The sequence below is a fragment of the Nyctereutes procyonoides genome, unplaced genomic scaffold (assembly GCF_905146905.1).
Source record: "Nyctereutes procyonoides isolate TBG_1078 unplaced genomic scaffold, NYPRO_anot_genome, whole genome shotgun sequence".
Taxonomy (NCBI): Eukaryota; Metazoa; Chordata; class Mammalia; order Carnivora; family Canidae; genus Nyctereutes; species Nyctereutes procyonoides.
Window position 1 is genome coordinate 21,404,361 of NW_026575147.1, and position 72,089 is coordinate 21,476,449.

General features: G+C 41.8%; 2 protein-coding genes across 2 annotated transcripts; both read right to left on the reverse strand.

The window, feature by feature from the left end:
• Positions 1-5,209: 5,209 nt before the first annotated feature.
• Positions 5,210-8,380, reverse strand: LOC129501406 (alcohol dehydrogenase class-3-like). Its single transcript, XM_055312532.1, has one exon. The coding sequence runs from the start codon at positions 7,545-7,547 to the stop codon at positions 6,423-6,425; it is 1,125 nt and encodes a 374-aa protein (XP_055168507.1). The 5' UTR covers positions 7,548-8,380; the 3' UTR covers positions 5,210-6,422.
• A 28,794-nt stretch (positions 8,381-37,174) lies between these two features.
• Positions 37,175-50,994, reverse strand: LOC129501405 (uncharacterized). Its single transcript, XM_055312531.1, has 3 exons — positions 50,947-50,994; positions 49,772-49,931; positions 37,175-49,003 (listed from the first exon to the last, which is right to left on the reverse strand). The coding sequence occupies exon 3, from the start codon at positions 48,676-48,678 to the stop codon at positions 47,533-47,535; it is 1,146 nt and encodes a 381-aa protein (XP_055168506.1). The 5' UTR covers positions 48,679-49,003; positions 49,772-49,931; positions 50,947-50,994; the 3' UTR covers positions 37,175-47,532.
• Between the last annotated feature and the right edge of the window lie 21,095 nt (positions 50,995-72,089).

A 72,089-nucleotide genomic window follows, 5' to 3' on the forward strand; every position in this document is an offset into this window, starting at 1 on the left:
ATAAAGGAGGAAAGACGATCCACTGGAAGAAAGACAGTCTCTTCAATAAATGGTGCTGGGAAAATTGGACATCCACATGCAGAAGTATGAAACTGGACGACTCTCTTGCACCATACACAAAGATAAACTCAAAATAGATGAAAGATCTAAATGTGAGACAAGATTCCATCAAAATCCCAGAGGAGGACTCAGGCAACACCCTTTTTGAACTTGGCCACAGTAACCGGAGAAGGGCAAACTGTATGTTCTCATTCATTTGGGGAATATGAATAATAGTGAAAGGGAATATAAGGGAAGGGAGAAGAAATGTGTGGGAAATATCAGAAAGGGACACAGAACATAAAGACTCCTAACTCTGGGAAATGAACTAGGGGTGGTGAAGGGGGAGGAGGGTGGGGGGTGGGGGTGAATGGGTGACCGGCACTGAGGGGGACACTTGACGGGATGAGCACTGGGTGTTATTCTGTATGTTGGTAAATTGAACACCAATAAAAATTAATCTATAAAAAAAAAGAAATCAAGAGTTGGTTTCTTAACTAACTGAGCCTCCTAGGTGTCCCTAGATTTTCCAAATTTTGATAATATTAATTGGTTCTCTACTATGAGAAATGAAGAGATTAGTACAATTATACTTTTTCTCTCTCTTACTCCTCATTCTCATTTTTGGTGGATATTTACTTTGTTAGGAGTTATTTTTTAAGTATATCTATTTTTTCTACATTCAAAAATCTCTCAGATTTTGGACTCTGTTTTCTCTATCTTGCCCATATTTCATATTTGAGAAGTATTTTCATGGATGCTACTTCTGTGAACATTTTGGTAGTCCTAAAATGCAGTCTAGTTAAATTTAAAAGCTTCATCAGTAATTTTTACTGTTCTTACTGTTCAAAGTTGCTTTTCTTTTGAGCAAATAACACATCCCAAGAATGAGGAATGAGAATCATTAGCAAGAATTTCATATATTTAAATACTTGAAAAAATGTTTTTAGCATACAGAATGTCATACTGATGATTTTTTGCTTTGTCCTCTGAGGACTCTTCCTCCAGATCATTGTGAAGAAATTAAAATTTTTTACCATATTTTCTATTCTATTCTAAATTATATATAAATTCAGAGTATCTCAATAGAAGCTCAAATACCCCCATTTTAATGTCATGCTTTATTCTTAACAGAAATGTGTACAAAACAGAGAAAAGCCTTGATCAGTCATTAAAGGGGGTGTCTGTATGACCAATATTTCAAGTGATTTCCTTGTTTGGAGAGGGCTGCCTAACCTTGGGCAATGCACCATGTTAAGTTTTGGGTTGGGTAATTTCTTTGTTTAACTGGAAGAAGGGCTTACTTTATTTATTTCTTTTTATTTTTTTTGATGTTTTGAAATTCATATTTTTTTTAAATTAAATTTATTTTTTATTGGTGTTCAATTTGTCAACATACAGAATAACACCCAGTGCTCATCCTGTCAAGTGCCCACCTCAGTGCCCGCGACCCAGTCACCCCCACCCCCCACCCCCCGTCCCCTTCCACCACCCCTAGTTCATTTCCCAGAGTTAGGAGTCTTTCATGTTCTGTCTCCCTTTCTGATATATCCCACTTATTTTTTCTCCTTTCCCCTTTATTCCCTTTTATTATTTTTTATATTCCCCAAATGAATGAGACCATATAATTTTTGACCCTCTCTGATTGACTTATTTCAGTCAGCATAATACCCTCCAGTTCCATCCACGTTGAAGCAAATGGTGGGTATTTGTCATTTCTAATGGCTGAGGAATATTCCATTGTATACATAAACCACATCTTCTTTTTTTTATAAATTTATTTTTTATTGGTGTTCAATTTACCAACATACAGAATAACACCCAATGCTCATCCCGTCAAGTGCCCCCCTCAATGCCTGTCACCCAGTCACCCCCTCCGCACCCTCCTCCCCTTCCACCACCCCTAGTTCGTTTCCCAGAGTTAGGAGTCTCTCATGTTCTATCTTCCTCTCTGATATTTCCCACTCATTTTTTTCTCCTTTCCCCTTTATTCCCTTTCACTATTTTTTATATTCCCCAAATGAATGAGACCATATAATGTTTGTCTTTCTCCGATTGACTTATTTCACTCAGCATAATACCCCATCCATGTCGAAGCAAATGCTATCACTCACTAGATAATTTTGAAATATTTTCTCCCATTTGGTTAGAGATTTACCTTATGCAATTGCCAGATGTTACAAGTTGACACTCTTAAAATACTGTATTTTAAACCATTTGGTTCAAATGGAGTCCCCACATTGTAACATGTGTGGCTGTGGGGTTGTAGTGGAATGGCTCATCAGGATAGATTGGTTTAACCCTTGATTTTTTTTTAAATTTTTTATTTATATTTATGATAGTCACACACACAGAGAGAGAGAGAGGCAGAGACACAGGCAGAGGGAGAAGCAGGCTCCATGCACCAGGAGCCCGACGTGGGATTCGATCCCGGGTCTCCAGGATCGCGCCCTGGGCCAAAGGCAGGCGCTAAACCACTGCGCCACCCAGGGATCCCTAACCCTTGATTTTATTAAAGAGTATTAACACCAACTACTTGGTTGATCTTAATGTATTCGGCTGGAAACTCTGTCAATTAATATAACTTTATATCTGTACCTGTTGAGAGAGAAGGATCTAAGGTGAAGTAATTCATTAATTCTGATTTTTTGATGCAGGTTTTATTCAGAGTTTGAACTAAAATCTCTGAAACTAACAACCTTGGTCACCACTTTGATTCACAGGAGACTAGTCTGCCTGAGTTGCTTTTTACTATCACAAAATTGACTTTGGGGGGAAGACATAACAACAAGCAGCCTTATGAAATTGCTATCTATATTTGCTACAGGAATATTACTGAGGTCGTCATGTACTCGAACTGTTCCTTACGTGCAGTCCACTGGATGATTTCTTTCAGAACTGAGTTCTATAAAGTCTTTGCTTGGCCTGAGAAACTATTATGGGGGAAATAAATACTGTGCAACTGACTTTTCTTTCGGGCTGTGTTTTCCAAGAAGCACATAGCCAAACTTGTGTCCTTCCTGTAGCCAATTATGTTTTTTTTAATAAATTAATTTTTTATTGGTGTTCAATTTAACAACATACAGAATAACACCCAGTGCTCATCCCGTCAAGTGTCCCCCTCAGTGCCCATCACCCATTCACCCCTACCCCCTGCCCTCCTCCCCTGCCACCACCCCTAGTTCATTTCCCAGAGTTAGGAGTCTTTATGTTCTGTCTCCCTTTCTGATATTTCCCACACATTTCTTCTCCCTTCCCTTATATTCCCTTTCACTATTATTTATATTCCCCAAATGAATGAGAACGTACACTGTTTGTCCTTCTCCGATTGACTTACTTCACTCAGCATAATACCCTCCAGTTCCATCCACGTTGAAGCAAATGGTGGGTATTTGTCGTTTCTAATGGCTGAGGAATATTCCATTGTATACATAAACCACATCTTCTTTATCCATTCATCTTTCAATGGACACCGAGGCTCCTTCCACAGTTTGGCTATTGTGGACATTGCTGCTAGAAACATCGGGGTGCAGGTGTCCCGGCATTTCATTGCATCTGTATCTCTGGGGTAAATCCCCAACAGTGCAATTGCTGGGTCGTAGGGCAGGTCTATTTTTAACTCTTTGAGGAACCTCCACACAGTTTTCCAGAGTGGCTGCACCAGTTCACATTCCACCAACAGTGCAAGAGGATTCCCCTTTCTCCACATCCTAACATTTGTGGCCTGCCTTGTTAATTTTCCCCATTCTCACTGGTGTGAGGTGGTATCTCATTGTGGTTTTGATTTGTATTTCCCTGATGGCAAGTGATGTGGAGCATTTTCTCATGTGCTTGTTGGCCATGTCTCTGTCTTCCTCTGTGAGATTTCTGTTCATGTATTTTTCCCATTTCATGATTGGATTGTTTGTTTCTTTGGTGTTGAGTTTAAGAAGTTCTTTATAGATCTTGGAAACTAGCCCTTTTTCTGATACGTCATTTGCAAATATCTTCTCCCATGCTATAGGTTGTATTTTGGTTTTGTTGACTGTATCCTTTGCTGTGCAAAAGCTTCTTATCTTGATGAAGTCCCAATAGTCCATTTTTGCTTTTGTTTCTTTTGCCTTCATGGATGTATCTTGCAAGAAGTTACTGTGGCCGAGTTCACAAAGGGTGTTGCCTGTGTTCTCCTCTAGGATTTTGGTGGAATCTTGTCTCACATTTATATCTTTCTTCCATTTTGAGTTTATCTTTGTGTATGGTGCAAGAGAGTGGTCTAGTTTCATTCTTCTGCATGTGGATGTCCAATTTTCCCAGCACCATTTATTGAAGGGCTTGTTTTAAGTGCAGCATGTGTTCTTAGAAAACTTTAAGGAAAGAATACATGTAGAAGTTGAGGAGTTTGGAAATTTATTTCCTTAAGCCTTCTGGATCTGCTCTGGACACTCAACAATACCTGAATAGGCATTTCCTTCCTGGTCCTTACACTACCTTATCTCTCCTGCCAGTCTGCCAACCCTAGCAGGGCTTCTCCGGTGGGCCTGGTCTCTTACTCCCATTCCTGCCTTCAGACTTGCCTGACCCAGCCCAGATCCCTGTAGAGTGGAGATGCCTTGCGGCCCTTGGGTCAGGTTCTGCTCTTCTGTGGGACCTGATATTTTTCAGATCTTTGCTATTAAATAATAAACAAAAAAAAAGTCTATCCAGGGATCTAAGTGAATGAAACCAGCTTCAGGGCAGGGAGACACTCAACAGTGATGGGAACTCTCATGAACTGACTCGCATGTGTCCAGTCCAGAACGAGATGACAACTATTCAGATCTGGCTGACCGTTGAGAGAGGATGTTGGCCCAGGGTTTAGGGATATTGGGCTTGAAAGAAAACAGAAATCCAGGTACTGTATTTGGGTTATCACCTTCTGATTCCTAAAAAATTTTTAACTAATACATATTTTCAATAGTGTGAACCGGTGGTTGGTGTGCAGGCCAAATGCACATACCAGTACACCTGCTAGTCAATTTTGAACTTCTGGTTTCTATATGTGACCAGTGACCTGACCTAAATTTAATACCAATCAAGTTTACTCTTTCTTTTTTTTTCATTTTTTTACTAATAAATTTATTTTTTATTGGTGTTCAATTTGCCAACATAAAGAATAACACCCAGTGCTCATCCCATCAAGTGCCCCTCTCAGTGCCCGTCACCCAATCATCCCCACCCCCTGCCCTCCTCCCCTTCCACCACCCCTAGTTCATTTCCCAGAGTTAGGAATCTTTATATTCTGTCTCCCTTTCTGATATTTCGTACTCATTTCTTCTCCCTTCCCTAATATTCCCTTTCACTATTATTTATATTCCCCAAATGAATGAGAACATATAATGTTTGTCCTTCTCTGATTGACTTATTTCACTCAGCATAATACCCTCCAGTTCCATCCACGTTGAAGCAAATGGTGGGTATTTGTCATTTCTAATGGCTGAGGAATATTACATTGTATACATAAACCACATCTTCTTTATCCATTCATCTTTCGATGGACACCGAGGCTCCTTCCACAGTTTGGCTATCATGGACATTGCTGCTATAAACATCGGGGTGCAGGTGTTTACTCTTTCATCAAAGTCTCTCTCTCTCTCCTTCTCTCATTTCACTTCCTATACTTGTTTTCTCTACTTGGTAACTCAAACCAGACATGTAGACACCTTTGTCTCATTCAATCACTGTATAACATCTAGACCCAAATCTATTCAGAAATACGTTCTGTATCCAGCCCCTCTTGTGCACCCCAGGTAACCTCTGTCATCTTTTACCTGAATTACTATAGTAGTTTCCAAACTGGTCCTCATGCTTCCAGTCTTGCTCCACTGCCACAAAAAAAATCTTTCCAAAATGAATATATGATCATGTGATTTTGATAATTCATTGCCTTGCAAGGCGTGTAAGGTTTGTTTTGACTCAGCCTCTGTCTATCCTTCTGGCATAATTTCTTGCCATGCTACCATTTACAACCTGTGTCTTAGCTATGTGGAATTATTTTCAGATTGCCTGAGCTGACTATGGTCTTTCTTACTTTAAAACCTTACACATACATCATATTATTTTTATGCAGAAATTACTTTTATTATGTTAGAATATTCCTTAATGGTTTGGCAATTATTCATGTGAAGGAGAGTTCAGAAAACAGATTTATGACTGTATTAGCCTTGTCCTTGATTAGAGATTTATGAATTATACAAAAAATATTATTCCCTAGAGAAGGTTACTCTAAAAGTAGTAGTAGAAAAGGTCTAAGAGACTGTGAACTTAGAAGAACATCTCCCTGCTTGTCTGGCTGTTCCAGGTGGACCACAAGACTTCAGTACAAGGATGGACATGTTTTCTTTGTGAATTTAAAGCTTTACAACAGTTCAAATGCTCTTTCTTGCATGCAACAGGTCAAAGGCTTCATTAATTTGGTCAAAAGACAGACTGTGAGTCACAAATTCATCAACTTTTATCTTTCTGGACATATATTCAGACACCAACTTTGGGACACTTTCCACACTCTTCCATCCTCCAAAGGCAGTGCCTTTCCATACCTGCCCTGTTACCAGCTGAAATGGACGAATGGCGATTTCTTCACCTGAAGCAGCTACTCCAGCTATGACGCTGACACCCCAGCCTTTGTGGCAGGCCTCTAGCGCTGCTCTCATGACTTTCACGTTACCAATACACTCAAAGGAATAGTTCACTCCCCCATCAGTCATTTCAATGAGCACTTCCTGGATGGGTTTACTGAAGTCCTGGGGGTTAATACATTCTGAGTCTCCAAACTCCTTGGCCCTTGAGAATTTATCTTTGTTGATGTCCACACCAATGATCCGGGATGCACCAGCCACCTTACAGCCCATGATAGTCGCCAATCCAACTCCTCCTAGGCCAAAGATGGCACAAGTAGAGCCAGGCTCCACCTTGGCAGTGTTCAGAGCAGCACCATAACCAGTTGAAATGCCACAACCGAGAAGGCAGACTTTATCCAAAGGTGCTAAAGGATCAATTTTAGCAACAGAGATATCAGCCACAACTGTATATTCAGAAAATGTGCTGGTTCCCATATAATGTAAAATTGTCTTTCCTTTGTGAGTAAATCTGCTAGTACCATCTGGCATTAATCCTTTCCCCTGTGTAACTCTTATCTTCTGGCAAAGGTTTGTTTTAGGATTTAGACAAAATTTGCATTCTCCACACTGTGGGATGTAAAGTGGGATGACAGTGTCACCTGCCTTCAGCTTAGTAACTCCTTCGCCAACACTTTCCACAATTCCAGCACCTTCATGTCCCAGGATCACTGGAAAACTCCCTTCAGGATCAGCTCCACTCAGGGTGTAGGCATCGGTGTGGCAAACTGCAGTGGCCATAATCTTAATTAGAACTTCATGAACCTTTGGGGGTGCCACCTCTACCTCTTCTATAGAGAGAGGCTTTCCTGCCTCCCAGGCAACTGCAGCCTTGCACTTGGTAACCTGGTTCGCCATGTCCTCTGCTTCCCACATACTTCATATTTATATATGCCTAGAGTAGTCTTCCCAAGCAACCCTGAATCACTCCTGGCCATTTCTCTTCTTAAGAATTATTTGAATCCTTCACTTTTAATCAGCCAGCTAATCACTTCACTGCACACACGGTCTCTTGGTCATGTGTATGACAGCACTTTCCATGACATTCATATCCGTTGCTTTCTCATATATTAGTCTCCCTGATAAACATGTAAACTCCTAAAGGACAGGGACAGTGTCTTTCTCATATTTGTAACTTTAGTACTAAGTAGAGTATCTGTAAGTAGTTATTAACTACTTTCCAATGAATGAATGAGTGAATGAATGACCCTGATGTTGCATTGACAACACCCACATTATCTGGATCATCTGGATTCTCTCATCAAACTAATCAGAGAGGGATTGCAGATTAGCCTATCCCATGTTCTCAGATTACTTGTTGAGGGAGAGCTGTGGAAATGTATTTTGTCACACATAGGTGTGGCACAACCATTTTTCCCACAGGCTGTGGTGGCTGAGTCTGATGAAACTTGTCAGGAAAGATGTTAGGTGCAGTGGGACAAGGATTTGGAAAAAAAGAACAATAGGAACTAGACAATAATGTTACTGGAAAGGAAAGGCTCTCATCCCCCTACTAATCCAAATACTCAAATCTAGAGTTTATGTGTGTGCTTTCAGAGGTGACATAACCCTCCTGCAGCCCCTGGAATTGCACCAATTGGATACAATTACAGGTGCTAATGCATTTTCCTTTGTACCTAACCATTACTTCATCTTTGAATTCACATTCTTGGTTTTGTCAGTGTAAACCTAAATAAAATATATCTCTATATTTTTAAAATAAATTTATTTTTATTGGTGTTCAATTTGCCAACATATAGAATAACACCCAGTGCTCATCCCATCAAGTGCCCCCCTCAGTGCCCATCACCCCCACCCCCCGCCCACGTCCCCTTCCACTACCCCTAGTTAGTTTCCCAGAATTAGGAGTCTCTCATGTTGTCTCCCTCCCTGATATTTCCCACTCATTTTTCTCCTTTCCCCTTTATTCCCTTTCACTATTTTTTATATTCCCCAAATGAATGAGACTATATAATTTTTGTCCTTCTCTGATTGACTTATTTCACTCAGCATAATACCCTCCAGTTCCATCCACATCGAAGCAAATGGTGGGTATTTGTCATTTCTAAAGGCTGAGTAATATTCCAGAAGTCAGTGGCATTTCTATACACTAACAATGAGACTGAAGAAAGAGAAATTAAGGAGTCAATCCCATTTAGAATTGCACCCAAAAGCATAAGATACCTAGGAATAAACCTAACCAAAGAGGTAAATAATCTATACCCTAAAAACTACAGAACGCTTCTGAAAGAAATGGAGGAAGACACAAAGAGATGGAAAAATATTCCATGCTCATGGATTGGAAAAATTAATATTGTGAAAATGTCAATGTTACCCAGGGCAATTTACATGTTTAATGCAATCCCTATCTATGCATTTTTTTAGTGCTACCTGGAATAAATTAATTTCAATGAGGTGTGATTTGATTATTGGTTGTTTGGTTTTTAAGACACCCAGTCAGAGGAGCAATTCAACAATATCAGAGCTGATAAAATTCATCTTGAGAATTTGAGGAAGAAGAGGCTTAATGGTCTTATTAAAGTCCTCTTTACAAAAAAGAAAGATACTGCTTAGTGAGGTATTGAGAAGATGTTCATATTTTAAAAATCCAAAAACTGCAAAAATGAACTATTGGGACTTCATCAAGAAGCTTTTGCACAGCAAAGGATACAGTCAACAAAACTCAAAGACAACCTACAGAATGGGAGAAGATATTTGCAAATGACGTATCAGAAAAAGGGCTAGTTTCCAAGATCTATAAAGAACTTCTTAAACTCAACACCAAAGAAACAAACAATCCAATCATGAAATGGGAAAAATACATGAACAGAAATCTCACAGAGGAAGACAGAGACATGGCCAACACGCACATGGGAAAATGCTCTGCATCACTTGCCATCAGGGAAATACAAAACAAAACCACAATGAGATACCACCTCACCCCAGTGAGAATGGGGAAAATTAACAAGGCAGGAAACCACAAATGTTGGAGAGGATGTGGAGAAAGGGGAACCCTCTTACACTGTTGGTGGGAATGTGAACTGGTGCAGCCACTCTGGAAAACTGTGTGGAGGTTCCTCAAAGAGTCAAAAATAGACCTGCCTTACGACCCAGCAATTGCACTGTTGGGGATTTACCCCAAAGATACAGATGCAATGAAACACCGGGACACCCGCACCCCGATGTTTATAGCAGCAATGTCCACAATAGCCAAACTGCGGAAGGAGCCTCGGTGTCCATCGAACGACAAACAGATATAGAAGATGTGGTGTATGTATACAATGGAATATTCCTCAGCCATTAGAAATGACAAATACCCGCCATTTGCTTCGACGTGGATGGAACTGGAGGGTATGATGCTGAGTGAAGTAAGTCAATCAGAGAAGGACAAACATTATATGTTCTCATTCATTTGGGGAATATAAATAATAGTGAAAGGGAATATAAGGGAAGGGAGAAGAAATGTGTGGGAAATATCAGAAAGGGAGACAGAACATAAAGACTCCTAACTCTGGGAAACGAACTAGGGGTGGTGGAAGGGGAGGAGGGCGGGGGGTGGGGGTGAATGGGTGGTGGGCACTGAGTGGGGAATTTGACGGGATGAGCACTGGGTGTTATTCTGTATGTTGGTAAATTGAACACCTATAAAAATAAATTTATTAAAAAAATAAAAAAATCCAAAAACTATCATTTATCTATCAATTATCTATCTATATCTATCTATCATCTATCTATCTATCTATCATCTATCTATCTATCTATCTATCTATCTATCTATCTATCTATCTATCATCTATCATCTATCTATCATCTATCTATGTCATCTATCAATCATATATCAATCAACTATCTACAACCTACCTGCTTACCTATTTAACTAAGTGACATGAACTTTTACAGAAAGGAAGGTAAGGGAAACCAATGCTGGATGTGTGCTTTCTGGGTGTCAAAGTTCTGTATTGTGTAGCCCAAGGGATAGATGATACCTGGGTTTTTGGGTGCCGGCCGGGGGGGTAGATCTGTCTTCGAATATTGCCTTGCTGCTTACGAGCTACATGGAGTAAGTTTTCTGTTTTGTTTTTAACTTCCCTAAATCTCATTTGTCTATAAGGTATGGATAATTTTTTAATAAATTTATTTTTTATTGGTGTTCAACTTGCCAACATACAGAATAACACCCAGTGTTCATCCCATCAAGTGCCCTCCTCAGTGCCCGTCACCTAGTCACCCCCAACCCCACCCACCTCCCCTTCTACCACCCCTAGTTCGTTTCCCAGAGTTAGGAGTCTCTCATGTTCTGTCTCCCCTTCTGACATTTCCCACCCATTTCTTCTCCCCTCCCCTCCATTCCCTTTCACTATTATCTATATTCCCCAAATGAATGAGACCATATAACGTTTGTCCTTCTCCGATTGACTTATTTCACTCAGCATAATACCCTCCAGTTCCATCCACGTCGAAGCAAATGGCAGGTATTTGTCATTTCTAATGGGTGAGTAATATTACATTGTATACATAGACCACATCTTCTTTATCCATTCATCTTTTGATGGACACCGAGGCTCCTTCCACAGTTTGGCTATCATGGACATTGCTGCTAGAAACATCGGGGTGCAGGTGTCCCGGCGTTTCATTGCACCTGAATCTTTGGGGTAAATCCCCAACAGTGCAATTGCTGGGTCATAGGGCAGATCTATTTTTAACCCTTTAAGGAACCTCCACACAGTTTTCCAGAGTGGCTGCACCAGTTCACATTCCCACAACAGTGCAAGAGGGTTCCCTTTTCTACCCATCCTCTCCAACATTTGTGGTTTCCTGCCTTGTTAATTTTCCCCATTCTCACTGGTGTGAGGTGGTATCTCATTGTGGTTTTGATTTGTATTTCCCTGATGGCAAGTGATGCAGAGCATTTTCTCATGTGCTTGTTGGCCATGTCCTGTCTTCCTCTGTGAGATTTCTGTTCATGTCTTTTGCCCATTTCATGATTGGATTGTTTGTTTCTTTGCTTTTGGTTTTAACAAATTCTTTAAAGGTCTTAGACTCTGGCCCTTTATCTGATATGTCATTTTGCAAATATCTTCTCCCATTCTGTAGGTTGTCTTTTAGTTTTGTTGATTGTTTTCTTTACTGTGCAGAAGCTTTTTATCTTGATGAAGTCCCAATAGTTCATTTTTGCTTTTGTTTCTCTTGCCTTCATAGATGTATCTTGCAAAAAGTTACTGTGGCCGCATTCAAAAAGGGTGTTGCCTGTGTTCTCTAGGATTTTGATGGATTCTTGTCTCACATTTAGATCTTTCATCCATTTTGAGTTTATCTTTGTGTATGGTGTAAGAGAATGGTCTAGTTTTATTCTGCTGCATGTGGCTGTCCAATTTCCGTGGCACCATTTATGGTGGCACTATTTATTCTCTCAGAAGAGACTGTCATTTTTCCAGTGGGTTGTCTTTCCTGCCTTGTCAAATATTAGTTGACCATAGAGTTGAGGGCCTATTTCTGGATTCTCTATTCTGTTCCATTGATTTATGTGTCTGTTTTTGTGCCAGTACCACACTGTCTTGATGACCACAGCTTTGTAGTACAACTTGGAGTTTGGCATTGTGATACTCCTGGCATTGGTTTTCTTTTTCAATATTACCCTGGCTATTTGGGGTCTTTTGAGATTCCACACAAATCTTCAGATGAATTGTTCAAACTCTCTGAAGCAAGTCCATGGTGTTTTGATAGGGATGGCATTAAATGTGTAAATTTCCCTGGGTAGGATGGACATTTTCACAGTATTAATTCTTCCAATCCATGAGCATGGAATATTTTTCCATCTGTCTTCCTAGATTTCTTTCAGAAGTGTTCTGTAGTTTTTAGGGTATAGATCATTTACCTCTTTGGTTAGGTTTATTCCTAGGTATCTTATGCTTTTGGGTGCAATTATATATGGGATTGACTCCTTAATTTCTCTTTCTTCAGTCTCATTGTTAGCGTATAGAAATGCCACTGATTTCTGGGCATTTTTTTGTATCCTGCCACACTGCCAAATTGCTGTATGAGTTCTAACAATCTTGGGGTGGAGTCTTTTGGGTTTTCTATGTAGAGTATCATGTCATTGGCGAAGAGGGAGAGTTTGACTTCTTTGCCAGTTCGAATGCCTTTAATGTCTTTTGTTGTCTGATTGCTGAGGCTAGGACTTCCAGTACTATATTGAATAGCAGTGGTGAGAGTGGACATCCCTGTCTTGTTCCTGATCTTAGGGGAAAGGCTCCCAGTGCTTCCCCATTGAAAATGATATTTCCTCTGGGCTTTTCGTAGATGGCTTTTAAGATGTTGAGGAATGTTCCCTCTATCCCTACACTCTGAAGAGTTTTGATCAGGAATGGATGCTGTATTTTGTCAAATGCTTTCTCTGCATCTATTGAGAGGATCATATGTTTCTTGTTTTTTCTCTTGCTGATACGATCAATCACATTGATTGCTTTATGAGTGTAGAACCAGCCTTGCATCCCGGGGATAAATCCCACTTGGTCATGGCAAATAATCTTCTTAATGTTGTGATGGATCCTATTGGCTAGTATCTGTTGAGAATTTTTGCATCCATTTTCATCATGGATATTGGTCTATAATTGTCCTTCTTGTTGGGGTCTTTGTCTGGTTTTGGAATTAAGGTGATGCTGGCCTCATAGAACGAATTTGGAAGTACTCCATCTCTTTTTCTATCTTTCCGAATAGCTTTAGTAGGATAGGTATAGTTTCTTCTTTAAACGTTTGATAGAATTCCCCTGGGAAGCCATCTGGCCCTGGACATTTGTGGTTTGGGAGGTTTTTGATGACTGCTTCAATTTCTTCCCTGGTTAGTGGCCTTTTCAGGTTTTCTATGTCTTCCTCTTCCAGTTTTGGTAATTTGTGGTTTCCAGAAATGCGTCCATTTCTTCTATGTTACCTAATTTATTGGTGTATAGCTGCTCATAATATATTTTTAAAATCATTTGTATTTCCTTGGCATTGGTGGCAATGTCTCCTTTTATTAATTTGAGTCTTCTCTGTCTTCTTTTTAATAAGGCTGGCCAATCGTTTATCTATCTCATTAATTCTTTCAAAGAACCAACTTCCTGGTTTTGTTAATCTGTTCCACAGTTCTTCTGGTCTCTATTTTATTGAGTTCGGCTTGAATCTTTATTAACTCTCTTCTTCTTCTAGGTGTAGGATCTATTTACTGTTCTTTCTCCAGCTCCTTTAGGTGCAAATTTGCTTTTGTATTTTAGTTCTTTCGAGTTTTTGGATGGATGCTTGTATTGTGATGTATTTCCCCCTCAGAACTTCTTTTGCTGCATCCCAAGTATTTTGAACGGTTGTATCTTCATTCTCATTAGTTTCCATGAATCTTTTTAATTCTTCCCTAATTTCCTTGTTGACTCTTTCATCTTTTAGCAGGATAGCAGGATGGTCCTTATCCTCCACGTGTTTGAAATCCTTCCAAACTTCTTGTTATTCTAATTTCAAAGCATTGTGGTCCGAAAATATGCAGGGGGATGATCCCAATCTTTTGGTATCGGTTAAGACCAGATTTATGACCCAGTATGTGGTCTATTCTGGAGAAAGTTCCGTGTGCACTTGAGAAGAATGTGTATTCAGTTGTGTTTGGATATAAAGTTCTGTAAATATCTGAAATCCATCTGGTCCAGTGTATCACTTAAACCTCTTGTTTCTTTGGAGATGTGCTTAGAATACCTGTCAATTGTAAAACGCGCTACATTCAAGTCACCAAGTATAAGTATATTATTATCTAAGTATGTCTTAATTTTGGTTATTATTTGATTGATATACTTGGTAGCTCCCACATTCGGGGCATAAATATTGATGATTGTTAAGTCCTCTTGTTGGATAGATCCTTTAAGTATGATATAGTCAAAATGGATGAAAGATCTAAATATGAGACAAGATTCCATCAAAATCCTAGAGGAGAACACAGGCAACACCCGTTTTGAACTCGGCCACAGTAACTTCTTGCAAGATACTTCCACGAAGGCAAAAGAAACTAAAGCACAAATGAACTATTGGGTCTTCATCAAGATAAGAAGCTTTTGCACAGCAAAGAAACAGTCAGCAAAACTAAAAGACAACCTACAGAATGGGAGAAGATATTTGCAAATGACGTATCAGATAAAGGGCTAATATCCAAGATCTATAAAGAACTTATTAAACTCAACAGCAAAGAAACAAACAATCCAATCATGAAATGGGCAGAAGACATGAACAGAAATCTCACAGAGGAAGACATAGACATGGTATGGATAATTTTTTATGTGCAAGATTGTTGTAAGGAAATTGAAACATAGCAAGTAGGCATTCAATAAATTTTAGTTTTCTTTTTTTAATCCACAGTGGAATGAATAACCCAAATATTGATTGTTTTGTATTACATCAAGTAATAGCAGTAGTGTAGAACTCAGTTTTTTCATTTCCAGCCCTAGTAGAATCTTGGAAGTAACGACTTTAAGCTGGCAGTAATTTGCTTACACTGATATCTGAATTCTTGAGCTCCCTAATCCTGTTTTTCTTTGTTTTTCTTTTTTTCAGCCCAAGCAGACCCATCTCATTTGCATATTTCAGTCTCTCTCTCTTTCTCTATTTCCTCTTTTCTAACACCTGTACTATGGGAAATTGCTTCTTCTACCCTTCATATCTATGTTCTAATGAAGGTTTTATAACCAGTTAACTCTTAAAGCTTTAATTCTAAAGAAAGGTGGTAAAGCCAGAGACAAATCTAAGCTATTTGGAACCATAGGGTGACTCTCCACTTCATTTTCTTTCTAATTGCTATACTTTATGGCAGACAGGAGGACACAAGATTTTTGTCAATGTAGCTCATGAAGAAATGAGAAAATCAGCAATAGAAGAGAATAAATAACCTTCTATAGAATAGAAGAATAGAATAAATAACGTTTTAAAAATGGCCACGTTTTAAAAATGTTTTTTTTTACATCTGTATTAAAAGTCTTAAAATGGAGAGACAATGATTAAACGCGTGTCTGGAATTAAAAATTACAATTAGTGAGAATTCTCTTGGTACATCACAACAGGAAAATTTTGTTCTTTGCTTCTGGAGGAACACCCTAGAACAGATAACCAAAAAATAAATAAATAAATAAATAAATAAATAAATAAATAAAAATAATACAAAGGGGAGCTAAATACCTGAACATTTGAACGAAATGAAGCCAGATAAAAAAGAAAGAAAGAAGGGGAAAAAACAAACAAACAAACAAACAAACAAACAAAAAAAACAACCAAAACCATTGCAAGACATGGAAATTACATTTTAAAGGCTGGAAATAATAAAGAAATTCACCAAACAACAGGTCCTATTGTCCTGGCTCCTTCAGGAAGATTACAGAAAGGAAACTAGGAAGTGGTTTGGGGAATAGCAGATTCTGGGTTATGGTGGGAAGTTCACAGGTTGGCACCGGCTGGAACAGCTGAGTTTTGAAGGCACTCTGCAGACACAGGGGTGCAGAATAAAGAATAGAGAATAGAATAAATAACCTTTTAAAAAGAATTCTAAAATTCTAAAGAATAGAGAATAGAATAAATAACCTTTTAAAAATGGCCACTTGATGGGATGAGCACTGGGTGTTATGCTATATGTTGGCAAATTGAACTCCAATAAAAAATAAATTTAAAAAATAAAAAAATAAAAATGGACACATTTCCTTTGCAAATTCCATACTTCCTTGTGATATATGGCTTTATAATACAGAGAATACTTATAAACTTCTATGGTAACTCTATGTGCCTATAGGTAGAGCTTCACTCACCTTCACTTACCATGCTTACCAAAGTTTAGATAAGATGTTGCTTAAAGTGGATTTCAGAATTCAGGTTAGTGGCCTTTTATTGTTATTTTTTAAAGATTTTATTTATTTATTCATGGGAGACACAGAGCAAGAGAGAGAGGGAGAGGCAGAGTCACAGGCAGAGGGAGAAGCAGGCTCCATGCAAGAAGCCTGATGTGGGACTCAATACTGGATCTCCAAGATCACAACCTGGGCTGAAGGTGGCGCTAAACCACTGAGCCACCCCGGCTGCCCGGTTAGTGGCGTTTTAATAATGCCAAGTTGTTTATTGTCAGAGAGGGATCTACCCTCTGCTTGCTGGCTTGATTTATTTCCAGTTGAATCCAGAGTTGTCTCAGTTTTCATCTTTTCTCTTACTCAGCTTTGATCACATAGAATGCCCAACAGAGATTGCATTCAGCTTATAGTATTATATTAGGAGGTCCTTTCTGGTTAACAAAATTCCTAAAAAACAAAACAAAACAAAACAAAACAAAATTCCTATAACCAGGACTTACATTCCAACAAAGCAACCGGTGCATGTGGTGTGTCTGGTACAAACTGACCTCCAATTACCCACATCCAAAGGTTTCTTTACCTAGGAAGTTTGGAGGAAGAAGACTTTTGTCTTTGTTTCTCCTAATTTAGCCACTCAGAATTCCTCCTTGGTGCCCTGTTCTCCTCCATAACAGTACAGTCATTCTGTGAGGAATGCATTTATATTACTTGGTGCTCTTTGGCACAGAGATACTTTATCTATAGGACGCTGGCACACAGATGGTGGAAGAGGGGAAATATCTAACTATACATTAACCTATGATGCTTCTTTTCCCAATGTGATTGCATCAAAGAAATTTCAACTGTTCACAGGGTTTCCACATGTGGGCACCCAGTTTCTAACCCTTTTCCTTTTAGACCACATCTGCTGCTTCACTCTATCTTTTCTTTCATCTTAGAAGTGGAATATGTGGGGATGCCTGGGTGGCTCCGTGGTTGAGCATCTGCCTTTGGCTCAGGGCGTGATCTTGAAGTCCCGAGATTGAGTCCCATGTTGGGCTCTCTGCATGGAGCCTGCTTCTCCCTTTGCCTTTCTCTCTCTGTGTCTCTCATGAATAAATAAATAAAATCTTAAAAAAAAAGAGGTAGGGCAGCCCAGGTGGCTCAGCAGTTTAGTGCCGCCTTTGGCCCGGGGCGGGATCCTGGAGACCCGGGATTGAGTCCCACGTCGGGCTCCCCGCGTGGAGCCTGCTTCTCCCTCTGCCTGTGTCTCTGCCACTATATCTCTCTCTGTGTCTCTTGTGAATAAATAAATAAAAACTTAAAAAAATAAAAAAAGAGGTAGAATATGTGGGAATATATATATATATATATATATATATATATATATATATATATATATACTCAGCTGTCAGAAAAGATGAATATTTACCATTTGCATTGATGTGGATGGAACTGGAGGGTATTATGCTGAATGAAATAAGTCAATTAAAGAAAGACAATTATATGGTTTCATTCATATGTGGAATATAGAAAACAGCACAGAGGATCATAGGGGAAGGGAAGGAAAATTGAGGGGGAAGTCATCAGAGAGGGAGAAAAACCATGGGAGTCTAAACTATAGGAAACAAACGGAGTTGCTGGAGGGGAGATGGGTGGGGGGGAATGAGGTAATTGGGAATTAAGGACCTCGATGGGTGGCATCATTAATAAAATGGCCGTGTTGGGGACACCCCATGCATAGGATCTGGCGGTTATGCTGACAATGACATTGGCGCCATTTCAACAACGGGGCACAGGGAGAGCATCCTGAAGGTGAATCTGGCCAGACTCACTCTCTTCCAGGTAGAACAAGGAAAGACCCTGGAAGAGGCAGCCAAGACATGTCATTGGGTTATATGAAGTCAAAGCTGAAGGGTTTAGGTGGTGTCATCTTGTCAGCAAAGCAGAAGACTGGGCGGTGAGGTGGACCTCTGCCTCCATGCCCTGGGCAGCCGGCAAGGATGGCAAGCTGCACTCTGGAATGGATCTTGAGGAGACCAGTGTCACTGACCTGCCCTAGGGCCCTGAAAATTGTATCCTAGATGATAGCTTGGAAGAAAAGTCCAGTTTCCTGGTATGGAGACTTGGCTTAATCAATTAGATCTAGAAGTGGAAAAAAATTAATTAATTAATTAATTAAGGACATTAAGTAGGGCACGTGAGGTGATGAGCACTGGTTGTTATACACAACGGATAAACTTGAACACTGCATCTGAGATGAATGATGTACTATATGTTGGCTAATTGAATTTAAATTTTAAAAAGTAGAATATGTCACTCTGAATTGTTTTAGGAGACTTTGGTATAACTTAAAGGAACAATTGCCTTCAGATTGACTAAAACAAATTATTGAGGGTATTAGCAATCTGGACTATAACATTTTTGCATTACATTTAAGCTTCAAATGAATGTGGAGTCATTTCATTCAATTCAAAGGATTATAGGAATCATTCATAAATATTTGATCTATATACATATACACACACGTATAAACACTCAAACATATACAGTAAAGGTGAATTTAATTAGTTCAGTAGACTGGCAAGATTTCAGACACTCCTAAATTTATACTTGGAGATGAAAGAATGTAGTGTTACAAATGTGTGAACAGGCCCCCAGGCAGAGTGGAAAGAGGTTTGAGAATCAGAAACCAATACCCTGGTTGCAGCAGCACTTCTAATTAGGTGCATGATATGAACAAGTTAATCTTTTGAGTGTCATATACTTTACCTACAATGGAAATGGTTTGGATGACTTTAAACATTATTAAATTTATTTTCTTCTTTTTTTGTTTCAAGTTTTTATTTAAATTCTACTGCATTAACATATAGTGCAATATTAGTTTTAGGAGTAGAATTCAGTGATTCATCACTTACATATAACACACAGTGCTTATGACAATGAGAGCCCTCCTTAATACCATTATCTTATAACCCATTCCCCGCCCATCTCCCATCCATCAACCTTCAGTTTGTTCTCTATACTTAAGAATCTCTAATGGTTTATATCTCTATCTTGTTTTCCTTCTTCTATGTTCATCTGTTTAGTTTCTTAAATTCCACATATGAATGAAATCATATGGTATTTGTCTTTCTTGAGTGACTTATTTCACTTAGCGTAATACACTCTAATTCCATCCATGTCATTGCAAATGATCTCATTCTTTTGATGGCTGAGTAATATTCCATTATATATTCCATTAAATCTTCCATTAATATATATTATATAGATAATATTCCATTATATATATCACAAATTATATATATATATATATATATATATATATATATCATAACTTCTTTATCCATTCCTCAGTCAATGGACTTTTGGGCTCTTTCCATAATTTGGCCATTGTTGATAATGGCTGATGTTGCTATAAACATTGGGGTGCATGTTCCCCTTCAAATAAGTAATTTTGTATCCTTTTTGTAAATATCTGGTATTGCGATTGCTGGGTCATAAGGTAGTTCTATTTTTAACTTTTTGAGGATAGATACTGTTTTCCAGAGGGGCTACACCAGTCTGCATTCCTACCAACAGTATAATAGGATTCCTCTTTTTCTGCATCCTCATCAACATATGTTATTTCTTGTGTTGTTAATTTCCACCATTCTGACAGATAGGACATAGTATCTCATCATGGTCTTGATTTATATTTCCCTAATGATGGGTGATGTTGAGCATTTTTTCATGTGTCTGCTGGCCATCTATATATTTTCTTTGAAAAAAATGTCTGCTTGTGTCTTCTGCCCATTTCTTCACTAGATTTTTTTGGTTTTACACCAGACTGGTGTAGCCTCTTTGTAGATTTGGATACTAGCCCTTTATCTGATATGTTATTCACAAATATCTTCTTCAGTGTCATAGGTTGCCTTTTAGTTATGTTGATCATTTCCTTCACTGTGCAGAAGCTTTTTATCTTGATGCAGCCCAATAGTTCATTTCGCTTTTGTTTCTCTTGACTCAGGAGATATGTCTAGCAAGAAGTTGCTGCAGCTGATGCCAAAGAGGCTGCTGCCTGTGTCCTCCTCTAGGATTTTTATGATTTCCTGTCTCACATTGAGGTATTTCACTATTTTGAATTTATTTATTTTCTTGTATAGTGTAAGAAAGTGGTCCAGTTTCATTCTTCTGCATGTGACTGTCCAGTTTTCTCAACACCATTTGTTGAAGAGATTGTCTTCTTTCCATTGGATATTCCTTCCTGCTTTGTTGTTTAGTTAACCATAGAGTTGTGGGTCCATTTCTGGGTTCTCTATTCTGTTCCATTTATCTATGTATCTTTTTTTGTGCCAGTACCATACTGTCTTGATGATCACAACTTTGTAGTAAAGCTTGAAGTCTAGCATTGTGGGTCCTCTAGCTTTTCTTTTCAAGATTGCTTTGGCTATTCAGGATCTTTTGTGGTTCTGTACAAATTTTAGGATTGTTCTAGTTCTGGGGAAAATGGTGGTAATATTTTGATAGGGATTGAATTGAATATGTAGATTGTTCTGGGTAGCATAGACATTTTAACAATATTTGTTCTTCCAATCCATGAGCATGGAATGTATTTCCATTTCCTTGCGTCATCTTCAAATTCCTTCATAAATGTTCTATAGTTTTCAGAGTACAGATCATTTTCCTCTCTGGTTAGGTTTATTCCTAGGTATATTATGGGTTTTGGTGAAATTGTGAATGGGATAAGTTCCTTGATTTCTTTTTCTGCTGCTTCATTGTTGGTGTATAGAAATGCAACTGACTTCTTTATGTTGATTTTATGTCCTGTGACTACTGAATTTGTGTATCAGTTATAACAATTTTTTGGTGGAGTCTTTTCGGTTTTCTACATAGAGTATCATGTCATTTGGAAAGAGGGAATGCTTGACTTCTTTTTTTGCAGATTTGGATGCCTTTTATTTTTTTAAAGATTTTATTTATTTCTTCATCACACACACACACACACACACACACACACATACACACAGTCAGAGACATAGGCAGAGGGAGAAGCAGGCTTCCTGCAGGGAACCTGATGTGTGACTCCATCCCGGGACCCTGGTATCACAACTTGAGCTGAAGGCAGATGCTGAACCACTGAGCCACCAAGGCGCCCCAGATTTGGATGCCTTTTAATTTTTTGTGTTGTCTGATTGCTGAGTCTAGGACTTTCAGTACTATGCTAAATAACCGTGGTGAAAGTGGGCATCACTGTCTTGTTCCCAACTGTAAAAACTCTCAGTTTTACCATTGAGGATGATATTAGCTGTGGGTCTTTTGTATGTGGCTTTTATGTTGTTGAGGTATGTTCCATCTATTCCTACTTTGTGGAGGGTATTTTAAAATCAATAATGGATGTATTTTTTCAAATGCTTTATCAGCATCTACTGAGAAGATCATATGATTCTTATCCTTTTTTTAATTAATGTGGTGTATCACGTTGATTGATTTGTGAATATTGAACTATACTTGCAGCTCAGGAATAAAACCCACTTGATTGTGATAAACGATTCTTCTAATATGTTGTATTAGATTTGCTAGTATCCTGTTGGGAATTTTTACATCTATGTTCATTAGAGATATTGGCCTATAATTCTCTTTTTGAGTGGAGTCTTTGGTTTTGGGATAAGGTAATGCTGGCCTAATAGAATGAGTTTGGAAGTTTTCCTTCCATTTCTATTTATTGGGACAGTTTGACATGAGTAGGTATTAACTTTTCTTTAAAGTATTGGTAGAGTTCCCTTGGGAAGCCATCTGGCCATGGATTTTTGTGTTTGGGGAGAGTATTACTGATTCAATTTCTTTGCTGTTTATTGGTCTCTTCAAATTTCCTATTTCTTCTTGTTTCAGTTTTGGTAGTTTGTATGTTTCTAGGAATTTATCGATTTCTTCCAGATTGCTAAATTTGTTGGTATATAATTTTTAAAATAATATTCTCTTAAGGGCGGGGGGTGGGGGTGACTGGGTGGCGGGCACTGAGGGGGGCATTTGACGGGATGAGCACTGGGTGTTATTCTGTATGTTGGCAAATTGAACACCAATAAAAAATAAATTTATTATTAAAAAATATTCCCTTATAATTGTTTGCTTTTCTGTGGTGTTGGTTGTGATTTCTCCTCTCTCATTCATGATTTCATTTATTTGGATCTTTCTCTTTTCTTTTTCATAAGTCTGGCTAGGGGTTGATCATTTTTTTTTATTATTCCAAGGAGCCAACTCCTGGTTCATTGATCTTGTACTGTTCTTTTAGTTTCTCTATCATTTATTTCTGCTCTAGTATTTATTATTTCCCATCTGCTGCCTTTAGGTTTCATCTTGTTGTTCTTTATCCAGCTCCTTTAGGTATAAGATTAGGTTGCATATTTGAGATTTTTCTGCTTCCTGAGGTAGCCTGTATTGTTGTATGCTTCCCTCATGTGATCACTTTTGTTATATCCCAAAGGTTTTGGACCATTCTCTTTTCATTTTCATTTGTTTCCATGTATTTTAAAATTTCTTCCTTAACTTTCTGGTTGACCCATTCATTCCTTGGCAGGATTTTGTTTAACCTCCATGTATTTGTGGTCTTTCAAAAATTTTCCTTGTTGTTGACTTCAACTTTCATAGCATGTGCTCAGAAAATATCCATGATATAATCTCAGTATCTTTTAATTCTTTATTTAAATTCAATATAGTTACCATATAGTGTATTATTAGTTTCAGAGGTAGAATTTAGTGATTCATCAGTTGCATTAAAACCCACATCGCTCATCATATCACGTACCTTTCTTAACGCCCATCACCCAGTAATCCCATCCTCCCACCTACCTACCCTTCAGCGACCCTGTTTGTTTCCGAGGGTTAAGAGTCTCTTATGGTTTGCCTCCCTCTCAATTTTCTTTCTTTCTTTTTTTATTGGAGTTCGATTTGCCAACATATAGTATAACATCCAGTGCTCATCCCGTCAAGTGCCCCCCTCAGTGCCCGTCACCCAGTCATCCCGTCCCCCTATCCACCTCCCCTTCCACTACCCCTTGTTTTTTTTCCCCAGAATTAGGAGCCTCTCATGTTCTGTCTCCCTCTCTGATATTTCCCATTCATCTTATCTCCTTTCCATTTATTCCCTTTCCCTAAATTTTGTATTCCCCAAATGAATGAGACCATATAATGTTTGTCCTTCTCCGATTGACTCATTTCACTCAGCATAATACCCTCCAGTTCCATCCACGTAGAAGCAAATGGTGGGTATTTGTCATTTCTAATGGCTGAGCAATATTATGTTGTATACATATACCACATATTCTTTATCCATTCATCTTTTGATGGACAATGAGGCTCTTTCCACAGTTTGACTATTGTGGACAATTGCTGCTTTGAACATCGGAGGGCAGGTGTCCTGGCGTTTCATTGCATCTGTATCTTTGGGGTAAATCCCCAGCAGTGCAATTGCTGGGTCAGAGGGCAGATCTATTTTTAACACTTTGAGGAACTTCCACACAGTTTTCCAGAGTGACTGCATCAGCTTGCATTCCCACCAACAGTGCAAGAGGGTTCCCCTTTCTCCACATCCTCTCCAACATTTGTTGTTTCCTGCCTTGTTAATTTTCCCCATTCTCACTGGTGTGAGGTGGTATCTCATTGCAGTTTTGATTTGTATTTCCCTGATGGCAAGTGATGTGGAGCATTTTCTCATGTGCTTGTGGCCATGTCTATGTCTTCTTTGGTGAAATTTCCGTTCATGTCTTTTTTTTTTTTTTTCACCTCCTTGATTATGTTTATTTCTAGTTATTTTATTATTTTTGGTTCAGTTGTAAGTGGGATTTTTTCTTCCTTTCTTTTGCTGCTACTTCATTATTAGTGTATAGAAAAGCAACAGATTTCTGCATATTGATTTTGTATCCTGTGACATTATGGAATTCATTAATCAGTTGTAGTATATTTTTGGTGCATTCTTTAGGGTTTTCTCTGAATATCATGTTATCTGCAAATAGTGAATGTTTACTTCTTTCTTACCAATTTGGATGTCCTTTGTGTCTTTTTCTGGCTTAATTGCTATCGCTAGGACTTCCAGTACTTTATTGAATAAAAATGGTGAGAATAGGGACGCCAGGTTTAGAAAGTACATACCTCAACATAATAAAGGCCATATATGAAAAACCCACAGCTAACATCATACACAATGGTGAAAAACTGAGAATTTTACCCCTCAGATCAGGAACAATACAATGATGTCCACTTTCATCATTTTTTAAAAGATTTTATTTATTTATTCATGAAAGACACACACACACACAGAAGCAGAGACACAGACAGAGGGAGAAGCAGGCTCCATGCAGGGAGCCCAATGCGGTACTCCATCCCAGGACTCCAGGAGCATGCCCTGAGCTGAAGGTAGACACTCAACCACTTAGCCACCCAGGCGTCCCTATTCTCACCGTTCATGTCTTCTGCCCATTTCATGATTGGATTGTTTGTTTCATTGGTGTTGAATTTAATAAGTTCTTTATAGATATTGAGACTGGCCCTTTATCTGATATGTCATTTGCAAATATCTTTTCCCATTCTGTAGGTTGTCTTTTAGTTTTATTGATGGTTTCCTTTGCTGTGCAGAAGCTTTTTATCTTGAATCTGTGCATTTCTATACAGTAATGATGAAACCAAAGAAAGAGACATTAAGGGATCGATCCCATTTACAACTGCACCCAAAAACATAAGATACCTAGGAATAAACCTAACCAAAGAGGTAAAGGATCTATACCCTAAAAGCTACAGAACACTTCTGAAAGAAATTGAGTAAGACACAAAGAGATGGAAAAATATTCCATGCTTATGGATTGGAAGAACTAATATTGTGAAACTGTCTATGCTACCCAGGGCAATTTACACATTCAATGCAATCCCTATCAAAATACCATGGACTTGGTTCAGAGGGTTGGAAAAAATCATCTTAAGATTTGTGTGGAATCAGAAAAGACCCCAAATAACCAGGGGAATATTTAAAAAGGAAACCATAGCATCACAATGCCAGATTTCAGGTTGTACTACAAAGCTGTGGTCATCAAGACAGTGTGGTACTGGCACAAAAACAGACACATCGATCAACGGAACAGAATCAAGAACCCAGAAATGGGCCATCAACTCTATGGTCAACTAATATTTGACACAGCAGGAAAGACTATCCACTGGTAAAAGGACAGTCTCTTCAATAAATGGCGCTGGGAAAATTGGACAGCCACATGCAGAAGAATGAAACTAGACCATTCTCTTACACCATACACAAAGATAAACTCAAAATGGATGAAAGATCTAAATGTGAGACAAGAATCCATCAAAATCCTAGAGGAGAACACAGGCAACACCCTTTTTGAACTTGGCCACCGCAACTTCTTGCAAGATAGATCTATGAAGGCAAGGGAAACAAAAGCAAAAATGAACTATTGGGACTTCATCAAGATAAAAAGCTTTTGCACAGAGAAAGAAACAGTTTTCATCTTATTTTATTTTTCCCCCCTTCCCCTATGTTCCTCTGTTTTGTTTCTTAAATTCCACATATGAATGAAATTATATGGTATTTGTCTTTCTCTGACTTATTTCACTCAGAATAATACACTCCAGTTCCAACCATATTGATGTAAATGGTAAAAGGATTATTCATCCTTTCTGAAGGCTGAGTAATATTCCATTGTGTGTATATCTATCTATCTATCTATCTATCTATCATCTATATCTATATCATCTATATATCACATCTTCTTCATCCATTCGTCTGTCGATGGACATCATGGCTCTTTCTACAGTTTGGCTATTGTGGGCATTGCAGCTATGAACATTGGGATGAAAATGCCCCTTCAGAAGGGAGAAGAAATGTGTGGGAAATATCAGAAAGGGAGATAGAACACAAAGACTTCTAACTCTGGGAAATGAACTAGGGGTGGTGGAGGGGGAGGAGGGCGGGGGTTGGGGGTGAATGGGTGACGGGCACTGAGGGGGACACTTGACGGGATGAGCACTGGGTGTTATTCTGTATGTTGGTAAACTGAACACCAATAAAAATTAATTTATTAAAATAAAAAAAGGAAAATGCCCCTTCAGATCACTACATTTGTATCTTTGGGGCAAATACCTAGCAGTGCAATTGCTGGGTCATAGGGTAGCTCTTTTTTTTTTAACCTTTTCAGGAACCTCTTTGCTGTTTTCCATAGTGCCTGCAACAGTTATCTTCCGACCAAAAGTCCCTCCACATCTTTGCCAACACCGTTGTTTCTTGTGTTACTAGTTTTAGCCATTCTGACAGATGTGAGGATTTAATTGTGGTTTTGATTTGTATTTCCCTGATTCCAAGTGATTTGGAGCATTTTTTTATGTGTCTGTTGGCCATTTTTATGTCTTTTTGGATAAATGTCTGTTCGTGTCTTTTGGCCATTTTTGGAATGGATTTTTTGCATTTTTGGGGGGTGCTGAGTTTGATATGTTCCTTCTAGATGTTAGATCTTGCCCTTTATCTTATATGTCATTTGTTGCTTTTAGATTTGTTGATTGTTTCCTTTGCTGCATAGAACTTTATCCTGATAAAGTCTCAATAAATCATTTTTGCTGCATTTGCCTTTGCTTTGGAGATGTCTAGCAAGAGGTTTGTCTATCCTGGGTCTCTTCTGGTTCCATATATATTTAGGATTGCTGATTACAGCTCTGTGTAAGTCAACAATGGTATTTTGATAGAGATTGCATTGATGTGTCAATTGTTTTGGGTAATAAAGTCACTTTAACCATATTTATTCTTTAGTCCATGAATGTGGAATACTTTTCCTTTCTTTGTGTCTTCCTCAATTTCTTTCATGTGTGTTCTATAGTTTTCAGAGTACAGATAGTTTGTACTGCCTATCTGTACAAACTAGCTTGAGTTAGATTTATTCTTAGGTATCTCATGGGTTTCGGTGCAATTGAAAATGATATCTATTCCTTGATTTCTTTTTTCCGTTTCGTTTTTTGGGTGTACAGAGGTGCTACTGACTTCTGTGCATTGATCTTATATCTTGAGACATTGCTGAATTCCTGTATCTGTTCTAGTATTTTTTTTGCTTGAGTCTTTTGGGTTTTCTACATAGAATATCATGCCATTTGAGAAGAGAGATGTTTGAATTCTTCTTTGCAAATGACATGATACTGTATATAGAAAGCACAAAAGACTCCACCCCAAGATTGCTAGAACTCATACATCAATTCAGCAATGTGGCAAGATACAAAATAAATACACAGAAATCAGTGGCATTTCTATACACTAACAATGAGACTGAAAAAAGAAATTAAGGAAACAATCCCATATACAATTGCACCCAAAACCATAAGGTACCCAGAAATAAACCTAACCAAAGAGATAAAGTATCTATACCCTAAAAACTATGGAACACTTCTGAAAGAAATTGAGAAAGACACAAAGAGATGGAAAAACATTCCACGCTCATAGATTAGAAGAATGAATATTGTGAAATGCCTATGTTACCCAGGGCAATTTACACATTCAATGCAATCCCTATCAAAATACCATGGACTTTCTTCAGAGAGTTGGAAAAAATCATCTTAAGATTTGTATGGAATCAGAAAAGACCCTGAATAGCCAGAGGAATATTGAAAAAGAAAACCAATGCTGGGGGCATCACAATGCCAGCTATCAAGCTGTATTACAAAGCTGTGATCATGAAGACAGCATAGAAATGGCACAAAAACAGATACATAGATCAATGGAACAGAATCAAGAACACAGAAGTGGGCCATCAAGTCTATGATCAACTAATATTCGACAAAGCAGGAATGACTATCCACTGGAAAAAGGACAGTCCCTTCAATAAATGGTGCTGGGAAAATTGGACAGCCACATGCAGAAGAATGAAACTAGACCATTCTCTTACACCATACACAAAGATAAACTCAAAATGGATGAAAGATTTCAATGTGAGACAAGATTCCATCAAAATCCTAGAGGAGAACACAGGCAGCAATCTTTTTGAACTTGGCCACCGCAACTTCTTGCAAGATAGATCTATGAAGGCAAGGGAAACAAAAGCAAAAATGAACTATTGGAACTTTATCAGGATAAAAGCTGCTGCACAGCAAGAGAAACAGTCAACAATGGGATGCCTGGGTGGCTCAGAAGTTGAGCTTCTGCCTTTGGCTCAGGGTGGGATCCCAGAGTCCTGGAATCGAGCCCCACATTTGGCTCCCTGCATGGAGCTTGCTTCTCCCTTTGCCTGTGTCTCTGCCTCTCTCTCTCTGTGTCTCTCATGAATAAATGAATAAAATCTTAAAGAAAAGAAACAGTCAACAAAACTAAAAGCCAACCTACAGAATGGGAGAAGATATTTGCAAATGACCTATCAGATAGTCTTGGCTAGTTTCCAAGATCTATAAAGAACTTATTAAACTCAACAGAAAAGAAACAAACAATCCAATCATGAAATGGGCAAAAGACATGAACAGAAATCTCACAGAGGAAGACATAGACATGGCCAACAAGGACATGAGAAAATGCTCCGCATCACTTGCCATCAGGGAAATACAAATCAAAACCACAATGAGATACCACCTCACACCAGTGAGAATGGGGAAAATTAACAAGGCAGGAAACCACAAATGTTTGAGAGGATGTGGAGAAAGGGGAACCCTCTTGCACTGTTGGTGGGAATGTGAACTGGTGCAGCCACTCTGGAAAACTGTGTGGAAGTTCCTCAAAGTGTTAAAAATAGATCTGCCCTCTGACCCAGCAATTGCATTGCTGGGGCTTTACCGCAAGGATACAGATGCAGTAAAACGCTGGGACACCTGCACCCCGACGTTTCTAGCAGCAATGTCCACAATAGCCAAACTGTGGAAGGAGCCTCGGTGTCCATCAAAAGATGAATGGATAAAGAACATGGGGTCTATGTATACAATAGAATACTACTCAGCCATTAGAAACAACAAATACCCACCATTTGCTTCGATGTGGATGGAATTGGAGGGTATTATGCTGAGTGAAGTAAGTCAATCGGAGAAGGACAAACATTATATGGTCTCATTCATTTGGGGAATATAAAAAATAGTGAAATGGAATAAAGGGGAAAGGAGAAAAAATGAGTGGGAAATATCAAAAGAGAGACAGAACATAAGAGACTCCTAACTCTGGGAAACGAACTAGGGGTGGTAGAAAGGGAGGTGGGCGGGGAGTGGGGGTGATTGTGTGACAGGCACTGAGGGGCGCGCTTGATTGGATGAGCACTGGGTGTTATTCTATATGTTGGCAAATTGAACACCAATAAATAATAAATTTAAAACAAAGACTAAAGAAGGAAAAAACCCCTTGAATGCTATATATTGTTTTCCCCTAGAACTGAATCTTTGCAGCTCTCTATGATAAACCTGGTGTGATCCAGTTGTTCTTGCTGGTCTTCTGGGGGAAGGCCTGTTGCATTGATTCTCAGGTGCCCTTGCCATAGTGGAAATGCCACTTGTGACAGGGGCCTGCGTCAGTGTAAGTGGCTCTGGATCCCGCCGTGTGGCAATTTTTGCTCCATCTAGGCTTTCAGTACTGATGGGATGGATGAAAATGGTGGTGCCCCACTCTCTAGCCCCAGAGCTGAAAGTTCACACTCACCACTCTTCAATGAACCTTTACAAAAAGCAGCCAATTATTCTTGTTTCCCATTTCTGTATGAACTCTTTGTTCACCCAATCATATGACTCAGCATTTTTATCTCAAACAACTGGGTTTCAAAACACTAAATTTATGGGCTCTTGCAGTCTGAAGCTGCACTGTTCCTCCTGGAGGAGGGAGGGGAAGGCCTCACCAAAAATTTCTGCCTTTTACTGGACTCCTGCCAGGAAAGCAGTTGCACAACCATGCAGCAGTTCACATTTGCAACACAGAGCAGAAAGCCTAGACTCCCTGTTTTCAGCTGGCTTCCCCACTTCTTTGCCTGGGAACTCTGCCACACTCAGGCACCCCCGTTCTTGTGACCCTGGTAACCCTGAGACCACACTGTCCCACCTGGGATTCCACCATGCCTCAGCACCTGAGCACCTTTAAGCCAGTGATGTACCCCACTGTAGCAGACTTCTAATAGTTCTGATTTTGCGCTTGCTGCTTATAATAGCCTCTTTAAGCCGGCTTATCCTCCTCCTCTAATATCCTCTAATATATCACCTGGAATGCAAGTTCCACAGCTCCTACCTTGCAAAAATTGGTCATTTAAAAAACATTTTATTTATTTATTCGTGAGAGATACACAGAGAGGCAAAGACATAGGCAGAGGGCTCCCTGTGGGGAGCCTGATGTGGGACTTGATCCTAGGACCACGGATCATGACCTGAGCTGAAGGAAAGCACTCATCCACTGAGTGAGGTGTTCCTTGCTTTTCTAATTATAGAGTTACTGCACTTCTCAGCTCTCTGAATTATCTCCCAGGTGTTCAGAATGATTTTATAACTAACTGTATTGAGAACCAAACTTAGGTCCCATACTCCTCCACCATCTGAACTCCCTCCCAATCTCAATCTTTTTGTATTTATCAAGGTCTGATTTGTGACCCAGTATGTAATCTATTCTGAAGAATGTCCCCCGTCCGCTTGAAAAGAATGTGTATTCTCTTCCTTTAGGATGAAATGTTCTGAATATATCTGTTAAATCCATCTGGTCCAGTGTGTCATTCAGAGGCATTATTTTTTGGTTGATCTTCTGTTTGGATGATCTGTGCATTGCTGTACGTGGGGGTGTTAAAGTTCCCTACTATTGTATTATTATCAATGAATTCCTTTATGTTTGTTATTGTTTTGTGTCTTTGGGTGCTCCTTATTTGGGGGCATAAATATTTACAATTGTTAGATCTTGTTGGATAAACCCCTTTATTATGTACTGCCCTTCATCTCTTGTTGCAGTCTTTGGTTTAAAATCTAGATGATCTAAGTATTGCTACTCTGGATTTCTTTTGATGTCCATTAGTATGATAAATGTTTCTCTATCCCCTCACATTCGGTCTGCAGGTGTCTTTAGGACTAAAATGAGTCTCTTGTAGGCAACATATAAATGGGTATTTTTAAAATCCATTCCTATACCCTATGTCTTTTGATTGGAGCTCTTAGTTTATTTACATTCAGAGTGATTTTTGATAGATACGAATTGTGCCATTTTGTTACTTGTTTTGTCATTGTTTCTGGAGATATTTCTCTATTCCTTTCTAGTCTTTGTCACTTTTGGTCTTTCCTTCCCACTTACAGAGTCCCCTATATTATTTCTTGCCTCTCTGGTTTAATGGTAATGAACTCCTTTAGTTTTTGTTTGTCTGGGAAATTCTAATTTCTCCTATTCTGAATGACAGCCTTCCTGCTTAGAGTATTCTTGGTTGCATATTTTCCCATTCAGCACATATAATTTCACTGTCTTCTGGTCTGCAAGTTTCTGTAGAGATCTTCTGCTAACCTTGTCTTCCCTTATTGGTTTGGAATTTCTTTTCCCTTACTACTTTTAAGGTTTTTTTCCTCATCTCTATATTTCAAAAATTTTACTATGATCTGTCTTGTTGTTGGTCTGCTTTAATTGATTTTTTTTCTTTTATTGATTTTGATGGGAGTTCTCTTTGCCTCCTGGATTTGAATGTCTTTTTCCTTCTCCAGATTAGGGAATTTTCAACTATAACTTGCTCCCTCTTCTTCTACTTTTGGAATTCCATTTTTAAATTTTTTAAAAAAGATTTTATTTATTTATTCGGGAGAGACACACAGAGAGAGGCAGAGTCATAGGCAGAGGGCTTCCTGTGGGGAGCCCAATGTGGGACTTGATCTCAGGACCCTGGGATCACAACCTGAGCCAAAAGTATATGTTCAACCACTGAGCACCCAGGTGGCTCTACTTCTGAAATTCCTTTTTTTTTTTTTTTAGTTTATTTATGATAGTCAGAGAGAGAGAGAGAGAGAGAGAGAGAGAGAGAGAGAGAGAGGCAGAGGGAGAAGCAGGCTCCATGCACCGGGAGCCTGACGTGGGATTCCATCCCGGGTCTCCAGGATCGCGCCCTGGGCCAAAGGCAGGCGCTAAACCACTGCGCCACCCAGGGATCCCTACTTCTGAAATTCCTATGATATGAATGTTATTATGCTTTACTGAGTCACTGAGTTCCCTTTGTCTATATTTGTGATCCACCATTTTTCTTTCCCTCTTCTTTTCAGATTCATTATTTTCCATAATTTTATCTTCTATATCACTTATTCACTCCTCTGCTTCTTCCATCCTTATAGTTATATACAGTCAGTTTTGCATTTCAGTTATAGCATTTTTAATTTGGCCTGATGGTTTTTAGGTCTTCTATCTCTGCAGTAAGCTATTCCCTGGTGTGTTTTCTATGCATTTTTAAGCTCAGCTAGTATCCTCATGTTTGTTGCTTTAAATTCTGTATCAGGTGTATTACTTATATCTGTTGTGATTAGATCCCTAGATGTGACCCATTGTTCTTTCTTTTGGGATGAATTGCTCTATCTTGGCTTTTGGTTAATGTCTCTGTCTTCTCTATGTCAGGAAAGCCCATTATGTTTACAGCTCCTAAGAGTAATGGTTTTATGAAGAGGAGGTCATATACTGGCTAGCACTTGGTGCCTCAGGAAAGATCTGTGGTGTATGCTGTGTGCACTGTGCTTCTGTTATGACTGCCCTATTCCTCAGGTCAGTCCTCTGCAGAGTTTCTCTTTGCCTGCAGTGGGGAGTATTTGGATCTTGTCTAGAAAGTGGAAAGTTTAAGTAGGTGTGCTCTGGTCTACTCATTAAAAGAAGTTTAATGGCTTTTACCCTAGAGCTTAAATTTTGCAGTACTCTATGGTTAGTAGACTTCATTCATGAGGGGAGCTTGTGTTGGTCTTCTGGGGGTGTGACCCACTGTTCTGTTTCTTAGGCACACTTGCCCTAATAAAGAATTAACTGCAGAGCATCACTGTGCTACTCACTGAAGTCAGTAATGCTGATGGGTGGGGGAGAACAATAGTACCAGTGTCTCTCTCATCCCCAGAGAGTAAAGTTCATATCTGCTGTCTGGGAAGCCCTCATGGGAGAGCAAACAATATTCTCTTTTATGTCCCAGGTGTTCCTCACATCCCTGCCTTCACTCTGTTTGTATCTGGGGTATCTGTATGTATGGCAGTGCAGTGCACCGGTGTTTTGTCCCAGGTAGGCCAGCTGAGTTTCAAAACTCCAGAGTTTAGGGACCTGGAATGGCATGGACCCACACTGGTCATCTCGGGCAGGGTCTTGCTGTGCTGGGACTGATGCAGATATGTTCCAGAAGTACAGTTGCACTAATGCAGGAGCCTTGAATTGAGTAAAGTGAAGCAAAAGTCAGTATACAGGTTAGCTGTCCTCAGCAGCTGTCTCTGCCCCTATGCTTTAGGGGTGGGGGATGCAGTGTCAACTGCTGGATCTTTTGTCCCCTGAGAGGCAATGCTACCTCTCCCAGATCACTCCAGGAAGGGGGAGCCATCCCTCTCAATGTATCCCAGGGGACTCCTAGATCACACTGTCTCTCCCATGCCTTTGCTATCTTTCTCTATAGGAGCACTACAGGGCCTGCCAGGCTCAAAACCAGCTATGACACAGACATGTAAAACTCCAGTCTTTGAGCTCCACTGGTTGTAAAATCTCTTGATTATCAGCCCCTCTCATTTTCCCAGTCAATGGCTTTGGGAAAGTGTTTTCCTTGTGTGATCTCCGGTGTGATCCACTCTGTCTCTGTCTCTGTCTCTCTCTCTCTCTGTCTCCGTTTGTGTTTCTCTCTCTCTCTCTCTCTCTCTCTCTCACCTTTTCTGTGATCAGGGCTCCCTCCCCTCCACAACACCTGCAATCCTTTTCTCCCCCAAATCACATCTCTGTACCTTCTACCTTCCATTATGTGGTCTCTTTTCTTCCTATAGTTGTGGAGTTCTTAGTCCTCAGATTGATTTTTTGGGTGTTCAGAATGATTTTGTATTTATCTAGCTGTCTTGAAGGACAAAGCAAGCATAGGATCCCCCTACTACTCTTCCATCTTAGCTCTCCCGCCCAATATTTAAATTTCTAATGATGCTTTTTAAAAAATATTATTTCTTTAAGTTCAATTTAATTAACATATACTGTATTATTAGTTTCAGGGGTAGAATTTGGTGATCCATCAGTTGCATATAACACCCAGTGTTCATCACATTACGTGTCTTCCTTCCTTCCTTCCTTCCTTCCTTCCTTCCTTCCTTCCTTCCTTCCTTCCTTTCTTTTTGTTTTTCTTTTTTTTTAATAAATTAATTTTTATTGGTGTTCAATTTACCAACATACAGAATAACACCCAGTGCTCATCCCGTCAAGTGTCCCCCTCAGTGCCCGTCACCCATTCACCCCCACCCCCCGCCCTCCTCCCCCTCCACCACCCCTAGTTCATTTCCCAGAGACAGAACATAAAGATTTCTTTCTTTCTTTCTTTCTTTCTTTCTTTCTTTCTTTCTTTCTTTCTTTCTTTCTTTCTTTCTTTTTCTTTTCTTTCTTCTTTCTTTTTTTTATAAATTTATTTTTTTATTGGTGTTCAATTTGCCAACATATAGAATAACACCCAGTGCTCATCCCATCAAGTGCCACCCTTAGTGCCCCTCACCCAGTCACCCCTACCCCCCGCCCACCTCCCCTTCCACCTCCCCTAGTTCGTTTCCCAGAGTTAGGAGTCTTCCATGTTCTCTCTCCCTTTCTGATATTTCCCACTCATTTTTTCTCCTTTCTCCTTTATTCCCTTTCACTGTTTTTTATACTCCCCAAATGAATGAGACCTCCTTAATGCTCATCACCCATTTACCCCCGTGCCCCCACCCACCTCCCTCCAGCAACCCTTAGGTTGTTTCCTAGAGTTAAGAGTCTCATGATTTATCTCCTTCTTCGTTTTCATCTTATTTATTTATTTATTTATTTATTTATTTATTTATTCATTCATTCATTCATGAGAGACACAGAGAGAGAGACACACACACACAGGCAGAGGGAGAAGCAGTCTCCCCGCAGGAACCAGACATGAGACTCGATCCAAGGACTTCAGGATCATGCCCTGGGCCAAAGGCAGGCACTAAATCACTGAGCCACCCAGGGATTCCCCTGTTTTCATCTTATTTTATTCTTCTTTCCCTTCCCCTATGTTCCTCTGTTTTATTTCTTAAGTTCCACATATGAGTGAAGTCATATGGTATTTATCTTTCCCTGATTTATTTTGCTTGGCATAATATCCTCTAATTCCATCCACATCATTACAAATGGCAAGGTTTTTTTATTCCTTTTGGCGGCTGAGTAATATTCCATTGTGTGTTTATACATATGTATATATATATATATATATATATATATATATATATATCACATATTTATCCATTCATCTGTTAATGGACATCTGGGTTCTTTCCATGTTTTGGCTGTTGTGGGCATTGCTGCTATTGCACTACTAGGTATTTATTCAAAGTATACAAACTGTGATTCAAAGGGGCACATGCATCCCAATGTTTATAAGCAGTAATGTCTAATGATGTTTTGATAACTAGTGTTTATTCAGATAATAAATGCTGATGGATAGATTTGTATGAATTGATTACTATTTAGGATTAACTATCATATATAGTTATTTCTTATGTGTGCATTTATAGTATAACAATTGTTTTATTTACTTTCTCTAGTAAACTAATATGACTACTGTCCTGTTGATCATATTGCACAGTGATCAAAGTTTGTGTAGTCTTTCTTAAAATATTTACAAGTAAATATAAGATATTCTGAGTCTCATCAGAAAACTTAGCCCATGTTTTGATTTTTCCATAGAATTCTGCCTCCAGTAGGAGCTTATGATATTGAACACTCATTGATAAATTTCACTTTAGTTTGAATTTCAAAAGTGAAGGTGGAAGAAAACAGAATGCTTATAGGAGCAATATATATATATATGTGTGTGTGTATATATATGTGTGTATATATACACAATATACATTACATATATATATGTAATGGAATATTATCCATCAAAAAGAATGAAATCTTGCCATCTGCAATGACATGGATAGAACTAGAGGGTATTATGCTAAGTGAAATAAGTCAGTCAGAGAAAGACAAATATAATACGATTTCACTCATATGTAGAATTTAAGAAACAAAACATATGAACATAGGGGAAAGAAAGGAAAAATAAAATAAGATGGAAATAGAGAGAGAGGCAAACCATAAGAGATTCTTAACAATAGGAAACAAACTGAGGGTTGGGATGCCTGGATTGCTCAGTGGTTAAGCCTCTGCCTTTGGCTCAGGTCGTGATCCTGGGGTTCTGGGATTGAGTCCTGTAACGGGCTCTCTGCAAGGAGTCTGCTTCTCCTTCTGCCTGTATCTCTGTCTGAGTGTCTCTCATGAATAAATAAATAAAATCTTTTAAAAACTTGAGGGTTGCTAGGGGGAATAGGGTAGGTGGATGGGGTAATTGAGTAATGGCATTAAGGAGGGCACATGATGTAATGAGCACTGGGTGGTATATGCAACTGATGAATAACTGAACTCTACCTTTGAAACTAATGATACACTATATGTTAATTAATTTAATTTAAATAAAATAATTTTTTTAAAAAAGAAATGTGCATCTGATCCTGTGGCAAGGAGCTATGTTTGTTTGTGAAGATGAAAGAGAAAAGAAACTATACCTTGATGGAGAGTTTATTCACAATTTTTATGCAATACAGGAGTCATGACAATAAATTCAAAAGTATTAGTACAAAGTTCCATGGTAACAGAAAAGATGCAAATATTCTGACTCATCAACTACTACAACATTCTTTGCTCAGGACATTGAATATGTTACAATATTGTTAGAGAAATTTTGACTCCAAAATCATGTTTCTTAGCTCCTGGATAGGTTTGTCAATGGTCAATTAAAATAAAATCTGGAAAGGCCAAACTCTGAGTCTCAGACATTTTTTAATGCTTATTTTATACCAAAGCACTCAAATCATTATGTCATACAATCTAAATATAGTTCCAAGTGCTATTTACTCCTTCCATTCACTGTTTTCTAACCAAAGAGCTTAGTGATTATGGAGTCTTACAAAAAAAAAACAACAAAAAACAACAAAACCCTCATAAAACAAGAGGAATAGAGTACAATGCTATAGTTAAATAAAAGACATATATACCCCGACTACCAAAAGAAAGGACCATGGTAAATATTTTAATTCCATGTTGAATTCTCATTTCTTCTTTGGGTTAGTTCTTATCTTGGGTTAGTTGGCTTCAAATTATTATTCAATGTAATAACACCTTTGTTCTTGGACATATTCATAGAGTGGAGTGTTGCTATCTAAATAACAGGAACCTGAGTCTGTTCTCTCCCTTTTATGGCAACCTCTGGCCTCAGTGTTTCTTGTCTGCTTATCATCCACATTTTGACTATATATTCTGGTGCTTCTAAATAAACTTGATTTGGGACCTTGCTTTTGCCTGTCCCCATTCCACATGGTTGGACCATATTCTTCAATTCCTGCAGGGTCTTGGCTATCATGAGAGTGACTGAAAATGATTCCTTGACTTCTGCTATTACTTGACTTCCCATAGCTGTCACTTGATTGGTCATGGCTATCTACTCGGCTTTCATTAGTGCTGAATCCAGATTGACCCTGGATGTCCCCTGATTTTCTATTACTTGATCCCTGTCTTACTAAACATGTGTTGTATCTTACCTGATCATGAGAAGTTGTATCTGCCAAATGCTGCTGGTTGGATCTATGGATACTAATAATATTGAATTCAGACTGTCCATGCCTAGATCCTGATGGTTCATGAATCTGTTTCCCCCAATCTTCTGAATGCTCTTTATTATCACTATGAAAATCCTGCCTTAAGGCTGAATTAGACTCTAGATGGCTGAGAGCTGATATGAATTGTCCATGGCTGGATACAGAATGGTTGCTTGACAGCCTATGAGTAGTAGATACCTCCCTTCCAAATTGAACATGGATGTCAACTGGTGATTCATGACTTACTATTGAATGCCCATGCAAAGATCCCTGCCTTCTATTTACACTGGATCCAGACTTATTGTGGGAATCAATTGACTGTCCATGACTTGAGCTTTGTCTTCCAATTATTTCAGTTGCTTTTGATCCTGTATGGTCAGGCCTAGAAAATGATTGTCCATGTGTAGACACTTGATTGTTTGCAGCTCTATCCAATGACCTTAAAGGGCTAGAATTTCGGCTGCTTGTTCTGCTGCCCCCAGAAGGTCCATACCCAGACTGCCCATAGTCATATTCTGCACTTCCATAACTGCCATGTTTCCATCCTTGATCTGATCCATGTCTTTGTTTTCCACTATGTTGTGATTGAGAATGACTCACTCTAGATTGGTGATGAATGCTATGTGACTGTTTCCTTATGGTATCCTTAGACAGCCTATGAGTTTCATGTGACTGTATATGACTGGACCCAGAATGTCCACTGGTGCCTCTTGAATGTCCATGAGTACTTCCCTGTCTCCTTCTAATTGTGGATCCTAACTCTCCATGTAAAGATCCAGTATGACCATGAGGGGATCCTGATTGGGTCAGTGGGACTCCTGAATGTCTTTCAGTGTCACTGGACTCAGTGCCACTAAATCCCTTTCTTCTAGTCCTACTGGATTCTGCCCTGGTGGCTTGTCCATGACCAGAATAAGCATTACCAGTGGTGTCCTCTGACTGTCTATTACTAGTGCCCTGTCTCCTTTTAATTGTGGATTCTGACTCTGGATGTTCAGATCCAACCTGGCCATGGAGGGAACCTGAGTGTATCTGTGGGGCTCCTGAGTATTCCTGAGTGTCACTGGACTCACTGACAGTAGATCCCCTTCTTCTAGCCCTCCTGGATTGTGTCCTAGTAGCCTGTCCATGAACAGATTGGGCATGTCCACTGGTGTCCCCTGACTGTTTATGAGTATATTCCTGTCTCTCTTTGGTGGTGGAATCTGACTCTCCATGTTGAGATCCAGCCTGCCCATGGGGGGATCCTGAGTGCACCTGTGGGACTCCTGAATGCCCCTGAGTGTCACTGGACTCACTGCTACTAGATTCCCTTCTACCAGTCCTGCTGGATTGTGTCCTGGTGGCTTGTCCATGGCCAGAGTTTGCATGTCCACCTGTATCCCCTGACTGTCTATGGGTAGTTCCCTGTCTCCCTTGTACTAAGGATCCCGACTCTCCTTGTTGAGATCCAGAATGACCTTGAGGGGATCCTATGTGTGCCTGTGGGACTCCTGAGTGCCCCTGACTGACACTGGACTCACTGACAGTAGAACCTCTTCTTCTAGTCCTACTGGATTGTGTTCTGGTGGCTTGTCCATGACCAGACTGGGCATGTGTAGTGGTGTCTCCTGACTGTCCATGAGTAGTTCCCTGTCTTCCTTGTACTGAGGACCCTGACTCTCCATGTTGAGATCCAGCGTGAGTACGTGGGAATTCTGTGTGTGTTTGTGGGATTCCTGAGTGCCTTTCAGTGTCACTGGACTCACTGCCTCCAGATTCCCTTCTATCAGTCCTTCTGGATAGTGTCCCGGTGGCCTGTCCATGGCCAGCGTGGGCATGTGCGCTGTTATCTTCTGACTGTCCATAATGTTTTCCCTGTCTCCCTTTAACTGTGGAACCCAGTTCTGGATGGTGAGATCCAGCCTGATCATGAGGGGATCCTGTGTGTGTCTGTGGGGCTCCCGAGTGCCCCTGACTGTCACTGGACTCACTGACAGTAGACTCACTTCTTCTACTCCTACTGTATTGTGTCCTGCTGGCTTGTCCATGACCAGACTGGGCATGTGCAGTGGTGTCTCTTGATTGTCCATGAGATGTTCCTTGTCTCCTTTGTAGTGAGGATCCTGACTCTAGATGTTGAGATCCAGCGTGAGTATGCGGGGATCCTGTGTGTGTCTCTGGGACACCTAGGTGATTTTCAGTGTCACTGGACTCACTGCCACTAGATTCCCTTCTACCAGTCCTGCTGGATTGTGTCCTGGTGGCTTGTCCATGGCCAGAGTGTGCATGTCCACCTGTATCTCCTGACTGTCTATGGGTAGTTCCCTGTCTCCCTTGTATTGAGGATCCCGACTCTCCCTGTTGAGATCCAGAATGACCTTGAGGGGATCCTATGTGTGCCTGTGGGACTCCTGAGTGCCCCTGACTGTCACTGGACTCACTGACAGTAGAACCTCTTCTTCTAGTCCTACTGGATTGTGTTCTGGTGGCTTGTCCATGGCCAGAGTGCGCATGTGTAGTGGTGTCTCCTGACTGTCCATGAGTAGTTCCCTGTCTTCCTTGTACTGAGGACCCTGATTCTCCTTGTTGAGATCCAGCCTGGCCAAGAGGGGATCCTGAGTGTGCCTGTGGGACACCTGAGTGCCTTTCAGTGTCACTGGACTCACTGCCACTAGATTCCCTTCTACCAGTCCTACTGGATTGTGTCCTGGTGGCTTGTCCATGGCCAGAGTGCGCATGTCTAGTAGTGTCTCCTGACTGTCCATGAGCAGTTCCCTGTCTCCCTTGTAGTGAGGACCCTGACTCTCCATGTTGAGGTCCAGCGTGAGTACGTGGGGATTCTGTGTGTGTTTGTGGGATTCCTGAGTGCCTTTCAGTGTCACTGGACTCACTGCCTCCAGATTCCCTTCTATCAGTCCTTCTGGATAGTGTCCCGGTGGCCTGTCCATGGCCAGCGTGGGCATGTGCGCTGTTATCTTCTGACTGTCCATAATGTTTTCCCTGTCTCCCTTTAACTGTGGAACCCAGTTCTGGATGGTGAGATCCAGCCTGATCATGAGGGGATCCTGTGTGTGTCTGTGGGGCTCCCGAGTGCCCCTGACTGTCACTGGACTCACTGACAGTAGACTCACTTCTTCTACTCCTACTGTATTGTGTCCTGCTGGCTTGTCCATGACCAGACTGGGCATGTGCAGTGGTGTCTCTTGATTGTCCATGAGATGTTCCTTGTCTCCTTTGTAGTGAGGATCCTGACTCTAGATGTTGAGATCCAGCGTGAGTATGCGGGGATCCTGTGTGTGTCTCTGGGACACCTAGGTGATTTTCAGTGTCACTGGACTCACTGCCACTAGATTCCCTTCTACCAGTCCTGCTGGATTGTGTCCTGGTGGCTTGTCCATGGCCAGAGTGCGCATGTCCACCTGTATCTCCTGACTGTCTATGGGTAGTTCCCTGTCTCCCTTGTATTGAGGATCCCGACTCTCCCTGTTGAGATCCAGAATGACCTTGAGGGGATCCTATGTGTGCCTGTGGGACTCCTGAGTGCTCCTGACTGTCACTGGACTCACTGACAGTAGATCCCCTTCTTCTAGTCCTACTGGATTGTGTTCTGGTGGCTTGTCCATGACCAGACTGGGCATGTGTAGTGGTGTCTCCTGACTGTCCATGAGTAGTTCCCTGTCTTCCTTGTACTGAGGATCCCAACTCTACATGTTGAGATCCAGCCTGGCCACGAGGGGATCCTGAGTGTGCCTGTGGGACTCCTGAGTGCCTTTCAGTGTCACTGGACTCAGTGCCACTAGATTCCCTTCTACCAGTCCTACTGGATTGTGTCCTGGTGGCTTGTCCATGGCCAGACTGGGCATGTCTAGTAGTGTCTCCTGACTGTCCATGAGTAGTTCCCTGTCTTCCTTGTACTGAGGACTCTGACTCTCCCTGTGGAGATACAGCCTGGCCACGAGGGGATCCTGAGTGTGCCTGTGGGACACCTGAGTGCCTTTCAGTGTCACTGGACTCACTGCCACTAGATTCCCTTCTACCAGTCCTACTGGATTGTGTCCTGGTGGCATGTCCATGGCCAGAGTGCGCATGTCCACCTGTATCTCCTGACTGTCTATGGGTAGTTCCCTGTCTCCCTTGTACTGAGGATCCCGACTCTCCTTGTTGAGATCCAGAATGACCTTGAGGGGATCCTATGTGTGCCTGTGGGACTCCTGAGTGCCCCTGACTGTCACTGGACTCACTGACAGTAGATCCTCTTCTTCTAGTCCTACTGGATTGTGTTCTGGTGGCTTCTCCATGGCCAGAGTGCGCAGTTCTAGTAGTGTCTCCTGACTGTCCATGAGTAGTTCCCTGTCTTCCTTGTACTGAGGACTCCGACTCTCCATGTGGAGATCCAGCCTGGCCACGAGGTGATCCTGAGTGTGCCTGTGGGACACGTGAGTGCCTTTCAGTGTCACTGGACTCACTGCCACTAGATTCCCTTCTACCAGTCCTACTGGATTGTGTTCTGGTGGCTTGTCCATGGCCAGAGTGGGCATGTCCACCTGTATCTCCTGACTGTCCATGAGTAGTTCCCTGTCTGCCTTGTACTGAGGATCCCGACTCTCCTTGTTGAGATCCAGAATGACCTTGACGGGATCCTATTTGTGCCTGTGGGACTCCTGAGTGCCCCTGACTGTCACTGGACTCACTGACAGTAGAACCTCTTCTTCTACTCCTACTGGATTGTGTTCTGGTGACTTGTCCATGGCCAGAGTGCGCAGTTCTAGTAGTGTCTCCTGACTGTCCATGAGTAGTTCCCTGTCTTCCTTGTACTGAGGACCCTGACTCTCCTTGTTGAGATCCAGCCTGGCCATGAGGGGATCCTGAGTGTGCCTGTGGGACACCTGAGTGCCTTTCAGTGTCACTGGACTCACTGCCACTAGATTCCCTTCTACCAGTCCTACTGGATTGTGTCCTGGTGGCTTGTCCATGGCCAGCGTGGGTATGTGCGCTTTTATCTTCTGACTGTCCATAATGTTTTCCCTGTCTCCCTTTAACTGTGGAACCCAGTTCTGGATGTTGAGATCCAGCCTGATCATGAGGGGATCCTGTGTGTGTCTTTGGGGCTCCCGAGTGCCCCTGACTGTCACTGGACTCACTGACAGTAGACTCACTTCTTCTACTCCTACTGTATTGTGTCCTGCTGGCTTGTCCATGACCAGACTGGGCATGTGCAGTGGTGTCTCTTGATTGTCCATGAGATGTTCCTTGTCTCCTTTGTAGTGAGGATCCTGACTCTAGATGTTGAGATCCAGCATGAGTATGCGGGGATCCTGTGTGTGTCTCTGGGACACCTAGGTGATTTTCAGTGTCACTGGACTCACTGCCACTAGATTCCCTTCTACCAGTCCTGCTGGATTGTGTCCTGGTGGCTTGTCCATGGCCAGAGTGCGCATGTCCACCTGTATCTCCTGACTGTCTATGGGTAGTTCCCTGTCTCCCTTGTACTGAGGATCCCGACTCTCCTTGTTGAGATCCAGAATGACCTTGAGGGGATCCTATGTGTGCCTGTGGGACTCCTGAGTGCTCCTGACTGTCACTGGACTCACTGACAGTAGATCCTCTTCTTCTAGTCCTACTGGATTGTGTTCTGGTGGCTTGTCCATGACCAGACTGGGCATGTGTAGTGGTGTCTCCTGACTGTCCATGAGTAGTTCCCTGTCTTCCTTGTACTGAGGATCCCGACTCTCCATGTTGAGATCCAGCCTGGCCACGAGGGGATCCTGAGTGTGCCTGTGGGACTCCTGAGTGCTTTTCAGTGTCACTGGACTCACTGCCACTAGATTCCCTTCTACCAGTCCTACTGGATTGTGTTCTGGTGGCTTGTCCATGGCCAGAGTGGGCATGTCCACCTATATCTCCTGACTGTCTATGGGTAGTTCCCTGTCTCCCTTGTACTGAGGATCCCGAGTCTCCCTGTTGAGATCCAGAATGACCATGAGGGGATCCTATGTGTGCCTGTGGGACTCCTGAGTGCCCCTGACTGTCACTAGACTCACTGACAGTAGAACCTCTTCTTCTAGTCCTACTGGATTGTGTTCTGGTGGCTTGTCCATGACCAGACTGGGCATGTGTAGTGGTGTCTCCTGACTGTCCATGAGTAGTTCCCTGTCTTCCTTGTACTGAGGACTCTGACTCTCCATGTGGAGATCCAGCCTGGCCACGAGGGGATCCTGAGTGTGCCTGTGGGACACGTGAGTGCCTTTCAGTGTCACTGGACTCACTGCCACTAGATTCCCTTCTACCAGTCCTACTGGATTGTGTCCTGGTGGCTTGTCCATGGCCAGAGTGCGCATGTCTAGTAGTGTCTCCTGACTGTCCATGAGCAGTTCCCTGTCTCCCTTGTAGTGAGGACCCTGACTCTCCATGTTGAGGTCCAGCGTGAGTACGTGGGGATTCTGTGTGTGTTTGTGGGATTCCTGAGTGCCTTTCAGTGTCACTGGACTCACTGCCTCCAGATTCCCTTCTATCAGTCCTTCTGGATAGTGTCCCGGTGGCCTGTCCATGGCCAGCGTGGGCATGTGCGCTGTTATCTTCTGACTGTCCATAATGTTTTCCCTGTCTCCCTTTAACTGTGGAACCCAGTTCTGGATGGTGAGATCCAGCCTGATCATGAGGGGATCCTGTGTGTGTCTGTGGGGCTCCCGAGTGCCCCTGACTGTCACTGGACTCACTGACAGTAGACTCACTTCTTCTACTCCTACTGTATTGTGTCCTGCTGGCTTGTCCATGACCAGACTGGGCATGTGCAGTGGTGTCTCTTGATTGTCCATGAGATGTTCCTTGTCTCCTTTGTAGTGAGGATCCTGACTCTAGATGTTGAGATCCAGCATGAGTATGCGGGGATCCTGTGTGTGTCTCTGGGACACCTAGGTGATTTTCAGTGTCACTGGACTCACTGCCACTAGATTCCCTTCTACCAGTCCTGCTGGATTGTGTCCTGGTGGCTTGTCCATGGCCAGAGTGTGCATGTCCACCTGTTTCTCCTGACTGTCTATGGGTAGTTCCCTGTCTCCCTTGTACTGAGGATCCCGACTCTCCTTGTTGAGATCCAGAATGACCTTGAGGGGATCCTATGTGTGCCTGTGGGACTCCTGAGTGCCCCTGACTGTCACTGGACTCACTGACAGTAGATCCTCTTCTTCTAGTCCTACTGGATTGTGTTCTGGTGGCTTGTCCATGGCCAGAGTGCGCAGTTCTAGTAGTGTCTCCTGACTGTCCATGAGTAGTTCCCTGTCTTCCTTGTACTGAGGACTCCGACTCTCCATGTGGAGATCCAGCCTGGCCACGAGGTGATCCTGAGTGTGCCTGTGGGACACCTGAGTGCCTTTCAGTGTCACTGGACTCACTGCCACTAGATTCCCTTCTACCAGTCCTGCTGGATTGTGTCCTGGTGGCTTGTCCATGGCCAGAGTGCGCATGTCCACCTGTATCTCCTGACTGTCTATGGGTAGTTCCCTGTCTCCCTTGTACTGAGGATCCCGAGTCTCCCTGTTGAGATCCAGAATGACCATGAGGGGATCCTATGTGTGCCTGTGGGACTCCTGAGTGTCCCTGACTGTCACTGGACTCACTGACAGTAGAACCTCTTCTTCTAGTCCTACTGGATTGTGTTCTGGTGGCTTGTCCATGACCAGACTGGGCATGTGTAGTGGTGTCTCCTGACTGTCCATGAGTAGTTCCCTGTCTTCCTTGTACTGAGGACTCTGACTCTCCATGTTGAGATCCAGCCTGGCCACGAGGGGATCCTGAGTGTGCCTGTGGGACTCCTGAGTGCCCCTGACTGTCACTGGACTCACTGCCACTAGATTCCCTTCTACCAGTCCTACTGGATTGTGTCCTGGTGGCTTGTCCATGGCCAGACTGGGCATGTCTAGTAGTGTCTCCTGACTGTCCATGAGTAGTTCCCTGTCTTCCTTGTACTGAGGACTCTGACTCTCCATGTGGAGATCCAGCCTGGCCACGAGGGGATCCTGAGTGTGCCTGTGGGACACCTGAGTGCCTTTCAGTGTCACTGGACTCACTGCCACTAGATTCCCTTCTACCAGTCCTACTGGATTGTGTCCTGGTGGCTTGTCCATGACCCGACTGGGCATGTGTAGTGGTGTCTCCTGACTGTCCATGTGTAGTTCCCTGTCTTCCTTGTACTGAGGACCCTGACTCTCTATGTTGAGATCCAGCCTGGCCACGAGGGGATCGTGAGTGTGCCTGTGGGACACCTGAGTGCCTTTCAGTGTCACTGGACTCACTGCCACTAGATTCCCTTCTACCAGGCCTACTGGATTGTGTCCTGGTGGCTTGTCCATGACCTGACTGGGCATGTCCAAATATATCTCCTGACTCTCTATGGGTAGTTCCCTGTCTCCCTTTAACTGTTGATTCTGACTCTCTATGTTGAGTTCCGGAATGATCTTGAGGGGATCCTGTGTGTGCCTGTGGGACTCCTGAATGCCCTTGAATGTCACTTGACTCTCCAACACTACTCCTACTAGTTATACTGGATTCTGTCCTTGAGGTTTGTCCATGACCAGACTGAGCATATCCACTGCTATCTTCTGACTGTCCATGAGTTGTTCCCTGTCTTCCTTTAGCTGTTTCTCTTCTCTGACTTTTAGCTGAACGTGATATTGACTTTCTACATTGTTGACTCCCTTTTCCTGAACTAGTCCCATAGCATTCCTGTCCACCCACCCTAGTTTGTTGATTGTCACAGCCAGAGGATTGAATTGAGCTAAACTCACGTTGATTTTTACTAGATGACTTACTTGAGCTAGATCCATGTTGATCTTGTTTAGAGGTGTTGCCTGAGCAAGATCCATTGCCAAAAGTTGAGGATTGTCCTGAACTGGAACCATGTTGACCATAGCTAGACTGATGTGCTGTAGATTCTTGTCCAAAGTCCAACGAATGACCTGAGCCAGTCCCAAAGCTAGGGGACTGATTTGTGCTAGATCCAAATCCAAAGCTGGAGGATTGACCTGAGCTAGAAGTTTGATGGGCACCAGACCCATGTTGTCCAAAACCAGAGGACTGTCCTGAACTGGAATTCATTTCTGAGCCAGAGCCATTTTGTCCAAAACCAGAGGAAAAACCAGAGGACTGTCCAGTGCCAGACCCATGCTGACCAAAACTGGAGGACTGACCTGAGCCAGACCCATGTTGTCCAAAGCCAGAGGACTGACCTGAGCCAGACCCATGTTGTCCAAAGCCAGAGGACTGTCCTGAGCCAGACCCATGCTGACCTAAACCAGAGTACTGACCTGAACCAGACCCATGTTGTCCAAAGCCAGAGGATTGAACTGAGCCAGACCCATGCTGGCCAAAGCCAGAGGACTGACATGAGCCAGAGCCATGTCCACAGCCAGATGATTGACCTGAGCCAGACCCATGTTGTCCAAAGCCAGAGGACTGTCCTGAGCCAGACCCATGTTGACATAAACCAGAGGATTGACCTGAGCCAGACCCATGCTGGCCAAAGCCAGAGGACTGACATGAGCCAGAGCCATGTCCACAGCCAGAGGATTGACCTGAGCCTGACCCATGTTGTCCAAAGCTAGAGGACTGCCCAGAGCCAGACCCATGTTGTCCACATTTAGAAAATCCATTTGAACCAGATCCTTTTTGATGAGAGTTTGAAAAGTGTCCACAAGAACCAGATCCATGTTGACCATAACTAGAAGACTGACTTGTTTCAGACCCATATTGTTCACAGCAACAGGACTGATTTGAACCTGTTCTCTGTTGTCTTCCACCGTTCTGTGTTTGACCACATGCTCTAGATACATATTTTCTCTGACTAGAAGACTGGCCACAGGATCTAGGCTCATGTTCACAATATCCAGAGGACTGACCTCCTGAAATACATCCATGATCTTGTCCTCCACTACTTCCTGATTGATAACCTGATTGGGTACAGCTATATTGATTTCCTTGCCCTCCAAATCTACCTTCCTGACAAGAACTAGAAGCATTTTGTGGCTTTCCACACCCACCTGAATTGCTGGAACCACATGCATAGTTTTGGCTTCCCCTGTCTCCTGAACCTCTAGAGCTAGATCCAAGCTTTTGTCCTCCACTCTTTCTTGACTGAGTAGAGTTTGATTTGTGTCCACTAGCATCCAATCCATGTGACAGACTACTATGACCTTTCCTTCTCCCACTCTTTGATTCAGATCCAGATTCATATTCCTTCTCAGATTCCCTAGAGGGGCTAACATATGACTTATTTCTTCTTTCCTCCCGTTCTCCAGAGCTGGAGCCATGTCTTTCTTTGCCACTACTCCATGAATGACCAGAGCTGGACCCATGGCGTCTTTTCTCAAGTTGCTTTTGGTTTCCTGAGCTAGATAAACCACCTTGCCTTCCCAGCCTCCTGGAGTTTGATCCATGTCTATGTTTCACTCTTCCCCTTAAGCCCTCAGAACCATATCCATGCTCCTCTCCCTCACTCCAACTTGAATGTCTGTAACCTGATTTCCATCCCTGTGTATCTTCTTCTTCCTCTTCTGTTTCACTTTCTTCCTTTTGGTGTTGATGACCATGCCTATGCTTCTTTGACCCTGAAGCTTTGCAGTATTCCTTGCTGAGAACCTTGTTGCAGGCCATAGCCAGCTTGAATACCATCAGAAGAAACTCAGTAAAGTCCAGTCTTCGGTCATGATCTCGATCTAGCATGTGCATGATAACATCCACTGTGTCTGGATCATCTGGGTTCTGTATACAAGTGACATACCAAAGGAGACCTAGTCAACCTAGCCCACATAGTCAGGTAAAATATTTGGATAGAGCTGTGGAACTGTGGATGTTTAACATTGGCATTTAAATCCAGCCAAGGGTTACTTTAAAGTAACATAGCCTAATAAGACCCAGCAGGTAATAAGAGGTAACAGAAAAGAATAAAAACTATTGGAATCCCTAGCAGAATACCATGCAAGGACCTAAGCTAGTGGATTAGGTACTCAGGTATAGTATAGAATACAAAAAGGAGTTGAATAAATCAAAATTCAATACCTGGTATATTTTAGTTTTACATACATTTTAAACATTACATGCTAATATATTCTATGTTAGGATCTAAATGCTAAAGTTAATAGCTGAGTCCTTCCCAAGTAGATGGAAAAAAATGTTTGTTTTTGTCTGCAGTTTTCCCTGTAGACATTTCCCTATCTATACTCTTTCTTCCAAATTTGATAGGATAATCTTTTAACTCATGTTTTAGCACATATTTATATACTTTTTTTTTCAGAAGGGGAAGCCTGGGGGCATGAAAAAGTCTGAAGGTCAACATGGTGGGTGTACTGAGGAAAAATAACATTTTTCCAAAAATAATGCCCCAGCAGACTTTATGATGTTCCCAAAAAGTATATCCATAGAGTTTGCCCAAAGACCATTGAGAGTATGTACTTTTAAACTAATCTTTGGCCACATAACAGAGAATGTACAAAACCTTAGCAGTCTTCAGCTGTGGTGTATGGTTCTCACCTTCAGAATTGGACGAAACTCTTTCTCCAGAAGTTCCTTTAGCTCATCCTTGCTCAGTGTGCCACACTCTCCATCTTGCTTGGTATATTTGTAGAAAACATCAATGACTGTGACAACACTTCTCAAGAGATCGGTCATCTTTTTGCAAGTTTAAGTGAACCTGAAGAGAAAAAACCCCAGAAGACCCTATTATTCATTTTTTCTTTTAATTTATAAGCAATTCTTATTTTAATAATAATCATGATGATTTTTCAAAACTCTTGTCTCTTTTAAACCTAAAATACTTCAACAAGCAAGGATGGTTGGGGATCTTTCAGTACAGTGAAAACTTTGTTAACTTCCTATTACTTTGCTAAGATCAAGTTATTGCATGTTGCTGACTGAACTGAGGTTAGAGCTCAGATCTCCATGTCCTGGATATTCTTTACGTAATGTCTCTATACATTGTGTACTTTGGTGTTTGGGGTGTTGTCCTGGAGCTTCCAAAGTTTCCAGAACCACTCAGATGTATTGTCCCAGTCTCTCTGGTTAGTTTCACTGGTTCCCTTGAGTCAAAAGTGACAGACCTTCTATAATATCTCCTCCTTTTGGTACCAGAAGCTAACCAGGATTGTTAAGGCCTTAAGCAAGTAAAAATAGGCAAGTGGGCCAACATTAGCCTGGTGCTTCAGAAGCATGAGATAGTCCTCATCAGAGCTCAGGAACTATCCTAATTTCAGCTTCAACCAAACACTATTCTTTTTCAATAACAGGGAAGAGAAGCTCAGCAATGCAAGCAGTAGTTTGACTAGTGGCTGATTTGATCTTGGAACCCCAGGGACTGACAGTGAACAGGGAAGGAACTCTACACCAGTGCTGGCCTCCTTTCTATTTAATCTGGACAACCCAGAAAAAAAATGGCATGCAAAAAAACAGGAAGAGGTGTGGAATGGCCTAGAAGAAAATGAACCTCTTGCATTATTCATCTTGACAACAATAAATTTATTCTAAAAAGACACAGGATAAATGAAACTAACCAAATAAATAAATAAACAAATGAAAAGAAAAAGAAAAAGAAACAAGAATGAAGTGGCCAAATACATATTAGCTCTGACTTAGCTCTTACTCCTGAATTTCTAATGTGGACAGTAATCAACCAAATACCCATCAATGTAGCTGGATGAATTTGCTCTCACCTGGTTCACCAAAGGAACACGTAGGATAAAGCCTGATGCAGCTTGCAGGGTGACCAGTGGATTGAGATAATGGCCCTTATATAGCTAAAAATGTGTGGGTGCTGCCATCTGTGGGATGGGCTGATTCATTTCTAATAAAATCTAACCCCACCTCTGTCCATGTTTATCTTCCTACTTCTTTACATTCTTATCTTTGAGATGATTGCAGAAAGGATGGTGCTGGTCCAGCTTCCAGTATGAGGACATGTTGTAGGACACTTTTTCAGGGTCATATACTTGTGAAAAGCAGAGAATATGTTTTAGAAGAATTGAGTAGTTCATTCCCTTTATCTAGCACCCACAATAAGTAACAAAGTGTAAAATACTTGGCAGATGTGCAGTAAATGCATATGCAATTGAAAATAAATGTATGCTATGAGGCTTACCTAATTCATATCTTTTTAAAATAATGATAATTATCACTTATTGAGAATTTACTATGTGCTAGATATTGTGCTGAATATTTTTCATACATCATCTCATTTAATCTTTATAAGATTTCTATGAAATTTGATTGTTCATCCCATGAGCATGTTCAGGGAGCATGAATCTTCTTCAAGGTCACACAGCCTGTAGGTGGAAGAACCAGGGTTTGAACCTATACCTTACTATAAGGTCTTTTTACTTAACTATTATCCTAGCTTACCTCTGTGTATCTATCACGTACACCTATTATGTGGAAAATTATGCACTACTTTAGGAGTGTCAGGTCCACACAAACACAAAAAATAGGAAAGCGTGATATAAGGAGTACTGTCAGACAGGAAGACAAGAAACATTCTTTGGCCCCATGAAGGCTCTTTTCTAAGCTACAAAAGTATACATTAGTAGGTTATACACAAAAGCTATGTTTTAAGAACTGTTCAGAGTGACTCTAGGGTGAGCTTTCTTCTTGGGATTTTTTTTAGCATTCTGCTATCCATTGGTTAACCTGGCAGCTTTGCATCTAGGCCTTTGGGAAAATGTCATTTATATACATGCAGGTATATAATAGGCATAGGTATATAGGTGTATGTGTGTGTGTATATATATATGTATATAAGGTATAAAATACTTTAGGGAAGTGAAAATAATCAGAAAGTTGTATTAGGCATGAAGAGGCAGCTTTTCTGTACTTTGCCAGCAGGTGATGATTCTGCTGCTGCTGCTGCAGATACTGTCTTCTAGTACAGCAACTGTGTACGGTCAATATTAATGCCATTCTCATTTTACAGATAAGGAAATGAAAGCATAGAAAAATTCAATAATTTGTCCAAAATCACAGGTAGTAAGTGTCAGCACTGAGATAGAAACCCATGCTGTCCATTGTGCAAGCTGGGCACTTAACCATATCTATAGCACATACCTGGGGGTTGGGGAGGGCTGATTCCTATCTGGGTGTTCCTCCAGGGAAGCCATCTTACATTATCATCTAGACAGTGCCTAGAACTTAGTAATACTTAGAATGGGTTCACAAATTAATGGTTATGCTGCTGAGATACATCCATTGCTCTCACAACCAGGGAGCCCTAAGCCAAAAGGGCCACACAGAAAGTTGTGCTGTCCCTTGGATATTGTGGTCATTTTCAATGGTAGGCATCTTTTGTAACAGTACTTGTTTTTGCTAAAATGACTACACTGTCAGGAAGATTTTCAGAGCCCAGTCTCCATACCAAGACCAGTTTCAAAGCCCTCCTGGTATGGCAACTCCAGTTTAGGACTTTGCAGCCAGTTCCATTGTTTGCCTCTGAGAAACTCCAGCACACACTTTGGGGTTTTTTTGTTTTGTTTTTATTTATTTATTTATTTATTTATTTTTATTTTTTAATTTATTTCTTATTGGTCTTCAATTTGCCAACATATAGAATAACACCCAGTGCTCATCCCGTCAAGAGCCCACCTCAGTGCCCGTCACCCAATCACCCCCACCCCCCCACCTCCGCTTCCACCACCCCTAGTTCGTTTCCCAGAGTTAGGAGTCTTTCATTTTCTGTCTCCCTCTCTGATATTTCCCACTCATTTTTTCTCCTTTCCCCTTTATTCCCTTTCACTATTTTTTATATTCCCCAAATGAATGAGATCATATAATGTTTGTCCTTCTCCGATTGACTTATTTCACTCAGCATAATACCCTCCAGTTCCATCCACGTCGAAGCAAATGGTGGGTACTTTTCATTTCTAATGGCTGAGGAATATTCCGTCGTATACATAGACCACATCTTTTTTATCCATTCATCTTTCGATGGACACCGAGGCTCCTTCCACAGTTTGGCTATTGTGGACATTGCTGCTAGAAACATCGGGGTGCAGGTGTCCCGGCATTTCATTGCATCTGTATCTTTGGGGTAAATCCCCAGAAGCAGCACACAATTTGGTGTATTTGGTGTGTTCAGGTCTCTCTTCCTCTTCTGACTTGCACGGAAGAATAGACTCATCAGTGAAAACTCTGAAAATTTTGAGCTCCAATCTGAGCTTTATCTTTTCCTGGCTATGTTCCTTAGTCAGTTATCTAATCCTCTGAGTCTCAGTTTCCCAACTTTATAAAAGTGGAAATAATGACACCAACCTCACTGGTGGAGATTGCTAAAGATAACATCACATATAGGAGGCACTTAATCATGTTAGATAATCAAATTAGGAGCCAACAGCAGGCCTTTAACAGCAGAAATAATACTTCTCTATTAAAAGCATGATAATTCAGGATTCTTTTTCTTTAGAAAAATAATAATTTTATTTAGATATAATTAATATATCATAAAATTCAACCTTTTAAATTGCACAATCCAATGATTTTTTAGTATAGTGACAGAGTTGTGCAACTAAGGCAGGCTTGTTGTGGTGTCTGTGTCATTAAGTGATTTCCTTCACTTGTCAGTGCTTCAATTTTCTCTCTAAAAAACCATAAATAAGTGTGATTGTTAGACTGCAAGTGGACTCATGTCAGACCATTTTAGCTGCAATTCTGGGGAATTGTTATGGTCCTACTGGAACCCTTTTTGGAAAGAAACCAGAGTGATGGTCTCTAAGGATCAATTGGATGACACCTGTAGAGAACTTTGTCTGCCTGGGTTCCGAAAGGTGGTTTAGTCCAGTGAAACAGAATTCTGCAGCCTAGAGTGAGGGTGCAGTCTCAGCTACATTTCTCTGGGTCTGGGCCTCCTTCCTGCCCTGTCCTACTTGTCACCTTCTGGTCATTCCACATTTACACTGCTCTGAGCTCTCTTTGATTTTAGACCTATTTGGTAAAACTTGTGTATTATTTGCCACTGGATTGTCTTGAGGTAGAAGCAATAGTTTGGAATGTTAAAAATACATGTAATTATACCTGTGAAAGTACCAGCTTTTCCCCCCCACTGAATGTGAGCTGAATTTTGTTTCCATGGCTCATCCTATTCAAGGGTGGCAGGGCTTCTTCAAGTTAAAGTACTTCTGCTTTGGTTTCCTATTACAATCAAAATTCCTTAAGGACTTGCTTTAGGGCCTAAGTGAGGTTGTGCCTGTCATAACAAGCAAGTATTTTCTCTGGGCTGGGACTCTTAAGAGCCTCAATTTTGGGGTTTTGCATTGAACTCACCTGAGCTGATACAGGGGTGCTCCTCTGGGGCACCAGAGGATATTAAATGCTTCTTTTCTTTAAAAGTGGTTTAGTGAGAGGTGGCCCGGGGCCCAATCAGACCGTGCGACCCCGCGCGAGCGTCCCAACTCCCGGGCTCTGTCCCTCCGGCGCGCGGCCTCTGCCAGAGAGAAGCAAAGACACATAGGCAGAGGGAGAAGAAGCAGGCTCCATGCAGGGAGCCCGACGTGGGATTCATTCCTGGGACCACGGGATCACACCCTGAGCCAAAGGCAGATGCTGAAACGGCTGAGCCTCCCAGGCGTCCCCCAAGAACCTTTTCTAGGGGAGACAGAATGAAAGGAAAGAAAGAAGTGAAAATGAAGAGGCCAGTGCTGATGTTCTGGATTGTTCTTAGTTTTTGGTGGACTTTGAAATTCCTTTGAGTTTTAGGATGATGTTTTCTACTTCTGCAAGAAACATCATTGGTATTTTAATAGGGTTTGCACTGAACCTGAAGATAGCTTTGGGTACTGCTGACATCTTACCATGAGCACAACAGGGGAGGAGCAGAGGGAGAAGCAGGGTTTCCACTGAGCAGGGAACCCAATGTGGTGCTTGATTCCAGGACCCCAGGATCATGACCTGAGCTGAAGTCTGATGCTTAATCCACTGAGCCACACAGAAATACCCGAATCCGGAGGAGGGGCAAGATGGCGGAAGAGCAGGGTCCCCAAATCGCCTGTCCCCACCAAATTACCTAGATAACCTTCAAACAATCCTGAAAATTTACGAATTCGGCCTGAGATGTAAAGAGACCAGCTGGAATGCTACAGTGAGAAGAGTCCGCGCTTCTATCAAGGTAGGAAGACGGGGAAAAAGAAATAAAGGAACAAAAGGCCTCCGAGGGGGAGGGGCCCCGCGAGGAGCCGGGCTGAGGCCAGGGCGAGTGTCCCCAGGACAGGAGAGCCCCATCCCGGAGGAGCAGGAGCTGCACCAACCTTCCCGGTCGGGAAGGGGCCCGCAGGGAGTTAGAGCAGGACCCAGGAGGGCGGGGATGCCCTCGGGCTCCCGGGGACACTAACAGACACCTGCGAGCACAGGAGAGTGCTCGGAGCTCCCTAAGGGCTGCAGCGCGCACGGCGGACCGACCGGAGCAGCTCGGAGGGGCTCCGGAGCAGCTCGGAGCAGCTCGGAGGGGCTCGGGAGCGGCTCCAGGGAGGGAGCTGCAGGGCGGGAGCGTGAATCCAACAGCGCAGGCCCCGGAGCACAGGGCGCCGGGACACAGCCCAGGATCCGGCCTCCCCCGGGACAGGCAGAGGCCGGGAGGGCCTAGGACAGCAAGGACGCTCCTGCCCCGAGCTGAGCAGATCAGCGGCCCCGCCCCGGAGCCTCCAGGCCCTGCGAACAGAGAACCGAGAGCCCGAGAGCCCGAGCCCCGTAGTTCCTGCGGAGGCTAAATCCAGGCTTCCAGAGTTGCCATAGCAACTGCTGCTGTTCCTCCTGGGGCCCCACGGGGTAAACAACCCCCGCTGAGCCGGGCAGCAGGCAGGGGCAGAGCAGCTCCCCCAAGTGCTAACACCTGAAAATCAGCACAGCAGGCCCCTCCCCCAGAAGACCAGCTGGACGGACCAGTGATACTCCCCCGTGTTCCAATACAACTTGTTTTTGGCCACTCTGCACTGAGCAAAATGACTAGAAGGAAAACCTCACCTCAAAAGAAAGAATCAGAAACAGCCCTCTCTCCCACAGAGTTACAAAATCTGGATTACACTTCAATGTCAGAAAGCCAATTCAGAAGCACTATTCTACAGCTACTGGTGGCTCTAGAAAAAAGCATTAAGGACTCACGAGACTTCATGACTGCAGAATTTAGATCCAATCAGGCAGAAATTAAAAATCAATTGAATGAGATGCAATCCAAACTAGAAGTCCTAACGACGAGGGTTAACGAGGTGGAAGAACGAGTGAGTGACATAGAAGACAAGTTAATGGCAAAGAGGGAAACTGAGGAAAAAAGAGACAATCAATTAAGGGACCATGAAGACAGATTAAGGCAAATAAATGACAGTCTAAGGAAGAAAAACCTACGTTTAATTGGGGTTCCCGAAGGCGCCGAAAGGGCCAGAGGGCCAGAATATGTATTTGAACAAATCCTAGCTGAAAACTTTCCCAATCTGGGAAGGGAAACAGGCATTCAGATCCAGGAAATAGAGAGATCCCCCCCTAAAATCAATAAAAACCGTTCAACACCTCGACATTTAATAGTGAAGCTTGCAAATTCCAAAGATAAAGAGAAGATCCTTAAAGCAGCAAGAGACAAGAAGTCCCTGACTTTCATGGGGAGGAATATTAGGGTAACAGCAGACCTCTCCACAGAGACCTGGCAGGCCAGAAAGGGCTGGCAGGATATATTCAGGATCCTAAATGAGAAGAACATGCAACCAAGAATACTTTATCCAGCAAGGCTCTCATTCAAAATGGAAGGAGAGATAAAGAGCTTCCAAGACAGGCAGGAACTGAAAGAATATGTGACCTCCAAACCAGCTCTGCAAGAAATTTTAAGGGGGACTCTTAAAACTCTCCTTAAAGAAGAAGTTCAGTGGAACAATCCACAAAAACAAGGACTAAATAGATATCATGATGACACTAAACTCATATCTGTCAATAGTAACTCTGAACGTGAATGGGCTTAATGACCCCATCAAAAGGCGCAGGGTTTCAGACTGGATAAAAAAGCAGGACCCATCTATTTGCTGTCTACAAGAGACTCATTTTAGACAGAAGGACACCTACAACCTGAAAATAAAAGGTTGGAGAACCATTTACCATTCAAATGGTTCTCAAAATATACCCTAAAAACTATAGAACACTTCTGAAAGAAATTGAGGAAGACACAAAGAGATGGAAAAATATTCCATGCTCATGGATTGGCAGAATTAATATTGTGAAAATGTCAATGTTACCCAGGGCAATTTACACGTATAATGCAATCCCTATCAAAATACCATGGACTTTCTTCAGAGACTTAGAACAAATTATTTTAAGATTTGTGTGGAATCAGAAAAGACCCCAAACAGCCAGGGGAATTTTAAAAAAGAAAACCATATCTGGGGGCATCACAATGCCAGATTTCAGGTTGTACTACAAAGCTGTGTTCATCAAGACAGTGTGGTACTGGCACAAAAACAGACACATAGATCAATGGAACAGAACAGAGAACCCAGAAGTGGACCCTGAACTTTATGGTCAACTAATATACGATAAAGGAGGAAAGACGATCCACTGGAAGAAAGACAGTCTCTTCAATAAATGGTGCTGGGAAAATTGGACATCCACATGCAGAAGAATGAAACTGGACCACTCTCTTGCACCATACACAAAGATAAACTCAAAATAGATGAAAGATCTAAATGTGAGACAAGATTCCATCAAAATCCCAGAGGAGAACTCAGGCAACACCCTTTTTGAACTTGGCCACAGTAACCGGAGAAGGACAAACAGTGTATGTTCTCATTCATTTGGGGAATATGAATAATAGTGAAAGGGAATATAAGGGAAGGGAGAAGAAATGTGGGAGAAATATCAGAAAGGGAGACAGAACATAAAGACTTCTAACTCTGGGAAATGAACTAGGGGTGGTGGAAGGGGAGTAGGGCGGGGGGTGGGGGTGAATGGGTGACGGGCACGGAGGGGGACACTTGACGGGATGAGCACTGGGTGTTATTCTGTATGTTGGTAAATTGAACACCAATAAAAATTAATTTATAAAAAAAAAAGTGGTTTAGTGAGCTGTCCTTGGCTCATAGTATGATGCATCAGGAAGTATAAGCTCTGCCATACTCCCTATGATACCTTGGGCAAGTTTTTAAGTCTCTGTCTCTGTTTCTGTACCTGTGGGATAATTAGGATAATATCAGACATGTGGGAATTAGGTGAGATAATATTACAATACTGTTGAATACCTGATAGGAATTTAATGCATTCTCTTTTCTTTTCTTTCTTATTCTCAAGGTTCATCTGTTTAGTAGAAGCAGATAACATATGGGGCTCATGGCTCCTGGATATGATTCTTAACTATCTTCCCTCCTGGTAGCCTCTCTTCCAAAGTGAAATCAGAGGCCAATTGGGTTGAACTGTTGGAACCCATTCTTCAAAAGAGTTTTACATTTCTTTTATGAAAAGTCCATGGTGAAGATGGAATCAGTAGCTTTCCTGGCTGAGAATACCCCCACCTGGGGGTGGGGCAAGACGGCTGAGGAGTAGGATCCCCAAGTCACCTAGATAATCCCCACCAATTTACCTAGATAACTTTCAAATCATCCTGAAAAACTACGAATTTAACCTGAGGTTTATTTTTTTTAAATAATAAATTTATTTTTTATTGGTGTTCAATTTGCCAACATACAGAAAACACCCAGTGCTCATCCGGTCAAGTGCCCCCCTCAGTGCCCGTCACCCATTCTCCCCCACACCCCGCCCTCCTCCCCTTCCACCACCCTTAGTTCATTTTCCAGAGTTAGGAGTCTTCATGTTCTGTCTCCCTTTCTGATATTTTCCACACATTTCTTCTCCTTTCCCTTATATTCCCTTTCACTATTATTCATATTCCCCAAATGAATGAGAACATACACTGTTTGTCCTTCTCCGATTGACTTACTTCACTCAGCATAATACCCTCCAGTTCCATCCACGTTGAAGCAAATGGTGGGTATTTGTCATTTCTAATGGCTGAGTAATATTCCATTGTATACATAAACCACATCTTCTTTATCCACTCATCTTTGGATGGACACCGAGGCTCCTTCCACAGTTTGGCTCTTGTGGACATGGCTCCTAGAGACATCGGGGTGCAGGTGTCCCGGCGTTTCATTGCATCTGCATCTTTGACCTGAGGTTTAAAGAGAAAACAGCTGGAACGCTACAGAGAGAAGAGTTTGCACTTCTAACAAGGTAGGAAGGCAGAAAAAAAAAAAATCAAGTGGGGGAGGGGCTCCCACAAAGAGCCGGGCTAAGGCCGCAGCAAGAGCCTCCGGGACTGGAAAGCCCAGTCCCAGAGACACCGGAACTTTGCAAAATCTGCACCGGATTCTTCACGGAAGGAAAGGCGCTCAGCAGGGAAACCGGGTAGCACCACAGGAGGGGTAGTGGAGCCTCCAGTCTCCTGGGGTCACTAACAGAGGAAGTGAGCCCAGGGGAGAGGGCGCCCAGACCGCGGGCGATCTCGGGAAAGAGCTGGAGCGCGCCCAGCGGGGCCTCGGGAGGAGCAGTTCAGGCGGTGGCTCCCGGTGGAGGGGGCTGCACCTTTCTGCCTTTGGGAGCTGAGGCCCTGGGAACACATTCCAGCAGCACGGGCCCCGGGTCCCAGGGCACCGAGTGGACACAGTCCAGGATCTGGCGCTCCCCCTCAGGACAGGCAGAGGCGGGGAGGGCACAGGACGAGGACTCTCCTGCCACCGGATGTCCCAAAGCTGTGCTGGTCAGCATGCCTGCCACCGTGAGCATCCTGGCCAGTGGGCACTGGGGGGGGGGTGGTGGAGAGGGGCTGCTCCAGGGCTGGAGAGCTAGCCGCTGCAGTTATGGTTGTTCCTCCTGGTGTTACCCTTTGCCTGAGAGGAAGCAGGACTGGCAGAGGACAGAGGCTTCACAGGGTCAAGAGCTCCCACTGAGCTGTGCACACACTGAACCAGCACAACAGCTCCCTCCCCCAGAAGACCAGCTGGAAGGACAGGGAAAGAGCAAGTTCTGCTGAGCAGTGCTGGAAAGCTCCAGGGGAAGTCGAGGGATTTATAGTATATAGAACCAAGAGATACCCCTCCTTGTTTTTTTGTTTGGTTTTTATTTTTTTCCTTCTATTTTCAGTACTAGTTTTTAGCCACTCCGCACTGAGCAAAATGACTAGAAAGAACTCACCACAAAAGAAAGAATCAGAAACAGTACTGTCTGCCACAGAGTTAGAGAATTTGGATTACAATTTGATGTCAGAAAGTCAATTCAGAAGAACAATTATAAAGCTACTAGTGGCTCTGGAAAAAAGCATAAAGAATTCTAGAGACTTCATGACTGCAGAATTCAGATCTAATCAGGCCAAAATTAAAAATCAATTAAATGAGATGCAATCTAAACTGGAGGTCCTAACAATGAGGGTTAATGAGGTAGAAGAACGAGTGAGTGACATAGAAGACAAGTTGATGGCAAGGAAGGAAGCTGAGGAAAAAAGAGAAAAACAATTAAAAGACCATGAGGAAAGGTTAAGGAAAATAACTGACAGCCTCAGAAGGAAAAATCTACATTTAATTGGGGTTCCAGAGGGCGCCAAGAGGGACGGAACACCAGAAAGCATATTTCAACAAATCATAGCTGAGAACTTCCCTAACTTGGGGAGGGAAACAGGCATTCAGATCCAGGAGATAGAGAGGTTCCCCCCAAAATCAATAAAAACCGTTCAACACCTCAACATTTAATAGTGAAACTTGCAAATTCCAAAGAGAATGAGAAAATCTTTAAAGCAGCACGAGACAAGAGATCCCTAACTTATCTGGGGAGAAATATTAGATTAACAGCAGACCTCTCCGCAGAGACCTGGCAGGCCAGAAAGGGCTGACAGGATATATTCAGGGTCCTAAATGAGAAGAACCTGCAGCCAAGAATACTTTATCCAGCAAGGCTCTCATTCAGAATAGAAGGAGAGATAAAGAGCTTCCAAGACAGGCAGGAACTGAAAGAGTATGTGACCACCAAACCAGCTCTGCAAGAAATATTAAGGGGGACTCTGTAAAAGAAGGAGGACACCCTCCTATACCTGTCATCATAGGTATTATGATAACACTAAATTCATAGCTTTCAATAGTAACTCTGAACATGAATGGGCTTAATGATCCTATCAGAAAATATCAGTGAGGGTGACAAAACATGAGAGACACCTAACTCTGGGAAATGAACAAGGGGTAGTGAAAGGGGAGGTGGGCAGGGGTTGGGGTGATGGGTGATGGGCACTGGGCGGCACTTGGCAGGATGAGCACTGGGTGTTAGGCTATATGTTGGCAAAATGAACTCCAATAAAAATTATTTATTTATTTATTTATTTATTTATTTATTTAACAAATTTTTTTAAATAATAAATTTATTTTTTATTGGTGTTCAATTTGCCAACATACAGAATAACACCTGGTACTCATCCCGTCAAGTGCCCCCTCAGTGCCCACCACCCAGTCACCCCCACCTCCCTCCCTCTTCCCCTTCCACCACCCCTAGTTCGCTTCCCAGAGTTAGGAGTCTTCCATGTTCTGTCTCCCTTTCTGATTTTTAAAAAAAGGAAAAGAGAACTTAAAAAAAAAAAGACCCAGGGTTTCAGACTGGATAAAAAAGTAAGACTCATTTATTTGCTGTCTACAAGAGACTCATTTTAGACGTAAGGACACCTACGGCCTGAAAATGGAAGGTTAGAGAACCATTTACCATTTAAGTGGTCCTCAAAAGAAAGCAGGGGTAACAATCCTCATATCAGATAAATTAAAGTTTATCCCAAAGACTGTAGTAAGAAATGAAGAGGGACACTATATCATACTTAAAGCATCTATCCAACAAGAGGACCTAACCATCATCAATATTTATGCCCCTGATGTGGGAGCTGCCAAGTATATCAATTAATAACCAAAGTTAAGACATAATTAGATAATAATACACTTATACTAGGAGACTTGAACACAACACTTTCTGTAAATGACAGATTTTCTAAGCACAACATCTCCAAAGAAACAAGAGATTTAAATAAGATTTCATTAATTTATTTATGAGAAACACACACACACACACACACACACACACAGAGGTAGAGACACAGGCAGAGGGAGAAGTAGGCTCCATGCAGGGTGCCTGACATGGGACTCGATCCCACGTCTCCCAGGACCACCACCTGCGCCGAGGGCAGCACTAAACCACTGAATCAGCCAGGCTGCCCAATATACTCCAGTTCTATCCATGTTGAAACAAAGGTGGGTATTGTCATTTCTTTTTTTTTTAAGATTTATTTATTTATTTATTTTATGATAGACAAGAGAGAGAGAGAAAGAGGCAGAGACACAAGAGGAGCGAGAAGCAGGCTCCATGCGGGGAGCCCGACGCGGGACTCAATCCCAGGACTCCAGGATAAGTGCCCTGGGCCAAAGGCAGGCTCCAAACCACTGAGCCACGCAGGGATCTCCAGGTATTGTCTTTTCTAATGGTGAGTTATTCCTTTTTTTTTTTTTAAAGATTTTATTTATTTATTCATTCATGAGAGACACACACACACACACACAGGCAGAGACACAGGCAGAGAGAGAAGCAGGCTCCATGCAGGGAGCCTGATGTGGGACTCGATCCGAGGACTCTGGAATCATGCCCAGGGCCAAAGGCAGGCGCTCAACACTGAGCCACCCAGGCGTCCCATGGCTGACTTATTCCATTGTATATATAGACCACATCTTCTTATTCTTTCATCTTTCGATGGACACCGAGGCTCCTTCCACAGCTTGGCTATTGTGGACATGGCTGCTAGAAACATCGGGGTGCAGGTGTCCTACAGTTTCACTGCATCTCTATTTTTGGGGTAAATCCTCAGCAGTGCAAATGCTGGGTTGTAGGGCAGTTCTATTTTTAACTCTTTGAGGATCCTCCACACAGTTTTCCAGAGTGGCTGCACCAGTTCACATTCCCACCAACAGTGCAAGAGGGTTACCCTTTCTTCACATCCTCTCCAACATTTGTTGTTTCCTGCCTTGCTAATTTTCACCATCCTCACTGGTGTGAGGTGGTATCTCATTGTGGTTTTGATTTGTATTTCCCTGATGGCAAGTGATGCAGAGCATTTTCTCATGTGCTTGTTGGCCATGTCTATGTCTTCTTTGGTGAAATTTCTGTTCATGTCTTTTTCCCATTTCATGATAGAATTGTTTGTTTGCTGTTGGGTTTAACAAGTTCTTTATAGGTCTTAGAGACTGGCCCTTTATCTGATATGTCATTTGCAAATATCTTCTCCCATTCTGTAGGTTGTCTTTTAGTTTTGTTGATTGTTTTCTTTACTGTGCAGAAGCTTTTTATCTTGATGAAGTCCCTATAGTTCATTTTTGCTTTTGTTTCTCTTGCCTTCATAGATATATCTTGCAAGAAGTTGCGGTGGCCAAGTTCAAAAAGGGTGTTGTCTGTGTTCTCCTCTAGGATTTTGATGGATTCTTGTCTCACATTTAGATCTTTCATCCATTTTGAGTGTAAGAGAATGGTCTAGTTTTATTCTGCTGCATGTGGCTGTCCAATTTCCGTGGCACCATTTATTGAAGAGACTGTCAATTTTCCAGTGGGTTGTTTTTCCTGCCTTGTCAAATATTAGTTGACCATGGTGTTGAGGGTCCACTTCTGGATTCTCTATTCTCCATTGTTCTATGTGTCTGTTTTTGTGCCAGTACCACACTGTCTTGATGATCACAGCTTTGTAGTACAACTTGAAGTTTGGCATTGTGATACCCCTGGCACTGGTTTTCTTTTTGTTTTATAATAAATTTATTTTTTATTGGTGTTCAATTTGCCAACATACAGAATAACACCCAGTGCTCATCCCGTCAAGTGCCCCCCTCAGTGCCCGTCACCCAGTCACCCCCACCACCCGCCCTCATCCCCTTCCACCACCCCTAGTTCGTTTCCCAGAGTTAGGAGTCTTCATGTCCTGTCTCCCTTTCTGATATTTCCTACCCATTTCTTCTCCCTTCCCTTCTATTCCCTTTCACTATTATTTATATTCCCCAAATGAATGAGACCATATAATGTTTGTCCTTCTCTGATTGACTTATTTCACTCAACATAATACCCTCCAGTTCCATCCACATTGAAGCAAATGGTGGGTATTTGTCATTTCTAATGGCTGAGTAATATTCCATTGTATACATAAGCACTGGTTTTCTTTTTCAATATTCCCCTGGCTATTCAGGGTCTTTTCTGATTCCACACAAATCTTAAGATGATTTGTTCCTACTCTCTGAAGAAAGTCCATGGTATTTTTTTTTAAAGGATCAAATTATTTTATTTTATTTTTTAAGAATTTTATTTTCAAGCAATCTCTACACCCAACATGGGGCTAAAAACCCAAAGAGCAAGAGCTGCATACTCCATTGACTGAGCCAGCTGGACACCCCAAAGATCAAATTTTTAGAAAGGAACAAAAACAGTCTTATAACACTATCCAAAAGCAAAGAAGTGACGTGCACTGAGTGGGGCACTTGACGGGATGAGCACTGGGTGTTATTATGTATGCTGGCAAATTGAACACCAATAAAAAATAAATTTATTATTAAGAAAAAACATTCTTGAAAACAAAAAACAAAAAACAAAAACAAAAGCAAAGAAGTTGCATAGACAATTTTTAACAAAAAAGCTCCAAATGACCAATAAACCCACAAATACAGTCAGCCTCACAGGTTCTAAAATAATGCAAAGTAAAGCTCATTAGCATACCCATTTTCATCTATTACATACATTTTTTTTCATGTGAGCTCCCAGAACGAGAGAAGATAATGTGTGTATGTTTCATGCACCGCTACTGCAAGGATATATTTGCAATCATGGCTTGGTCTGGATCTTTCTCATTTATGTGGAAACACAGGTTAAGATGTCTCATCTTAAAATAAAAGGACCTGCCCTCACTTCACTGTTTCTCTCTCCACAGCTAATACCCTATTTGTGGACTCTCATTAATGAATAAGATCCTTGCCCCTCAGTTCTACTTTTTTTTAAAAGTTTTATTTATTTATTCATGAGAGACACACAGAGAGAGAGGCAGAGACACAGGCAGAGGGAGAAGCAGGCTCCACTTAGGGAGCCCGTCATGGGACTCCATCCAGGGACTCCAGGATCACGCCCTAGGTGGAAGGCAGGTGCTAAATCGGTGAGCCACTCAGGGATCCCTCAGTTCTACTTTTATTGGAAGCACATTATGCCTCCCCATTCCTTCTAACTGGGCTTCCATTTACACCATTTAATTATCAACATTGATACTGCACTTCTGATTGCAAGGTTTACTTTTCTTTTCAGCATCCTAAATAAATATACTCATTTGCTGGTAAAGCCAGCAAACAACTACAGTGATCTCTGCATTCCAGGCTATGCTGAATGGATTCTCAGTGGCCTCAGGTACAAGTTCTTGCCTTCAGATCCCTTTGACCCTCTCCTGCAGTGTCTGTTGGGCTATTGAACTCACCTGCATGGGAACTCAGAATGCAAGCTTTCCCTTTGCAAGTCACAATTCCTCCATGATTAGTTGATGATGGAGTTTAAGCTCTGTCCCCAGACAAGACATCAGGACAGCATCAGGCATTGGTTTCCCAGCCAGACTTCAAAAGCAACAATGATGTTCTGTCCAACCAAAATACACACTCTGAGGTTCTGTAGAAGAAGAGGTATTTACAGTTCCCCACGTTGCTCATTAGTCACATTTCTCTTGGCACTCCAACCTTTAAGTGCATGATTTCTTCTGGGGACACTGGTCTGGAAAGAATGGAAATATTTCTGATTCTCTGTTCCTAGGAGACCCCATTGTATGCTAGGTGAATTCAGTTTTTATTACATTTTCTCCATTAATTTTCCTGTTTCCAGGGGTCTAAACTTCCCAGCACTGGATCACAACCCTGACTGAAAGTTTTCTCCAAAATTTAATACTGAAGAATTCATCTGATAGTTCCGTTAGGTTTTCAAACATTGAGTTATGGCAGAGATACCACCTCTGATATCTCTAGAAAATGACTATTTCCTTCCTAAAGAAAGGAGAGGCAGTTGTTCCTTTCCTCTAAAATCTTGGATGCTTTTTTAAAATTCCCCTGGCTATTCGGGGTCTTTTCTGATTCCACACAAATCTTAAAATAATTTGTTCTAAGTCTCTGAAGAAAGTCCATGGTATTTTGATAGGGATTGCATTGAACGTGTAAATTGCCCTGGGTAACATTGACATTTTCACAATATTAATTCTGCCAATCCATGAGCATGGAATATTTTTCCATCTCTTTGTGTCTTCCTCAATTTCTTTCAGAAGTGTTCTATAGTTTTTAGGGTATAGATCCTTTACCTCTTTGGTTAGGTTTATTCCTAGGTATCTTATGCTTTTGGGTACAATTGTAAATGGGATTGACTCCTTAATTTCTCTTTCTTCAGTCTCATTGTTAATGTATAGGAATGCCACTGATTTCTGGGCATTGATTTTGTATCCTGCCACGCTACCAAATTGCTGTATGAGTTCTAGCAATCTTGGGGTGGAGGCTTTTGGGTTTTCTATGTAGAGTATCATGTCATCAGCGAAGTGGGAGAGTTTGACTTCTTCTTTGCCAATTTGAATGCCTTTAATGTCTTTTTGTTGTCTGATTGCCAACATGCACATGAGAAAATGCTCTGCATCACTTGCCATCAGGGAAATACAAATCAAAACCACAATGAGATACCACCTCACACCAGTGAGAATGGGGAAAATTAACAAGGCAGGAAACAACAAATGTTGGAGAGGATGCGGAGAAAAGGGAACCCTCTTACACTGTTGGTGGGAATAGAACTGGTGCAGCCACTCTGGAAAACTGTGTGGAGGTTCCTCAAAGAATTAAAAATAGACCTGCCCTACGACCCAGCAATTGCACTGTTAGGGATTTACCCCAAAGATTCAGATGCAATGAAACGCCGGGACACCTGCACCCCGATGTTTCTAGCAGCAATGTGCACAATAGCAAACTGTGGAAGGAGCCTTGGTGTCCATCGAAAGATGAATGGATAAAGAAGATGTGGTCTATGTATATAATGGAATATTACTCAGCCATTAGAAACGACAAATACGGGATCCCTGGGTGGCGCAGCGGTTTGGTGCCTACCTTTGGCCCAGGGCACGATCCTGGAGACCCAGGATCGAATCCCACATCAGGCTCCTGGTGCATGGAGCCTGCTTCTCCCTCTGCCTATGTCTCTGCCTCTCTCTCTCTCTCTCTGTGACTATCATAAATAAATTTAAAAAAAAAAAAAAAAGAAACGACAAATACCCACCATTTGCTTCAACGTGGATGGAACTGGAGGGTATTATGCTGAGTGAAGTAAGTCAATCGGAGAAGGACAAACAGTGTATGTTCTCATTCATTTGGGGAATATGAATAATAGTGAAAGGGAATATAAGGGAAGGGAGAAGAAATGTGTGGAAAATATCAGAAAGGGACACGGAACCTAAGGACTCCTAACTCTGGGAAACGAACTAGGGGTGGTGGAGGGGGAGGAGGGGGGGGTGGGGGTGAATGTGTGACGGGCACTGAGGGGTACACCTGACGGGATGAGCACTGGGTGTTATTCTGTATGTTGGTAAATTGAACACCAATAAAAATTAATTTATTAAAAAAATAAAATAAAATCTTGGATGCTAAATATATCAATCAATTAATAACCAAAGTTAAGGCATACTTAGATAATAATACACTTATACTTGGTGACTTCAATCTAGCGCTTTCTATACTCAATAGGTCTTCTAAACACAACATCTCCAAAGAAACAAGAGCTTTAAATGATACACTGGACCAGATGGATTTCACAGATATCTACAGAACTTTACATCCAAACGCAACTGAATACACATTCTTCTCAAGTGCACATGGAACTTTCTCCAGAATAGACCACATCCTGGGTCACAAATCGGTTCTGAACCGATACCAAAAGACTGGGATCGTCCCCTGCATATTCTCAGACCATAATGCCTTGAAATTAGAACTAAATCACAACATGAAGTTTGGAAGGACTTCAAACACATGGAGATTAAGAACCATCCTGCTAAAAGATGAAAGGGTCAACCAGGAAATTAAGGAAGAATTAAAAAAGATTCATGGAAACTAATGAGAATGAGGATACAACTGTTCAAAATCTTTGGGATGCAGCAAAAGCAGTCCTGAGGGGGAAATACATCACAATACAAGCATCCAAATGTTGGAGAGGATGCGGAGAAAGGGGAACCCTCTTGCACTGTTGGTGGGAATGTGAACTGGTGCAGCCACTCTGGAGAACTGTGTGGAGGTTCTTCAAAGAGTTAAAAATAGATCTGCCCTATGACCCAGCAATTGCACTGCTAGGGATTTACCCCAAGGATACATGTGCAGTGAAATTCTGGGACACCTGCACCCCGATGTTTCTAGCAGCAATGTCCACAATAGCCAAACTGTGGAAGGAGCCTCGGTGTCCATCAAAAGATGAATGGATAAAGAAGATGTGGTTTATGTATACAATGGAATATTATCCATTAGAAATGACAAATACCCACCATTTGCTTCGACGTGGATGGAACTGGAGGGTATTATGCTGAGTGAAATTAGTCAATCAGAGAAGGAAAAACATTATATGATTTCATTCATATGGCGAATATAAAAAATAGTGAAAGGGAATAAAGGGGAAAGGAGAAAAAATAAGTGGGAAATATCAGAGAGGGAGACAGAACATGAGAGACTGTTAACTCTGGGAAACAAACAAGGGGTGGTGGAAAGGGAGGTGGGCAGGGGGTAGGGGTGATTGGATGACGGGCACTGAGGGGGGCACTTGATGGGATGAGCACTGAGTGTTATGCTATATGTTGGCAAATTGAACTCCAATAAAAAATAAATAAAATAAAATAAATAAAATAAAATAAAATAAAATAAAATGAGGATGTTAAAAAAAAAAACAAGAAAAGGTAAGGAAATGGATTCTCTCTTAGAACTTATAGAAGGAATACAGCTTTGCCAAAACCTTGATTTTAAGCTATAAGACCCATTTTGGGCTTCTGACTTCCAGAACTAGAAGAGAAAATTTTGTGTTGTTTTAACCTATACCATCTATTACCACTATACTTGTGGTAATTTATTATTACTGCTATACTATTACCACTATACTTGTGGTAATTTATTACATTGGCAACAGGTAACTAATATAGTAATATTTATTGTTAGTCTGTGTTAGTGTTGTATAGACCATTAGATACTGCAGATGAGATGATTCCTATCTGTTCACTTCCTAGATCCCATGCCATCCTTAGTCATCAATTTTAGGGTAGTAAAATTGATGTAGTTTGAGAACTACTTATTAATTGATTTCAATAACATTGATGTAAATACTCAATAAGTATCTATTGGTTAACTGATATGCATTCTGGGTTTTATAAATATGAATGCCCAAAATCAAATACAGAAAGTTAAGATGGCAGAGTAGTAAGAGGACCCCATGCTTGCTTTGTTCCTTGACACAGGTAGATAAATATCAAATCATTCTGAATACCTAAGTAATTGATCTGAGGACTAAGAGAACAAATCACACAGCTAGAGGGTAGAAGAGGCCACATCATGGAAGGTAAGAGGTGTGGAGTTGTGATTTAGGGCAGAAAAGGATTGTAGGTACTGTGAAGAGGAGAGAGCCCTGATCACAGACAGAAGAGAGAGAGACACAGAGACAGAGACAGAGAGAGAGAGAGAGACAAGGGATCACACAAGAAAAATACTTTCCCAAAAGCACTGACTGGAAAAACAAGAAAGGCTGACTATTGTGAGTTTACAACCAGCAGAGCTCAAACACTGGAGTTTTGGACGTCTGCACTGAGGTCAGTATGGATACAGTGGTACTCCTGTGGAGAAGGAAGACAGAGGCCTGGGAGCAGAGGACACAATCTGAGGATCCCCTGGGATATACCGGGAGAGACAGCTTCCCCTTCTTGCACCTCTGATAGAGGTTCCATTGCCTCTCAGAGGACAGAAGAGCAGGTGGACAATATTGCATGGCCCTGTTCCTTAGCATAGAGGCAGAGACATCTGCTGAGGACAGCTAACCTGGATGCAGGCTTTTTGCTGCAGTTAATTCTAAATACCAAGCTCCTGGGCATTGGTGTGACTGCCCTTCTGGGACAAACCAGCACCAGCCCCAGCACTTCAAGACCATCTCCCAGAAGATTAGTTGAGTCCACACTGCACTGGTTTCCTAATGTTTGGACTTGAAATTCAGCCAGTATGCTTGTGATTAAACACAGGTGCACTGAACTTCTGGGTAGAGAGATGGCTCAGACACAGACAGGGTAAATGCAGTGATCTGAGGGACACATGAGACGCACAAGGGGAGATTATCCTCTCTTCTATGAGGGCTTCCTGGACAGCAGTGGATGTGAGCTCGCCTCTCTGGGAATGAGGGAGAGGGCTGGTACCATTGTTCTTTCCCACTTATCAGCACAGATGGACTTCAGTGAGCAGCACAGCACCTCAGTGAAAACCTGAGGTGCTTATACCAAGCCCTACTCTCTTGTCCTTTACAGGTGCTTCTTTACTAGGTAAAGTGTGCCTGAGAATCCAAGCAGTGTGCTCCTCTCCCAGACCAGCATAAACCCCCAACATGCACCACGCTAATGACCACAGAGTGCTGCAAAGCTTCAGCTCTAGTGGAAATAGGATCTGACCTTCTTATAAAGAAGCAGACCAGAGCATACCTAGTTAAAACTCCCCACTTTTTGGACAAGATCCAAACACTCACCACTGTAGGCAAGGAGAAACTCTGCAGAGGACTGACCTGAGGGAAAGAGCAGCCAAAATTCAGCAACAGAGTGCATATAGCACACACCAGAGACACTTCCTGAAGTACTAGGCCCTGGACAGTATATGACCCCTTCTAAATAAAGCCTTTACTCTCAGGACTAAGAAACATAGCTAGCTTTCCTAACACAAAAAGAAGACAGAAATGAATAAAATGCCAAGACTGAAGAATTCATACCAACAGAAAGAACAAGAAAAGGCCATGGCCAGGGATCTAATCAAAACAGATATAAGTAATATGCCTGATCCAGAATTTAAAAGAATACTCATAAGGATACTAGTGGGCTTAAGAAAAGCATGGAATACCAGGGAGTTTCTTAGAGTAGAGGTAATGGACCTAAAAATTGCTATAACTGGAATACAAAACTGACTGGATATAATGACCACAAGGATGGAAGAAGCAAAGGAATGAATAAATGATATAGAAGATAAAATCATGGAAAATAATGAAGCCTGAAAAGAAGAGGGAAAGAAAAATATTAGACTTAGGGAGCTCAGTGACTCCATGAAGTATAATAACATTTGTATTATAGGAGTCCTGGGAGAAGAGAGGGAGAAGGGGGCAGAAGGTTTATTTGAGCAAATTATAGCTGAAAATTTCCCTAATCTGGGGAAGGAAACAGACATCCAAATCCAGGAGGCACAGAGAACTCCCATCAAAATCAACAAAAGCACACCAAGACATATTCTAGTAAAATTTGCAAAAAAAAACAGAGATAAGAAAAAAAATCCTAAAAGCATCAAGGGAAAAGAAATACCTAATTTACAAGGAAGGACAAATATGGTTAGCAGCAAATCTCTCCACTTAAATGTGGCAGGCCAGAAGGGAGTGGAATGGTACATTCAGTGTGCTGAATGAGAAAAATCTGCAGCCAAGAGTGTTTTATGCAGTAAGGCTATCATTTAGAATAGAAAGAGAGATAAGGAGTTTCCCAAAGAAAAAGTAAAGGAGTTCATAACCAATAAACTAGCCCTGCAAGAAGTTGTAAAGGGGA

What these genes read in the sequence shown, in the direction of transcription:
- LOC129501406 (XM_055312532.1), bottom strand. Translation starts at nt 7,547, where the DNA reads ATGTGGGAAGCAGAGGACATGGCGAACCAGGTTACCAAGTGCAAGGCT.
- LOC129501405 (XM_055312531.1), bottom strand. Translation starts at nt 48,678, where the DNA reads ATGGATCAAACTCCAGGAGGCTGGGAAGGCAAGGTGGTTTATCTAGCT.